General features: G+C 41.5%; 1 protein-coding gene across 1 annotated transcript; it reads left to right on the forward strand.

The window, feature by feature from the left end:
- Positions 1-24,256: 24,256 nt before the first annotated feature.
- MYLIP (myosin regulatory light chain interacting protein) lies at positions 24,257-44,666 on the forward strand. The gene is made up of 7 exons (XM_004432100.3): positions 24,257-24,492; positions 25,607-25,797; positions 37,863-38,048; positions 39,293-39,490; positions 39,956-40,120; positions 41,249-41,669; positions 43,090-44,666. The coding sequence occupies exons 1-7, from the start codon at positions 24,406-24,408 to the stop codon at positions 43,177-43,179; spliced, it is 1,338 nt and encodes a 445-aa protein (XP_004432157.1). The 5' UTR covers positions 24,257-24,405; the 3' UTR covers positions 43,180-44,666.
- Positions 44,667-72,089: the final 27,423 nt, after the last annotated feature.

Raw genomic sequence — 72,089 nt, forward strand, 5'->3', positions numbered from 1 at the left:
GGGTGGCTGCAACAATGACAGAAAGAATTTTGTTGACTCCCTTGGGTCCTGGTAAGGAAATCCAATAAGAGCACACTCTTATTGTGGCCTGAAAGTTGATTAGGTCTCAGTCTACCCAAAGAAGCAAAACTTTCCATGCTAATTTCTGTCTGACTGCTGCCCCGAGATGAACATCAAGTTAATGAAGTATTGTACTATCACAATTATTTGTTGCAAAGTACCATCCTGATTTGACGAGGGTAGGAGGAGGGATGGGAGTGATCCTAACACGAAACCAGGGGTTTATTTATGAACCATTATGCCTGTGTCATTAATGACTAATTTTTCCATTTTGGAGATACAGCCAGGAGTAGGTTCACTTTCTGCTAAGCTGCTAAGGTTGTACTCACCAGTTACAAGAGAAACAAGCAAACGCGAATGCCACCTCCCAGTAGATTGCAAACAAGGAGTGGACGAGAGATTCTGTTTCTCACCACTCTGCAGGGGTCACCAAGCATGCAGAGGGTGGGAGAGGGAAATGTCCTCCAAGCCTGTGGGCACATCTCAGGGGACAGGCAGCACTCCTGCAACAGGTCTCGGCAGGTGCCTCAGAGCAACTCAGACCGGGTGACTGCTCTATCGCCTCAGTCTGCCCCACAGAGAGAGGGCCACCAGGTTCTCTCTATTTAGGGAGTCATCTGTCCTTGAGAATCCCCAGGCACAAGCAAGCCACCAGATTTTTAAGAATATATTGCTACACACCAAAAATACTCCTTAGATTTTAATATAGCGTTTGCAAGCTAAATTCAAACTGCTGCCCTAAATTCAAGCTGTATGGACCAGCTGTACACGTTAGGCTCACCAGCTTCAGCTAACTCAGGATAGTCTGCTGACCGAAGGAAGGAAGTCTGTTAGAAAGTGGTATTTGGTTGAGAAAAAGACACATCTCAAAAGTTCCAGGATTCGTCTGCTAAAACACAGAGTTAGCATCCAAGCTCTCAGAGTTTCGTTGGACATTTGGAGAGCAGCAGCCTCCGTGACAAGGTCAGTGAAGGTATGCTTTCCCCAGCTGTTTACTCTTGGGTACAACCTAGAAATGTCCTCAGAAAGGGAATTTTGACCCACTTCAGCTTATGAGGCATAAGATCACTTTCTGATTAAAGCTGCATTCCTTCAGAACCTCCTCTTCTACTGTATACATAGCAGGTAATTAATGCATGGATTCCTTCTCGTGGAGACGGAAGGAAAGAGGAGGATATCCTGGAGACGATTCTAGGAATGGGAGCTGCGCGTTCTTCTGCTGGCCCAAAATTTGTTGTGTGATCTTAGGCAAGTGTCTTTAAATCTCTGGGCCTACTCTCCCAGTCTGCACAGTGAGAAATTATGTCTGGGTCTCCCAAGATCTGACTCAGTGCTAAAACTCTAGAAATATCTAATTGTGCTATAGCCTAGAAAAATTGTTTAGCATTTTATTTTCAGATCTTATATCTAGAAATAGACTTTCGAAGTTTCCTTTACTTGTTGAATCAACATTTGCATAAAAGAACTTCCACAATAATATTTTAGAGGAATAGTTGCTCTATGCAGAAATGCAGGACTCTTAAGTGTTTCATCACATTACATATTTTTGTGTTCACATTGTGCTTTTCACAAGACTGTTGCTTTTTCCTTTTACTCTTGAACTTTAAAATATTGTTCACGATTATGTCAGCTGGGTGGCCACAGTTGTGAACCAGGATTGAGTTTGCCTGCATGAGAAAGAGTCAATGTTACCCTTTGAGAGTATTTCACTCTCTCCTATTATAAATTTTGGATTTTACAACAAGGTGATAGTAAGTAAACACTTCTAACCAGTCATGGGAGGTTAAAACACACACACACACACACACATGTGTACGTATGTATGTATATATGTGCATATGTGTACATGTGTATATACAAGCCGTTACAATTTTCATCAGAAGTTAAAAGCAAATTACTGTACTCCATTAAATGATGCTATAGAAATATCTGTCATGCAAAACATATAATATTTATAAAAAAGAGGCTTTAGTGGGCAAAAATTCTAAAACCACAGATATCATATTCAAATCAAGACTTTAAATCCTTTTCTTAAATCTCTACCCGTCTCATTTCAGACCCCAGTAAACCAGCCTTACTTCTACTGGTCTTACAACTTGGAAAATGATTTGACATGTTTTCTAGAAGATTCTATCCAGAGAGGTTTCCCCACGATCTCAATATTATTATGAAAGTCTCACATTTAAGAAGGCTGCTCTAAGCAAGTCTAGATTCCAACAACTAGGGATTCTCCTCTCCCCACACTATACAACTCCAGACAGTTTTTAGGTGAGTGTGTGTGTGTCCATGTGTGCACACACATTCTCGCTCTCCTTTTAGCTTAAGCAAACCAAAGCAGTACATGCCAACTATTTATTTATAATTCCAGCATCCCTAAATAAGATTCCATAAAAATATTTTAACCTATTTTATCACAGTAGCTATAATACCAATCTTCAAGTTATATTCAGCATCTGCCACAAGTCACATTAATTTTTCATATGAGCTCAATTTTACTCATATGTCTATAACATAGAACCATTTTTAACATTTATAGTAGTATCATTTATGCACTGTACAAATATTTATGTAGCTCTTTGTATATGCCAGGTAATTTGCTGAACATTGAGTACTCAGAAAACAAACCCTCCCAAAAAAATAAAGATATTATACTAAAGGCGGTCACAAGCCACCTTCTCATAGGCACTCGCTTCATCCAGATTTTGTTTCCTCATATTCCCTTCAGAAACAGATCCTAAAATGTATAGAATCCAAGCAATGTGTGAGGTTTGAGCCATACCTTCTTTCCACGCCAGGCTACTTTAAAAATATGTAGACTGTTGATGTGTGTAAATAAGGTTAAAATTTATACAGCAGATTCCAACATGCAAAAAAAAGAAACTTTGTTTCCTTTAATTGATCTTATCTTGCTCTTGAGCTCTCAAGTGCTTCATTTTTGTCAATTAAAAAGTGACGAATTATTTTAACATACTGTGCAGAAAAGACTCATTGTAGCAGGCCTGAGATTGCCATCTTTAGAAAGCCCTGCTTGCAAGGCTGGCCCTTGGCTGGTGTCTGAGAATTTGGATTTGGGGAAGGTTTCCAGCATTTCCAGAACTGATAAGAATAATTCACTGTGCCTCCACTTTTTATGCAAACAATAGGGTTTACGCGGAACACCTGCTTTCCTTTGGGGAGTCTGAAACTTTGGTACCTGCTGGACAGAGGGTGCCTATGTTATCAACCTGTAATAAAAACCCTGAGCACCAACTCACTCATGAAATTTCCTGCACATGTACCGTACAACTCATCGCTGGAGGAACTAAGCGCGTCCTGTGTGACTCCACTGGGAGAGGACCCTGGGAAGCTCGTGCCTGGTGTCCCTGGACTTCGCCCCAAGTGCCTTTTCCCTTTGCTAATTGTGCCAGGGATCCTTTCACTGCAAGCACTCAGCTGTGAGTATGACTCTATGCTGAGTTCTGCTGGTCCTCCTAGCGAATCACCAAACCTGGGCGTGGTCTTGGGGACCCTCAACACACACACACTTCGAGCATCTCCCACGTGCCAAGCACTTTTCCAGCAGCTGAGGATACAGCCATGAGCAAAACAAAAGTGCCTGCCCCATGGAGCTTATGTTCTATTTGGAGGGGCTGGGAGGAGGATAGAGGAGGAAGGAGACAGGCAATAAAAAATAAACAAGCAAATTATATAATGTGCCTGATGGTAAGAAGTGCTATGGAGAATAATGAGCAGGAAAGGGGGCATGGGATGCTGGCTTTGCTGATTGCCATTTTAAACAAGGAAGTCATAGAATTCTTTGAGTTCAGAGCTGAGGGAGATAAAGAAGCGAGTCATGGGAATACCTGGGGACAGAGCCTTCTAAGTAGAGAGAACAGCTGGTGCAAAGGCCCTGAAGTATAAGCATGCTCGGTTCAGGAACAGCAAGGAGGCCAGTGTGGCTGCCAGGCAGTGAGCAATGAGGAAGAGGGGTAGGATAGGGGTCGGAGAATGCAAGGGACCAGCTCAGGTAGGCCGTTGCCAGCTTTCTGGCTTTTATTCCAAGTGAGAAAGGAAGCCATTAGAGAGAGACATTAAAAGATTAGTTCCTAAAAGCACGACTGGGGCTATTTGTGGAAGATACACTGTAGGCAGCAAAAGCAGAAGCAGGAAGGACGGTTAGGCGATGATTGCAATAGCCCAGGATTTGTGGATGGATTAGATGCGGGGGGTGTGAAAAACAGAAGAGTCGATGAGGATTCCAGAGCTGTCAGCCTGAGCAGTTGATGAAGTTGACATTTACTGAGGTGGGAAACTGAGGAAGGAGGTTTGGCAGGGTGTGGGGGTAGGGGGGAATCAGGAGCTTGGTTTTGGATGTGTTAAGTTTGAGAAGCCTAACAATCTAGTGAAAATGTACAACTATTTCCATTTTGTAGATGAGGAAACTGAGGCTCAGAGAGGTTAAGTGATTTGCTCAGGGTCACACTTGCAATCATCAAAACTAAAATGACTCTCCCACGGTACAATAATGAGCACATTTTTAATAATAAGTACATAAACATCATTTAAATAATACTAATATAATATAATAAATACAATGTAATAAAAAACAAATATCATTGTCATTAATACACTGCAGTTTATCAGTATATGGCTGGTGGCTAAGCAATCTATTAAGGGCTAATTTTCCCCAGAGGATTGTCTACTGGAAACAAAAGTTCTAGGACTATGCATTGTCATTTGATACTGTTGTCCAGGCTTGACAAATGATAACCTTAGCAAATGACAACCTAAAAGTACAATAAAGAGAACGGAGGAGGGGCCAGCCCAGTGGCGCAAGCGGTTAAGCGCCGCGCTCTGCTGAGGGGGCCCAGTGTTCGCTGGTTCGGATCCCAGGGCGCGCACCGACGCACCACTTGGCAAGCCATGCTGTGGCGGCGTCCCATATAAAGTGGAAGAAGATGGGCATGGATGTTAGCCCACAGCCAGTCTTCCTCAGCAAAAAGAGGAGGATTGGCAGATGTTAGCTCAGGGCTGATCTTCCTCACAAAAGAAAAAAAAGAGAGAGAGAACGGAGGAAAGAGAAAAGATACTATTTTAAAACCTCAGAATGCTCCCACACTAAGAGGGTACATATGCACAAGGTTGTTCACTGCAGTGTTGTCTGTAATTGCAAAACACTGGAGCCATCCTAAATGCCCAAACAGGAGAGCGGTTAAATGAACTATGGTATACCCACACAATGAAGAACAATGAAGCTGTAAAAAAGGATAAAGAAGATATTTATGAGCTGATAAAGAGTGATTTCCAGGATATATTTAGTGAAAAAAGGAAGGTGTAAAATGATGTTCTATAGAATGCTACTTTTTATGTAAGAAAGAAGGAAAATAAAAATATATATAAGAATCTGCTTATTTTTGCAAAAACAAATACAAGAAAGATAGACCAGGAATGGATAATACTGGAACAGGATGGAAGGGATGAGGGAGAAGTGCCACTTTTTTGAGTATAACTTTTGATACAGGTTTTTTTTTTTTTTGAGGAAGTTTGGCCCTGAGCTAACATCTGTTGCCAATCTTCCTCCTTTTTTCCCCCCAAAGCCCCAGTAGATAGTTGTATGTCATAGTTGTACATCCTTCTAGTTGCTCTATGTGGGACGCCGCCTCAGCATGGCTTGATAAGCTGTGCGCAGGTCCACGTCCAGGATCCAAACTAGGGAACCCTGGGCCCCCAAAGCAGAAAGCATGAACTTAACCGCTACGCCACCAGGCTGGCCCCTTTGTATGTAGTTTTGATATTTGATCCATGTAAATGTTTTACATACCCCCCAAATATTAATAACAATAACATCAACAAGAATGGAGGAAAGTCCTAAAAAGGAAAACACACAGAAACAAGTGAACCCAACTGCGTTTCAGATGAATAACCAACCATTTGGTGGGGGGAGGGGAGAGCCAACCCAATTAACTTTTGAACACAGTATTTCAATTATAGACTCTCAGACTAAAGACAAAGAGAACTCTAAAAAGGAAGAACTCAGATTTTTCCTTCCTGTGTAGGGAAAAACTCAACTCTTCCCTACTGTGTTTCTCCCCTGTGAGTCTCCTTTACTACTCACACAGGACATTTCACTTATGACACTTCCAGTCACCAAATGTGTGGAGGTCTTTCCCCACAGCAAGCAATTCTCTGCAACACCAGCTGGGTGTCCTACGTAACTCAATTCTGACATTATCTACCTGGAGATAGCGTCAGATCCCACAGGTTAAGGGTTCAGTCCCACAAGACTGCTCCCACCCCACTTCAGATGCCAACGGCAAGCAGAAGGTCCCCAGATGACCCACAACTTCTGTCCCATTTGGCTACAAATCAGAGGTTCCCACGATCCCCTTCTCAGGTTGGATTAATTCACTCGAGTGGCTCACAAAACTCAGGGAAACACTTACTTATGTTTACCAGTTTATTAAAGGATATGATAAAGGATACAGATGAACAGCCAGATGAAGAGATATATGGGTGAGGTCTGGGAGGGTTCTGAGCACAGGAGCTGCTGTCCCGGTGGAGTTGGGTGTGGATGTGTTTGCCAGCCTGGAAGCTCTCTGAACCTCACTGTTTGTATTTTATGAAGGCTTCCTCGCGTAGGCATGCTTGATCATTAACTCCATTTCCAGTCCCTCTCCCCTCTCTGGAAAAGAGGGGCGGGTGGGGCTGAAACTTCCAAGCTGCTAATCATGGTTTGGTCTTTCTGGTGATCAGCCGCCATCCAGGAGCTATCCAGGAGCCCACCCAGAGTCACCTCATTAGACCAAAGATGTTCCTAGTGCTCTTATCACTTAAGAATTACAAGGGTTTTAGGAACTCTGTACCAGAGACTAGGGGCAGAGACCAATACGTATTTTCTATTATGTCACAAACTCTATACAAATACTGAACTCTAGTTAGTAGGTTTGTTTTTGCAGTGGAATTGCTGAGCAATTCTGAAAGTACTTTCAGTGAATTCTAGGATGGAGCCTAGACTGACAGTAGGTGCCAGGTTTCTCACTATCGGAAATAGGAGTTACAAATATGGAAAGGCGAAATTACAGAATGAATCTTGAGCTGTTGGATTGGAATCAGAAGTATCACTATAAACTCCTGGTTTTTAAGATAGGTAGGTAGATAGATATATGGTTGGATGGATGGATGGGTGGGTGGGTGGGGGGATGGATGGATGGATGGATGGATGGATGGAAGGATGGATGGATGGATGGATGGATGGATGGATGGATGGATGGATGGATGGAAGGTTGGATGGATGGATGGATGGAAGGATGGATGGCTAGAAGGATGCACGGATGGATGGATGGATGGATGGATGGATGGATGGATGGATGGATGGAAGGTTGGATAGATAGATGGAAAGATGGAAGGATGGATGGGTGGATGGATGGAAGGATAGATGGATGGATGAAAGACAGATCTATAGACAGAGACAAGCATGTGTGAGGATTTGCATGAATACTCTATGCTGCCCAGACTCTTTTCAGAACTGGAGGATTTATTACCAAAAATGCTGGGAACATTGTTGACTAACAGCTCTCAGCTGTTACCCCGCTGCAGAATTGCCTCAGCTGAACAGAGCCACCTTGCCCAACTTCATGACTCCTTCTCTTGCAGCCCATGTTCAATGAATGATCGATGCAGGGGTATAAAGGTCTAAACCTCTCACTCCAACTCAGAACAACTCTGAAGGACCATCCAGGATCAGAGCTCCCATGGGGTTAGCTGAGGCCTTTGTGGATACCACATCAGAGCCCCATCTTCTCCCTTTGCCCTATCCTGCTTCCTTTCCTTGCATTCCACGAGAGTTCATCCCTGGAGTGCTCCCTAATAAACCTTCTGCTCACTAATGTCTGTCTCAGGGTTTGATTCTCAGGGAACTCAACCTGCAAAACACACACACACACACACACACAAATATCCTAGCTTTGTCTGCTGAAACGGCCTAGAAGCAATGACACCCCAGTGGCAATGAACACACTTAGTGCCCAAATATTAATTTCTAGACATTATTGTACACTAAAAGGAACCAGGCCTCTTTGGAGAAGTGGCTGATTCCAGGGTTGGGAAAGAGAAAATAAAAGATGAGCCTGAAACATCTTGCATCAGAAAGAAATATTTGTTCAAAGAAGGATGAGGCCATACCAAAAGGACACGGGAAACAGCTTGAAGGGTTCTCACTGGCCAAATCTGGTACAATTTTAGCATCAAAATAAATAACGATAGAGCCAGCCTTGATGGCCTAGAGGTTAAAGTTCGGTACTCTCACCTCTTCAGTGGCCCGGGGTTCATTTCCCAGTCATGGAACTACACCACCCATCTGTCAGTTGTCATGCTGTGGTGGCGGCTCATGTAGACGACCTAGAAGGATTTACAACTAGGATATACAACCATGCACTGGGGCTTTGAAGAGGGGAAAAAAAAGAGGAAGATTGGCAACACATGTTAGCTGAGGGTGAGTCTTTAAAATAAATAAATAATAATAGTAGCGAATTATAAGCCATTGAATAAAATAGGAATTCACAAGTCTATACTGTTGTAAGTACATAAATGAACAAATAAACGAATGAATGAGAAGGAAAAGCTCTTCCCTATAGTAGAATACCAAGAAATAAATGCAGAAAGAATGATGGAATGAGAATAATCACCATTTGACAAATCTTATAGCAATGATTGATTTGGGCAAGAATCATCAGTGGATGCTAAAAACTATTGGGTGAGAATTTGGTGAGGAATAAGATATCTACGTAATCTCATAACATCTCCCCACAAGGTCCTTATTGACTACAAAGGGGGAAATAGTAGCTTTACAGAGGGAAACTGGGTAGATACCACCTTAACCAAGTGACCCATGTTAACATTACCCGTAATAGAACAAACTGACATCCTGCCTTCTGATACAAATGCATTGAGGACACAGCATCATTTTAGTGGTATTCCTGCCAAAAAAGCATAACCTCAATCTAATCTGAGGAAACATCAGATGCACTCAATTGAGAGACATTATACAAAATAACTAGCCTGTACTTGTCAAAAATATCAAGGTCATAAAAGACAAAGACAGACTGGGGAACTATACCAGATTAAAGAGATTTGGCAATGTGTGATCCCAGAGTGGACCCTGGACCACATTCTTTGCTTCCTCTACTTTATCTTATTTTTGCTATAAAGGACATTATTGGGACAACTGGCAAAGTTTGAATAAGGTCTGTTGATCAGATGATAGTATTTATCAGTGTTCATTTCCTGATTTTAATAAATCACACTGTGGTTATTTAAGAGAATGCCCTTGTTCTTAGGAAGTACACACTGAAGTGTTTAAGGATAAGGGAGAATCATGTCTGCAATCTACTCTCAACTAGCATAGAAAAATATTACACACACACACACACACACAAAGAACAATAAAGCAAATGTGGTAAAATGTTAACAACTGGGGAATTTGGATGAAGGACATACAAAACAATTCCTTTATAAGGAGATCTTTGTACCATTCTTGCAACTTTCTGCATTTCTGAAATTATTTCAAAATAAAAAAAAATTAAAACTACAAGGGTCACTTTTAAATATCCTACTTGATTGCCTACAAAATTGACGATATTGACTACTGGGGAAAATGAAGGCTTAAGACAAAATATTCAAAGGTTTGAGGATGTATTTCACTAAGGTGACAAATTTAAACAAGCTGACTCAGAAAATTAAATTAGTACGCTTGACCAGATTTTCAGTATTCCATTGCTATACACATGGATGCCATTTCAGATTGTATGCCATATAGGCTATGGTGCAATATCAAAAATATTTTTAAATATTGTAATTGGAAAAGTAGAAGATAATTGTAGGTACAAAATGATTACAACTGAAGCTACTTGCTATAGTTTTGGGATTGTTGATATGTTTCTTCAAGATTATTGTAAAGATGATTTAATATTTTGATTTGTCTGAACTTTTTTACTTTAGAACTTTTAGAACATTTTCACTTTTTAGAACTTTTTAATTTTAATATGGCAATGGAAATGCAGAAATAATCTTAATATACATTCCTATGCAGTCACTGTACAGATATTTTAAGACAAGCAATAAATTTAATAATTCATTTGAAGGAGAGAAGGAAATATCACTGGGATAAATATACAGTCATTATTTGAATAAGTTTTATGCAATTGTTGTAATTAAAATTTAATATTTTCTATGTATATGTCAAGTTCATTTGCAAATATGTAACTTTGCTACACCTGGAGGCTCCATTGATAGTTTTATTTTTTAAATTAGAAACAATTGCATTAACCTGGTGTACATTACCTTAACCAAGGGATTGAGGTTAGCAATAAGTCATGTTGATATCTTGAATTCCCAGATATGATGCAATGAGAGTGGCACTTCACCTCTGTGCATCAGGCAAACTAAAAGTGAAGGACTCTACATTCTACAAAATACTCAACCAGTACTCTCTAAAACTATCAAGGTCATGAAAAATGAGAGTCTGAGAAACAGTCACAGATCAGGGAGACTAAGGATACATGACAACTAAATGTAACGTGATATCCCGGAGGGGATTCTGGGAGAGAAAAAGAACATTAGTGGGAAAGCTGGTGAAATCCAAAAAATGTCTATAGTTTCATTAATAGTAATGTACCAACGTCAGTTTCTTAGTTTTGACAGATGTACCACAGTTATGCACGATGTTAACATTAAGGGAAACTGAGTGAAAGGTATCTGGAAACTCTCTGTACTGTCTTTGCAAATTATTCTAAAACAAAAAGTTTACTTTAATAATGATTCCATTAATATAAATATATTCATAAGGTTGCTGAAGTACAACTTGCTTTGAAAGATGAGCATTTATTCACTCAAAAAGTATTTAATGTATCCCTACTATTTATCAAATAGTTCAGAAAGGACTCTTTTAGCCTGCTGAATACATTATTAAACAATGAGAATTCAGATTATATTAGCCCAGATGACATCCCATTTTCTACTTTCAAGACCAGAGGAGAAAAAATTTTGAAAGCTTTGGTTGGAAGAAGAGGAAACCAGATAATGAAACTACAGACATAAAATAACAATCAGTGATGATTCTGTTCAAACTAAGAGTTTTGAAGAACATTAACTATTAAGAAGTTGCATTGATGACCTGGAAAATATCTCTGATTGAGGAGAAAAGGCCATGCTATTAGATTCTTTTTCATGACGATAGGGGAAAGTAGATTTTTTTTTTACCACATATAAAGATAACAGAGGTAAAATGCTTTGCCTCCTTGCTTCTGTATAACTTTAGATTGTATGTCAGCTCACCCTTTAGAAATCTGTATAATGTACAGTTTAAGTCATATCAGGAAGGTGGAGTCTAAAAAAGGAATGACATTCTTTTACTGAAGAGAAGAAATTCTGGAACTGGCATAATTTTAAATAAGTATATAATTTTAAAACTCTGCATCTAATCTTAAAATAAGTATTGCTAGTTCAAAGAAACCATATGGCAAAACCTGTTTTGCTAATACCTGTGAGTCTTTTTTTTGTTTTTAAGACAAAAGTTTAGCTAAGCCCAACAATACTGAAAATGCCAGCATAACAGTTTAGTGATTTTTTAGTAGTTATATAATAACACAAAATGCTACATAGAAATAACCCTGATTTAGAACTGTAGTCCACACTTGATCATCTATAGGTATTTAGATTGAGTTATAGTTTCTATTCATGATCGAGAAGTGCATTTCTGCTGTTTAGCTACCATACCACCTCCTTGGATTATATCAATAGCCATGACTCTACTGAATAAATTGTGGTCACCGTGCAGGATGGCATTGACAGACCTGCTTCCCAAGAGCCCAAGGCAGAAGGTTATTTAGGACAAATGCACCCAGTTCAATAAAATGATAAATCAAGTTCAACAACAACAATGAAATGTAGCCCAGGTTAAATGTTTTCTCCCATATTCAACAAAAAATAAAAGGAAAAAATATAAATTTGAAACCAGTAGAATTAAACTCAAAATGAAATATAATTAGTAATTAGAATTTCGACAATGAAGTTTCAGAACATATACACTTGACAAAAGTGATTTTAATTATTTGCCAAGTAAGTCCCACTAAAGATGAACATATTAGAGGCAGGTTCTTTTTAGGCAGCAATAGGAAATTTTGAAAATGATTTTGTACATAATCTAATCTAACTGCCTCCTTTTGCCCATTGAAGAAACTGAGGCCCTAAGGAGTTGTAATAATAGCCAATAATTATTGTAGGCCTATTGAGCACTGAGGACCTTGCATAATTGCATTTAGTCCTCACTAAAATCAAACAAGTAAGCAAACTCCTCAAAGATTAGGAACCTGAGGCTAAGCAAGGTAAGTAGTTTACACAGGATCACATAGAAAGCTGCAGGGCAGGGACTCAGGCCCTTAACTATAGGAATAAGGAGCATGGCTAATTTTCTGGAACACTGTACATCAGACATGATTTTATTAAAAGCTGCACTTTTTTTCAGTTCAGTTGGAATCATTTTAATAATCTAAAATTCTATTAATTTAAAACTCCGTTTTCGGGCCGGCCCCGTGGCTTAGCAGTTAAGTGCGCGCGCTCCGCTGCTGGCGGCCCGGGTTCGGATCCCGGGTGCGCACCGACGCACTGCTTCTCTGGCCATGCTGAGGCCGCGTCCCACATACAGCAACTAGAAGGATGTGCAGCTATGACATACAACTATCTACTGGGGCTTTGGGGGAAAAAATAAATAAAATTAAAAAAATATAAAACTCCGTTTTCTCCAAACTTCAAATTAGAGTTTAAAAGAAGGGAATGGAGAGTGAGATGGAAAGACTGTGGTTTAACTGCTCACCATCAGGAAGAGGGGCACTAAGGTCGCTGGTGTCTAGAGCGATTTGCTCTGCTCTGGAGTAGCCCCTTTCTCGAAGAGAAGTCAGAGCTGTGTGCTCAGCCCTTGCCGGGAGCAGGCTGGAGGCTGGCTGTGATGAAACGGTGGGAAGACTTAGGATTTTGGCCTTGGTTAGGAAAGAAATTAAGGCTTCACTGGTGAATTCTACTAAACATTTTGGGAAGAATTAACTCCAATTCCACACAAAGTCTTCCGGAAAACACAGGAGAAGGAAACACTTCCCAATTCTGTGAGGCCAGCATTATCCTGATACCAGAACTACACCCCAAAATCCCTCATGAGCATAGAAGCAAAAATCTTTTACATAATACTATAAAATCAAATCTAGCAATATGGAAAAAGAAATTAGGTCTGTTTATATTTGTTTTACATTTTTTTTTTTTGGTAATTTATTTCAAGCATCAAAACAAGTCTCACTCATGTCTTGTACAATGTCATGTAATTCTTTCCTCCGAAAGGAAGTTTTCATTTTTCGTTTGTGCAGGCTAGCAAGGCAGACAGCAGAGCTTCCTCTAAAGGCCTTTGATGCTTCTATGGTAGTCACACAGAGAGCTGGCAGACAGGACTCCATATTCTATGACTCAAAAGAAAACACACATGGATTATATCACTGCATAGCACAATGTGTTCACAATTTCACTTCCAGTTGTGTTCTATACTTTAATCCTTTGAACTTTAAAAAACAGAAAATTAAGTATATCTCCCATCGTACATTAAGGAAAATATATCTGCTTTATATTTTGATAGTGCCTTCATGTAACTTATCTCATTTAAATCTTACAACAACCAACGTGTCCAGAGGACAGGTATTACTCCATATTACACTCTTATACTTGAGCCTCGGGCTGTGACTTTGATAGGGCTCGCAAGGTCTGCACCAAAATCCATGAGTGCACTTTTCCAGCCTATCAGGCTGAAGGCTGGCAATCTTCACTGACTCCGTTTCCATTTTGCCCTGTGGATGTTGCATAAAGGACTTTGAAAGAGAACATATAGCAGAATGATCTCACAGTCGAGGAATGGGAAATACTGGACGCTGATAACAAATGACCTACTGTTTCACTTAGACCATAGGCTTTTTGAGAAAGCATCATTTTATTTCTCTCTGGAAAAATCTCAGACCTTGTCATATTAAAATATATACTTGGTGAGTGGGTATATAAAGACATCCTTCTGTGTGAAAATCTCTCTGGCATGATACAGCTTGTTCCTCAAGTTAAATTTGGTCCTTCCTTTGTAGTTGAAACCGCACGTTGGTGTTACAGGAAGAACCTTGAAAAGGTTCTGGCTTAATATTTGTCCTGGGGCAATGAGATGATATTATTATAATTAACAAGGTTCAAAGAATTTTCAGGTAATTAGAACGTATGGTGTTTTAAAAAATAAGAAACATGCGTTTAGTAGAATTTAAAGACGACCAGAACTCCAGCTACTTTTCCAGTAACCTACTTATCCAAGTATAAATACCTGCTAAACATTATTTGGGGAAATAACCTGAATAGTTAATTAGTACTTTGAATAAACACAGTGGGTAGAATAATATTAATATTTATCCTTTGAAGTGTAACTAATGGAGTTTCAGTCTTCATAGCAGAGGTCCATATCCAAGTTTTATTTCCTTGGTTAGTTTAAAATACCTCATTAATATTTTAAGTAATTCTAAGGAACTACAACGCTTGAAAATTTTTAGGTATTATTTTTAGATAACAAAAGTAATGGCCACTTCTTAAAGTTTTAAAATACAGAAAATTAGGTGGTTCTTTTTTCTATTATTTCTTTTTATAAATTCCTGCCAACCAAAACGATCACAGCCAACGTTCTGGTGTATTTCCTTCCACTTTATTTTCACGTGTAGATTTGGTGTATATTTTACATCTTAGTATCACTCTGCTGGTTCATAAACTCAAATTGGCAGTGAAGGAGGGAGATGGGGAGCTATGATGGGATCCTCAAGGCTCTGCTGGCTCCATCAGCAACTCAGGCAGATTCTGTCTGCTCTCTGTTCTCTTCCCATATTATTTTTGCTGAGTATGGGGGATGCTGAGCCCCGGGGGCTGCTCACTTTCAGACTCTGCAGGAGAGTCTTCCTCTTGGATGAAATATGCAGATGAAGGCTGAGAGTACCTTGAAGGTGAGCACCTAAGGGTTAGACAGGGCTGAGGTATTTGAAACTCATCTACACAGGACTTGCCTGCTACGTGCCACTTGCTGCTTGCATACTTTTCCTGTGACTTAAGTCTATGTGATTTTTCCATCGCCACAATGGGAAAAAGGAGAGTTGAAAACAGGAGCCCAAGCAGGAGAGCTGAGGCAGTGAGACAATACCATCAACTGACCAGAGTCTCAATTTTAGGGAAGGTAGAAAGGCTATTGAAACGAGTAAGCAGGCCAGAGGAATTGAATAGTCCCAGCGAAGAGGGAAGGAATGGTGAGCAGGGAACTCTTCACAGTTTGATTTCTTTGGTGACAGCATCCAGCGAAGGCTTGCATAGCTTTGGATAACTGCAACGTGAAGGTTAGGCTGGTGAGGAATGGCCAGCCCCTAACAAAGCTGGCTTTCAACCCATCTAATTGCAATTGGATCACAGCAATTAAAGACACATGTTTTAGCCTTTTCTCCTTATGATCTCCAAACAAGATTCCAGGTCTGAAAGACTCTTATCCAACAACTGATTTAGAAAAACAGCAAAAGTATGCGAGGGACGTCATGGAGAAGGTCTGGCCTTTAAGAAACCTTGTACATTTCTTTGGAATGTGTGTGTTTGCTTATTACCTTATAATAAATATGATTATTCTCAAATTGAGGGATAGTCTACAAGATGTGTACTCTTTAAAATGCCAATGTCATGAGAGATGGACGAACTGTTCCAGACCAAAGCAGGGTAAAGAGGCATAACAACGGAATGCAACGCGTAACCCAGAGTTTTTCTTTTGCTATAAAAGACATTAATGGAACAATTGGTGAAATATGAATAAGGTCTGGATATTAGACAATAGTATTGTATCAATGTTAATTTCCTGATTACGATAATTGAATATGATTCTGTTAGAGAATCTCTTTATGTTTGGAGATTTAGATATTAAGTATTTGGATTAATATTTATCCTTGAAGGGTTAAAGAGAGCATCATGTCTGCGTTTACTCTCACACAGTTCAGGAAAAGATTATATACATAAAGAGAGAGAAAGGTAAAACTAATGTGATCAAAAGCTAATGTTTGAGAACTCTGTCGTGAAATTCTTTGTACTATTCTTTTCAGTAAGTCTAAAACTATGTCAAATAAAAATTTTTTAATAATGAAAGACAGCTTTTAAACCTTAAAAATGTTCAAGATGGTCTTATTAGCATTACATAAATATCACTGTAAAAGCACCACTGTTAATACTTAGGATAGTTTTAGTTATTGATAATATGCATTTGCCTTTTCACGACATACACTAAAATTCTAACGTCAAAACAATATTACATTTATAATAAGGAACAATCTAACTGTCTTACTATATGAGTAACACCAAGAGCAGCAAATCCCGCCAGTCATCTACCAGCAAGAATTGTCCCCTAAGAGAACTGATTTATACAGCAGGACATCAAGTAGATGATAAAGTCACATAACATAGGTGAGTGATTTAAAGGACTAATATCATTTTACCACTGCACATTTGAATATCGCTTTTTCTTCTCTAAGTATTTTTGCCTGTATTATCTCATTTTATACCTTGTGTTCATGTATTATTTTAGACCTGCAGTTTTTCAAGTAAACATTTTCACAGATTGATGAGATTTTTAAATATATATATATTTGAAGCTGGTTAAAACAACTACAATCTGAGAAAGACCTCTTATTGACTAGAACTAGAAAACGGAAAGGAAGATTGTATTATTCTCAAAGCACCTAGAAATGTAAGTGTTGCTTATTCTTAATCTATCACAATCCTGAAATCAAACACCTGCCTTGGGCAATCTGTGATAAATCAAAATATTTTTAGTTATGACAAGAAGAGTGATATCAACCCAAGTGGAATCTTGTTTTCATGGGTATATATTTGTCCTACTCTACTACAATGAAGCTAGTTAGAACTTTGTATTACAAGTCTTTCCATCTAAATTAGATTCCAAGATAAAGAGATTTGGTGTTTGAATATTGTCTTCCTTGCATTTACCATTGGTGGCCAGATTCTGAGAAAACGATGAAAAATTGTTCCTTTTAGGTTAATGGAAAAGAAAAAAATAACAAAGAATTGTAACTTTTAGTATTTTGAAGGGAAGGTAGGTACAAACGTAAGGATTTCTAACAGAGATAATTTGTCAATTATTTACATGTTTAATTCTGCTGGACTTTATCTTCAAAATATGAGGAAAGTAAATGCAGTCATTTTTAACCATGGATATAATTTAGATTCCAATGTCACTCCTCTGCCTAACTCCCCCCCTTACTTTCAAGTTCACCTCCTCTGCCCCCTGCTGCAGCCACACAGACCCTTCAAAGGCTTTTCTGCTGGCAATTTCCCCTTTCAGGAAGGCTTTCCCCACAGATATTCATTTACAGGACTCCATCTGTCTGTCCCTTGCATCCTTCGGGTCTTGCTTCTGTAACTTTCTTCACGAGCCTTCCATGGCCAATTTATCCAAAATTGCAAATCATAGCCCACCCCTACTCCTCGTACTTCCTGCCCCCCTTCCCTGCTTCATATTTTGCTTAGCATTTGCAGTTTACTGGCTTATCTTATTTATGGTCTGTTTCCCTTCCTGGAACGTCAGTTTCATGAGGCAGTTTTGTTCTGTGCTCTATCACCAGAGCCTAACATTTGCCTGGCATATCATTCATTAATTGAATAAATGAATGAGTGAATGCTAAAAACCAAATGAAGGTTAACAGCAATGAGTAATAATAATAGCAATGAGCAAATTTATGAACTGTGTACTGCCAAAGCTATCAGTTATAAGTATTTTGTTTGCTGGTTTGTTTGTTTATCTCTACTTTTTTACTATTTTTAGTGCAGGCAAATAAAAGATTATGTTCAAATTTCACAATAATGAATTCCACAGCAGACCCTCAGCTCAGTCAACACTTGCATATTCTATAAACATATGCTAGAAAGAGTTTTACTTTGGCTAACGAGTTACTATGTTGCCCAGTAAAAATGTGAACCAACCTTAATTGATGAGTTACTAATAGTTCCTTCCCCAGGTCCATATTAACAGATATATATTTGAACTTACTTATTATATAGAATACACATTAAAATGTGAAATGTGTGGGGGAGTATATGGACTTGCTGCCTTCCTGAATGCCATGGACTGAATTGTGTCCCCCAAAATTCATATGTTGAAGCCCTAACCCTCAATATGTTGGTATCTGGGGGTGGGGCCTTTGAAGGCAGTTAGGTTTAGATGAGGTCACGAGGGTGGTTCCCTCATGATGGAATTAGCACCCTTATGAGAAGAGACACCAGAGAGCTTGCTTCTTCTCTCTGCACCATGTGAGGACACAGGGGAAGGCGGCCATCTGTCAGCCAGGAAGAGAGCCCTCACCAGAAACTGGCCATGCTGGCACCTTGATCTTGGGCTTGCCAGCCTCCAGAACTGTAAGAGAATAAACTTCTGTTGCTTAAGCCACTCAGTCTATGGTATTTTGTTATGGCAGCCTGAGCGAACTATGACACCGAACGGAATTAAAAACCAGATCCTCCAAGGTGGAAAACAAGAGGTCAACATTCCATACAGTTTAGGCAGCTGGATGTCTCATCTTTCTCTAGAATTACTCCTTGCAGTTACTATTATTGCCTCCCCGCTGGCCCGGGGGGGGGTCTATTTACTTTAAAACTCAGACCCAAGTGAGGTCCTGAGGCCATTCCCACCAAAATCTGTACAAAGCTAGGACAGGGCTGGGGTGTTGGGCAAGTTTTTACAAATTATTAAGGGATAACTAGGGGCGGCTACGTAAAAACTAGGTAGATCCGTGCAAGCCCGGTTTGCTCCTTGGGCTTCACAGTAGACACCAGCTTTCCACCAACCACTGAGGAGCACGTGCTCCGACTCCTCTTCACCTGGAAGTCGGGACCCAAGGAAGGGCCTGTGCCAATCTGGGAAATGCCCACAACCCCCACCTAATCACTGCTGTGTTCCTGGGCCCTGGTAACTGAAAGGTCTGTTGTAGAGGGAAATGTAGGGCTAGGGTCCAAGGTCCAGATGCATCATGGCAAATGGAGAGAGATAAGACTGCGTCCCCTCATCCTGGGATGCAGATGGCTTCCTGTCCAACCCCTCCCAGGAATTCTGAACCAGGGGAGAGAAGAGGGAGGAGAAAGCAACTGATAGAGGGTGCTGGGTACTTAGAGCCATTGAGAGATTGCCAGGAGAAGTAGACTTTTGTTTTCAAGTCATTTTTAATCACAACCTCCAAGAACACAGCAAGAAGAAAATATTGAATCACTGAAGGAGGGGCGAGATTTGCGTATCAAGTGATATAAACTATGCAAATGTCAGCAACAATAAATGAACTGGGCAGAGATGATGTCACTGAAGTTTAGTGAGAAGAGGCCTCATTCCAAAGCACTCATGGTTTTCATTGTCTTGTTTTCTATCTTGTTTACTAAAAGCTTGTGGGTTTTCCAACATATGTAGCTGATTTCATGTACTTTTGGTATTTCAACAGCATTTATAACAGTTGTCGCTTTTTCTCTGGAAAGTTGGTACTTCCTAATGTGCCACTGATTTTGGAATGGCCACTGCCACCAAGTTCTGTGTCACTCCCACCCACACAATACATCGTGTTGGCCCCTCTCCTTTATAGAAAGGTATGTTCAGAGGGGGAGAGGAGAGGTGCCACCACAGATCAGCTGGTTAGAACCCCTCCCAGTTAGGACAGCTTTGTGAATTTGAGACTTGGGCAGATTGGGCCTGTTCTCTGTTTCGTGGCTCCCAACTGCACCCCCAGCATCCACCCAACCTCATTCAAAATCAAAATGATGGTGAACCCTGTTGTGGGTGGATCAGTACCTGCATATCACCAGACTTGAGAAGCAACTATAAAAACACGTGCCTAATTATTGATCATCTCCGTAAGTAAAAGATAGGTATCAAAATAGGAAACACGATATTTTTGTTGTTAAACAAAACGTGCCAAGTTGGAAATGATTTCCCAGCTCTGAGCATCTCTCAACTAAATGATATGTGCCACAGAAGTAAGCGTATCAGAAAACGTGACATTTCAGGGCATTCTAGTAGTGAGAAGAAAAACAAACAGAGGAAAGGGTAGTATTTCAGAAAAGAAAAAAGACAGCTGAGAAACAGTAATAGCTGGAAATTTTTTTGTGGAGGTTGTTCTTTCTGTTTATAATTTTCCTAATATTCATAACACTGGGTTTAGATTTGGAACTCCCTACCCCAAGTGTCACTTGCTCTCTTGAAATGTCTCCAGAAGTTCATGTGCAGTATTTGATTATATCACAATCAAAATTTAGAGCACATCACATGCACAGTACAACAGTAAAACATCAATACCAACTGGAAATGCCTGATAAAATTATAAGTACTTTATTTTTCCCTCATACTTTTCAATCTTTTCCAAGTAGTGAACCATGAATATGAACTACTCTCACAACTAGAAAAAAATCATTTAAACTGCCTGCTAATTAAGATGATGCCATTTTATATGTTCCAGAATTTGTAATACAGGCATTGGCTATTCTTTCCTCATTCCCTCTTTTACTCTTCAAACAGCCAGTTTTGGAAATGAGATGCTCTGCTTTGATGGTAGGCCAGGATCAAATTAAACTTCTCCTGAATTTCACAAGTCTAATATTTCAAACGAGAGATTTCAGCTCACTTGACACATTTTAACACACTTGGGTTCGATGAAGCATTGCTTATGTGAATAATTAGCTTGAACAATGTGTGAAAGCAAATGGATAGTTTGTGAGGCAGTCACTAATTGTTCTTCCCTCCACCCTCCTACAAATGAAGGTTGAGAGGGAAAGAGAAGATGGGCCTTTCCTTTAACCCAGCACAGGGTTTCTGCAGCAGTGTGTACAGTGTGGAGAGAGGAAGGAACAAGAATAGATATCCAGCCAGCCAGATCAGACCTAGTGCTCAACCACAAGAAAAATTTTGCAGCCAGACAACCATCCCATCACGTCCTATGAATATTATCTAGTGCTCAGTCATGAACGCTAGTATATGAGACAGAGAGAAAAACTTGGTGTTTGGGTGTGTTTGAACAGCCAGGACTCCACTGCCTTAGCGGACTCTGTCATTTAGTTATGGTTTCTATTTTAAAAATCTACCTTCATGCGGCTGATGTTTTCACTTTGCTGGCTAATTTTAATGCTAGCTTTCGAAAGTAATAGCTAATTGAGAGCAAAAGAAAAGAGACACAGATAAAATGCCGCACCTCTCTGGCTAATGCAGAACTGCTTCAGTCACAGCTCGATCTAATACAGTTACCACCCCCAGGCCAGGGTGTTCAGAGTCTCTTATTTTGGAGTTAGACCCAGCTGGGGCTTGAAACTGGCTCCAGACTTTTAGCAGCATTATCAGATGGTGGGATCCTCTAGAAAGGAATTCTACTGTGGGCTTTCTCTTCTCTAACTAGGTCTTTGGACATAATGTGCTTTCTTAGCCAGTCACCAGCTAACTGAGGCTTCTCACTCCTTAACTAACCAGTCTCTCGCTATCTCTACTCAAGGGAGAAATTAGGAAAGAAAGAGAGAAAGAGAGAGAGGGAAAGAGAGAGATGATGGTCTCTTATTTCCTGTATACGTTAGTAGAAGACAGTATTCTTTTTCTTTTCAGTCATTAGGATTTCTACCCCCTCCCCAAGCGCTGTTTTCCTGTTTTTAGCTTTGTTTTCTTTTGTTTTAGGAAATCCTTCTCCTCTTTAGTCTTATCGGGTGAATCTTAATTTCAAAAACAATTGGAATTACCAACCATCTCCTAACAGGAGCATAATCTGGGTTATGTACAGGTTAGCCACTGGGACAGAGATAATTGGGACTCAGGAAAAGGGGTAAGGACAGAAGTCATTGGCAGGCAGTGACAGAGCTGACATTATAGATCTCCTTACAAACATAGGATCATAACTTGTGTATTTGGATTAGAAATATCCCCACCAAAACCAAAAACCTAGGTTATTATTTTTTTTTTTTTGAGGAAGATTGGCCCTGAGCTAACGTCCATTGCCAGTCTTCCTCTTTTTCTTTTTTTCTCCTCAAAGCCCCAGTACATAGTTGTATATCCTAGTTGTTGGTCCTTCTAGTTGCTCTACATGGGATGCTGCCTCAGCACGGCTTGATGAGCGGTGAGTAGGTCCACGCCCAGGATCTGAACCTGCAAACCCTGGGCCACGGAAGCAGAACGTGCGAACTTAACCGCTATGCCACCAGGCCAGCCCCAAAGTTATTTTTAAAGTAGTTTCTTCACAAAATGAGTATTTGGTTTTGGTTTTTGCTTGTTTTGTTTTTATTGGGTTTTTATTTTTGTTTTTTGGCCAACCAGTGTTTCTCCCTTTCTATTCATTTTCACGCCTAGTTCCCACTGATTCTGTGAGCTCCCAAAATTTGTGCACTCAACTCCCTTTTGCTTACCTTAGCCAACTTTTGTTTACCTGGCTTTGGGTTAGTCAGCCTAGTGGCTCATAAGCAAAAATATTAACCAAGACACCTAGCCTCCATCTTGGCCCTCACCTCTTCTCCCAGTTGTAAAATTTCTAGTGATTAAGCATAGATTAGATAACAATGATCCAAATGTTATCTCCTGGATAAGTTTCCTGGGTCAGCAAACTGGAATTAAGGGAATGAGGAACAAGAGTTGATCTAAGATGAGAATACTTCAGCAGCACAATATCGGTGTACTCCTAAGACACAAAGAAAGATGTGAGAGTGCATATGTCTGTCTGCAACATTGCAGGTAAGGACTTAGACTATTTACAGTTTTACCCATAGTTGGCTTTAAAGACTATGGTAGGATCCTTCCCTGTAGCCTTCTGCTCTGATATCCTTCCTACTCCTTCAGAAATACAGGCCACTGGGACAGAGATAATTGGGACTCAGGAAGGGGGGTGAGGACAGAATTCATCAGCAGGCAGTGACAGAGCTGACATTATAGATCTCCTTACATACAGAGGGTCGTTCGAATGCTTTTATGAACATTATCTCTGCTGCTCCTCACAGCAATGCTGTGGGGAAGGCAGAGCAGATACTGTGGTCTCCATTTTACTGTTGAGAACACGAAGCTTCAGAGAGAAGTTTTCTAAAGGTCCAAGGCTGAAACCCACGTCTTCTCACTGCTGCTATAAAGAAACCAAAGAGGTAGGCTAAGTAATGTATTGGCAAAGAGGAACAAGTACTAAACGAGTGAAGAGTTGTAGATCTGTAATTATTAATAGCCACTACTGAGGTTACACCACCTGTTAGTTCCTGAGATGGGTCCCTTACCTTTAAGATGAGGATAACATCCGGGTGCCTGAGGGAAGGGACCCGCAGTACAGCAGGTGCTCAATTAATGTTTAACGAATGAATGAGATAAGACATGAGATAGGATGGAGACCTGAGAGGGCCTTAGTGCCCTACAAGGTGTTTTGATTCAGCACAACGGGTAAATAGAAGCCTCTAGAGAGAATTCATATAGAAGAACTAGACCCAGCTCCCTGGCTTACTGGTCAACTGCAAAAACTTTTATACTCAGATTTTGTTTTTTCAATGACGAGATCTAAAATGAGGAACAACCGCTCCGCCTCCCAACAACCCACCATGGCAAACCCCAGGGGAAAATACTTTTCCTTAGACTTTGCTCCCTTTCCTTTTTGCTTTCACCTCCCGAAAGGCGCTTCTGGAGCGACCCAAGGCTTCTGAAGAACAGCGGCAGCTTGGAGGCGTTTAATCGTTGTAAATTCAAGCCCGACAGAAAGGCGTCCCCGCCTGGGAGCCGCGGGCGGTCGCTGGCTCCGTGCAGCGTCGCGCAGCGGGCAGAGGCAGCGGCTGCGTGCCGGGGCCTCCCTCCTCCCGCGGCACTCGGTGCCCGCAAGCTGCCACCTCCCCGGGCGGCCCGGGGCACTCAGCCGGCGCTGGGAGGTCCGGCCGCGGCCGAGCGGGCGCTGCTATTGGCTGCCGGGGCGGCGGAGGCGGGACGAGGCGGCCGTGATTGGCGGGGGCCGCAGCCGAAGGGGGCGGGGCCGCTATATCCGAGGAGTCCTGTCGCGGCGCAGGCAGTCGGGCTGTCGGAGTGCGGCGCCGCCGCGGAGAGCTGGAGAGCCGGCGGGCGGACTGGCGAGGGGGTAGCGGGGAGGGCGCGGCGGCCGCGGGGCGCAGGGCCGGGGTCTGCAGGGCTGCAGCCTCCCGAGGGCCAGCCTCGCCGAGCCCGGGGCTGGGTCTGAGCGGTGGCGAGGCGGCAGCCCCGCGCACACCAAAGAGGAGGCGGCTGTGGTGGCAGCGGCGGCCCCAGCCATGCTGTGCTATGTGACGAGGCCGGACGCGGTGCTGATGGAGGTGGAGGTGGAGGCGAAAGCCAACGGCGAGGACTGCCTCAACCAGGTGAGGACGAGGAGCCAGGCGGGGGGGGCCCGGCCGCTTCCCGGAGGCCGAGGGGCCTCGCGGCGGTGCTGGGCGCCAAGGCGCGCCGCTTGCGAGGGGCCGGGTGGCGCTGCAGCGGCGACCCGGGGGTAGCGCGCCCCAGGCGTCCGGCCCGCGCCCCCTCCTCCCCGCGGGCGTGGGGCGCGCGGCCCCCATCCCGGCGCGGCGGGAGCGCGTGGCGGGAGTGGGAAGGATGCGCCCGGCGGGCCTGCCACCCTGCCCCCCAGCCCGGCACTTTCCCGGAAGAAGGCGACCCCGCACACCTGCCGCAGGTGTGTGCGTGATACCGCCTGTCGGGTCCCCGCGGGGCCTGGCAGCGCCACCTGCGTCCCGGGATGAGGTGGCTGGAGGCTGTCGCAGGTCCCTGGGGTTGCTTGCCAGACACCCGGGCCCTTGTCTCTTGCTGCTGCTCAACTGGACCATTCACCTGCATCTCCCGATTTGCGGGCGACGAGAGGATCGAAGGTTTGGATGATCCTACACTTCGGTTGTCTTTAAGCACGCGTTTCCTTAAGAGTAAAGAACAGTTCCAAACAGTGCATATTGGTGTGGCAGGCAGCAAATTGGGTCTCACGTGAAACGCTGTGCCCTCCAACGCCCTAGACCTGCGATGTTTGGAAAACCTCTTGTAAAGCTTAGCTGACACTTGTGGCGTGTTTCCTCAATGTGTTTGTTTTTTTGGAGTCCAGATGGTTAAAAATTGTCCAGATAATAAGCTGCCAAATCAGCTGTGCAGATTGTGCTGGTGGAGGGAATTCCGGTGATTGGAATAAGAGGGAAAATACCCTGTGATTCCCCTCCTCAGCCTTTCTGGAAGACTACTTTTGAGGAGTCCTTTTTCTCTACTGCTATCGGCATGTCCTGGGTATTAAAGGAAGCACAAGGCTTTATACTGCATCTCATGGTTTAGCATCCCTGGGGCCTTAGAACTTTGTTCTTCCAGCTTACAACAGGAATTGTAACACCGTTGAACTTTGTAAAAAGTAGGTAGGAATCAGACTCAGGTCAAGTCCTTGAGTTTGCTTTGACAACACGGACCATTTGCTCATGCATGCTGCATTCATTTGTGTTTTAGGTGTGCAGGCGTTTGGGAATTATAGAAGTTGATTATTTTGGACTGCAATTTACGGGGAGCAAAGGTGAAAGTTTATGGCTAAATCTGAGAAACCGGATCTCGCAGCAGATGGATGGGCTAGCCCCTTACCGCCTTAAACTTCGAGTCAAGTTCTTCGTGGAGCCTCATCTCATCTTACAGGAGCAGACTAGGTAAACTGACGTGAAAATAAACCAGTGTCAAATAGACCTTGGATTCCATTTAGAAAGGGCCATTGCACCTTCCCAGAGATGTTCACAGGCAAATTTTTTTTGATAGAGAGTGAGCTGGTTCATAACTTAGAAGTTTTCCATGGCACAGCCCTTTTGTTGAGGTGAAAAGGGTGCTGCATAGTTGGCCTGGGGTACGTTTTCTAACCCTTCATGTGGTTTTTCTTGTCTTTATAAACAATAGGAGAGCAGGGTTGAATCCTTACAAATGCTTGAGATAGTGCCACAAGGCAAAAAAAAAAAAAAAAGACAGACCCAACTGACTTCCTGATTGCAGCGTCTAATGCCCGATAGTAACCTCTGCCTCAGCCGTGTTACTCTCGGTCATTGTGCACTGTTCTAACAGCAGGAAACTGTTCCTCTTGGGTTACTCAAACTTGGTCAACAGCTTCAGCCTAGTGTCAGATTACAGTATGTAGCGAAGAGTTCTGTCTGACTTAATGCAGAATTTTAAAAGTTTTTTAAGTTTCTTGAAAACTCGCTAAATTCTTTTTCAGGCCGGTGTAACTGAACGCCAACCCACAGATATGTTACACATGATTGTTGAGTTCAGATGATTGAAATTACCTCCTTACTTCTAGAAAACCACCAGTAGTGGTGGACAAACTGGAGTATGTGGTTTCCTTTTTTCAGACAGAAAATGTTTTCTCCCCTGGACTGGCTGTAATACTTTTCTCAAGGATGAGCCAAACTAGGAAATTGGTTTTTAATATTTATTGCTGAAATGCAAGAGACCTGAGTCTTACAGTGGCATGTCAAAGTAAAGGAAAACAACTACTTTTAAACACAGCAAACTTTGAATCTAAATTCTAATGTTTTTCATAATTGTTTGGCTTGGAAATTTGCCACGCACATGAAAAATGTGTGTGAAAATTTTGAGTAATGATGAGTGAGCAATATCCTTGGAGAGTTTTTAACATGTCATTTTTTGTTTGTTTGCCAAAGGACTGTTAGAAACATATTTTGAAATACTATTCATTTGAATTTGAAATCTCTGCCTAGTTATGGAGCTTTAAAGGGTGAGGGAAATGTTCGATTTTGTTTCTGAAGAAAGTTGGTGTGTTGAATTGAATTCTTAGTGCTCTGGAAAATGTCTTGCAGGATATTCAAGTGACTGCATGTTTAAAGATGTTTTAGCTGTGTATATTAATCAGAAAAGGCTGGGGGGTTTTTTGGTTTTTTTTACTTAAAGCTGATTTGTGAAAGTTTTCACTTTGCATTTCAGTGTGATAACTTGCAGTTGAGTAAGAGAAAAAATGTATATTACACAATATAGTGGAATCTTCACTGTGTAGTTTTATCATAATTTGCAGTCATTTCAGGGCTTCCAGATACAAATTTATTTTGATGACACAAATTTATTTTTTAAATCTGCAGAAGCATGGAGGACCAAATACATCATTTAAACAATGGCTGCAGTCATCATAGTATAATACATTTGTATTATGAGTGCTTACAGACTTTGAAATTTGCTACTAGATGGTCTTTGTGCTTTCCTGTAATTGAGTTAATAACTATTATCAAATCCGTTTTATTCATGCAAGAAATATTCATAAAATTAGAATTGGGATCAAATTTTTTACTTTTCAATTGACTTTGGCTCTTGAGATTAATGCCTAATGGCACTTTAAAGAATGCACATGTCTAGTTAGACTAGATAATTTTAATTGATTTTAATTTCTTTTTGAAATCTTATTGAAAAATTAGTGGGATCTAAACTTTTGACTTGCTTTTAAAATGTTGGTGAACTGAACTTGTTTTTGTGGGGTTGTCTGAAACACAGAATTTTAAGAAAATGCCACCTAAAGTTTATATAGCATTCTGCTTTAATAATTAGATAAAGAGATTTGTAATTAGCATTTGTACTTCTTAATTAGGATCAGAAGTTGTACGGGGTCCAGTTTAGTTACAGTTAACATTGTTTTTATGGGCATGATACTATACAACAAAAATACTTATTTTCCCTAATGTTATGTTAGCAAGATAAAGCTGGTTGATAAACTTTTTGATGTTTAATTATTTGTTATGAAATATTTATATAAAATGCTGTGAAAATAAAATAGATCTGTTTATGTAGTGAGTAAACTCAGTCCAGTGATGAGAGGTGGTTTTTTTACTGTCTCTAAGTCATGAGGGTAGATTTAGTATTTTGAAAGTGACTGGACAGTTTATTAAATGGTGCTGAAATGTGGTGGCCGAGTTGTCCTCTGTGGACAATTAAAGTAATTGTAAAATTATGGATAAAGCCTGCTCACAGTAGAGCTGGCCTACCTGGGGGGCAGTTAATGTATCAGTTTGAATCGGTTTAGGGAGGCCGCTGTGAGGATGATGGGCAGGAAGGCTGGTTTGTAATGGGAGAGCAATGGGGACAGGCAGAGCCCTGCATTCTTGGTCCAGCTCTGCCTCAACTACCGGCATATACAGACTTCCATGACTGAGCCCAGCTCTTCATCTCAGCTGAAAGCCCAGGAAGAGATTGTCTCTAAAATCCTTTCTAGCAATAAATTTATCTTTGCTCTGCTTCATCTCTATATTATTTTCCTTAATGTTTTCCTAAATATAATTTTCTGAAGACAGAAAAAACATATCATGTGTCTGTTTAAATGGGTAGATAAGAGTTAATCTAGTCTTTGATTGGGCCTAATTTTAGATTTGGTTCTCTACCCAGATTATTAGGTTTGCTCTTGAATGAGCCTCGAAAGCAACCGGAGAGTCTTATTTAAGACTCAGCTGGCACATTTGAGAGACAGAGACAGCAGGTATTTTCAGCAGATGTTTGCCATGCGGTAGATTAAAACTAAAAGTGAAACTAATGTGTTGTGGAAATAGATCTGAAATAATAATGATCTTTGAAATTCTTGCCTTTCAAAGGCTCTAGGTTATTCACAGCAATTCAGACCAGATTTTGTCAACATTTTCAAAACCAGAGATTAGAGAATTATATATATACTTCTTCTTCAGAGATGTTAATTACACCATCCACTGCCAATAAAATCTTGCTATTTCTCCTGACTTTGCCACATTGTAGCAGAGCTCTGTGGTCTTTGCTAAGGGCAATCGTGGAACACCTGAATTCTCTTTCCCAGAAAACAAGTCCAGCACAAGGGCTCAGTGAGTCCGGAACTAACATTCACAGAAATGCTGTAATCCTGAACGTTGAGTCTCATTGAAATTTCAATGATGCGAGCAGTGATGAGTTTGACTCGTCCTTCATTAAATCCCGCCATCCTTCAGACCTCAGCTGGGTCATCACTCCTCAGGAAAGCCCTCTCTAGGCCTGCTCAGAAGACTGAACTCTCCCAAGACAGCGTGTAGCTTTTCTTTATAGCATTTAATGAGCATGTAACACTACATTTACTTATGTGACAATTCGTTTATTGTCAGCCACTCTCATAATCTAAATTCCGCTAGCAGGGAGCTGATCAACATTGTATCCCCAAGTGCCTGGTGTGTAAATATTTATTGAATCAATGAATGAAGAACTTGGAAATAAACAATGGGGTTAACTAATACTGGTAATATAAATTTTCTTATAATTCTTGAAATGTTTGCCAGTTTGCCTCTTTAAACTGAAAAGTTTGAGACTATCTAAAAGGAATCTCACCATTAAATGTTTTGTAGTGATTATTCTCCATTAAGAATTTGCTCAGTGCTTGACATCCTTATACTTCCTTCTCCACCCTACCCCAGGCCTTTTGTTTACCGTGGCTGTTAGCTCTTATCTAAAATGAACCTCCACTCTCCTGGACCTTTTATGAAGTTCAGATAGTTTTCAAGCTACAGGCTCACCTTATCTAATTTCAACCAATTTCTAGGTCCTAAGTACTTATTAAACTCAGTTTTTCCCTATCTCCCAACAAAAATCACTTAGACATGTGAAAATCCAGGGAAGATGGCATCATTGAAACCCAGAAAGCAAATGCCACATGCAAACTATAGGTAGATAAGAGGTAATAATCTCAAAGCAGTTCAGAGCTGAATCACACTGGTCCTAGCTAGGGCCTGTAGTCATGTTCAGTCTTTCAAACATTGCCAGCGTTGGTAAAGTTGCTTATATAACTTACCTTTGTGTGATTCAGTGTGGATAAGTTCTATGGGATGCTGTGGCAGCAGTATTTATCTGTTATAAAGGTGTCATTTATGTTCTTCATGTCAATTACCAGCCTAAGAGTAGAAGAACGCATTGCTTTTTTTCCCCATATGCCCAAACACAAAATAGGCCCCGTGAAAGTGAAAAAGGTAAAAACAGACTTGTATATGATTTCTGAAGCAAGTATTAATTAAATTTCTGAATTCTAATTTATCACGTTTTTCTTTTTGCTCAGAATATAGGATATTTGTGTTATTGTATGTTTATTTTAGCCACGGATCTCCCATCTGGGCCCCTTCAGGCTCTTTTTGAATTTCTGATACGTATATATTTGCATGAAGTATCTGAAGAACATTGAGAAATGGTTATGTAACCAAAATGAACTTTTGAATATGTGATTTTAAATAAAATTTGAATATTTAGATGGCACTTACGGTCAGACTCAGATGACCAATGGTGCAGCTCCTAGGGCACCAGGTACATTTATTCTCTTAGTCGTGTCCCACTGCAGCCTGGTCCCAGACTTAATAGCACTCCCCACCTGTCTAGACTGTTGAGAAAGAGATTGTAGTTAACGCTTTTGAACTACAGGATTGCCTCGCTTGTTGTTTGACTAGGACGGGAATCTATTATGAGTGGATAATCATATTTTTTAGAAGCCCAGATTTTGTGCTTCTAAGTAATAGTATTCTTCTGGTGTAGGTTGTCATCACTTTTGAAATGGGGAATTGCCCTTACTGTGCTTCTAAGTAGTACTATTCTGGTGTGGGTTGTAATCACTTTTGAAATGGGGACTTTCCCTTACCCTTACCCTCCAAATCTTTTAACTGCTTTGGAGCCTGAGGAGGAACAAAAATTTCTCGGTGATTCCCATTTTGCATTTTGGGCTTTGAGAAGGATCTCCTTAAGCCTGAATAGAGACTTGACTTGGTAATTATTTGGCCGTGACAGCTTTCTCAATTGCAAGCCCTCTGTGAAATGTAGTAGAGTTGATGGTTCATTTTAAGTACAGCTCTTCGTTTGAATTCTGAACCTTGACCCCTAAGGGATTTTCACTAGTAGTATTTGCTCAACCTCTTACTATGAAAATTTTCGTTCATACAGAAAAGCTGAAGGTTTTTACAGTGAACATCCAATACCTCCACCTATAGTAACAGTTTACTTGCCTTATCACATATTTATCCATTTATTGATCCCTCTACCTATCTATCAATCTATCTTTTTGATGCTTTTCGAAATAAGTTGTGTGTGAGTATACTTCCCCCTAAATACTTCAGTGTGCATTCCATTAACTAGAACTTGATATTTGCCTACAGTTCTTTTTTTCTTTTGACATAAAATTTACACATGATGAAATGCATAAATCCTAATTATACCATTTAATGAGTTTTGACAAATGGATGTGGCTGTTTAAACAGAACCCTTATCAAGATTTAGAATATTACCGTTACTCCAGAAAGTTCCTCATGCCCTTCTGCACACAGATCCCGCCCTCCCTCCCCACCCCCACCCCCACCCGCCCCACTAGGCAACCAGGGTTGCTTGTTTTTCCACCATCTATTAGTTATGCCTGTTCTACTTCGTATAGATGGAATCATGCAATGTATACTCTTGTGTCTGGCTTCTTTTGTTCATCATAGATTTTTTGAGATCCACCATATCATTGTATATATCAGTGGCTCGTTCCTTTTTATTGCTGGAGAGTATTCTCTTGTATGAATGTACTACTGTTTATTTATCCATACTCCTATTGGTGAACACCTGTTTTCCAGCTATTATGAATAAAGCTGCTATGAAGATTCTAGTACATGTCTTTTTTGTAGACATGTGTTTTCATTTCTCTTGAGTAAATAGCTAAGAATGGAATAGCTGCATGATAGAAGAGATAATCATTTAGTTTTATAAGTAACTGCCATACCTTTTCCCAAAGCAGTTGCACCATTCTGTACTCCCATCGAGAATGTATGAGAGTCAGTTCCACCACATCTCTGCCAGCCTTCTGGTGGGTGTGTTGTAGTTTTAATTTGCATGTCTCTATGGATTAATAATGTTAAATACTTTTTCATGTGTTTATTGGCCTTTTGTACATCTTTTGTGAAATATCTATTCAAGTCATTTACCGATTTTTATTGACTTGTTGCCTTAATTTTTTTTTTTTTTTTTTGAGGAAGATCATCCCTGAACTAACATCCATGCTAATCCTCCTCTTTTTGCCAAGGAAGACCGGCTATGAGCTAACATCTATTGCCAATCCTCCTTCTTTTTTTTTTTCCCCCAAAGCCCCAGTAGATAGTCGTATGTCATAGTTGCACATCCTTCTAGTTGCTGTATGTGGGACGCGGCCTCAGCATGGCTGGAGAAGCGGTGCATCGGTGTGCACCCGGGATCCAAACCCCGGGCTGCCAGTAGTGGAGCGCGCACACTTAACTGCTAAGCCACGGGGCCGGCCCCTGTTGCCTATAGCTTTGAGTTGTACAAATTCTTTATATATCCTAGATGCTAGTCCTTTGTGAGATATATGTTTTGTAAGTATATTTTCACCTGTGGCTTGCCTGTTTTCTTGATGCCTTTCAAGGAGTAGAAATTTTTAATTTTGGCAAAGTCTAATTTATTCATTTTTTTTTTCTCTTATGGTTTTTGCTGACTTTGTCCTGAGAAACCTTTACCTACTGCCAAGTCATAAAGAGACTCTCCTCTGTTTCATTTTAAAAGCTTTATGGTTGGGCCAGCCCCAGTGGCCTAGTGGTTAAGTTTGGCACACTCCGCTTTGGCAGCCCAGGTTTGGTTCTGCACCATGGGGGCTGGCCCAATCATAAAGCAGATTGGACGTGGACCTACACCACTCATCAGTGGCCATGTGGTGGTGGCGGCTCACACACAAAAAGAGGAAGATTGGCAGCAGACATTAGCTCAGGGTGAATCTTCCTCAGCAAAAAAAACTATGGTTTTAGCTATTGCGTTTAGGCCTATGATCTATCTTGAGCTGATTTTTGTTTCTGGAATTTAAGATACAAAACTAAAAAACTCTTATAGCAATTCTGTTTTGATTTGATAGTTTTTAAATATAACTTGGCAGTCAGAGTTTGGTTTAAAATAAACTGATGTGGGGGCCAGCCCCATGGCTTAGTGGTTAAGTGCGCGCGCTCCACTACTGGCGGCCCAGGTTCGGATCCTGGGTGTGCACCGACCCACTGCTTGTCCAGCCGTGCTGAGGTGGCGTCCCACATACAGCAACTAGAGGGATGTACAGCTATGGCGTACAACTATCTACTGGGGCTTTGGGGAAAAAAGGAGGAGCATTGGCAATAGATGTTAGCACAGGGCCGGTCTTCCTCAGCAAAAAGAGGAGGATTGGCATGGATGTTAGCTCAGGCCTGATCTTCCAATCAATCAATCAATCAAATAAATAAATAAAATACATACATAAATACATCTCTCTCTCACACACACACACACACACACACACACACACACACACACACACCCCTGATGTGGTTAAATGACTCATTGGATTGAGGCAGCATACCGGTGATCTCAGTGGGGGTCTAACCAGGTGAGGAACAAACCAGCCATTACTGACGATGGCCAGGTTCAGTCAGGTCTTTGGGGGAGAAATACAGTTCGATTATAGGGACCTGAGAGTTTCAAAAAAAAGCTACTTAGCCATTTTAAAGATGTTTTAGGTTAATTACTTAAATTCTGAGTTTAATAGTGAATATGGATATAGTTATTTTACTTTTGTGTCATGAAATGCTCTTCAAAATGATGTAACTGGGAAGATAACTGGAGGGCAGTAATTGAGAGTAACTGTCCGTGATAGCGGATCCACAGCTCCCAGTTGGCTTGCAGAAAGTTCTGCTTTGATTATATCAGATGATTTCTTTATGAGACAAGCCAGTGTTGAGAGGAGAATTCTCTGATTACAACTCGTAAAAGATAAATGACTTAACTTCATTCCTTAAAGCTATGGAAAGGAATTAATTTTAAAAATAGAGGAAATTTGAAGTACTGTGAAACCAAAATATATTAAGAGTGTGTGATGCTGTTTTTAAAGTTAAAATTTGGCATATCCTTATATTCATTCTATTTTATTTTAATCTTCCATAATGCTATAGTCAGTTTGAATTCATTTGTACCTGTGATGCAAAGACAGGAGTTAGCCAGAATGTTTCACTTTGGGCCCCCAAATGTGATCCATATATTGAGAATATCCCTTTTCTTAGTAACTGGGTAAAACTTGAAGAATCATGAATTTCAAGGTATAACCAGAACAGTGTTTAGAAAATGCAGTTTGAGCTTATGTCTATAGTACATATTCACAGACATTTGCTCAAGACAAAGAAAACAGGTTTTTTTCAAAGACTTTCTTTCTGTTTGTGATTCCTAAATTGAATTAGATGCGTCAACCACTTTTGATCGTTAGTTAAAAAAAAAAAAAAAACTTTTCACTGCAGACATGACTTCTTTGACCACATCTGCTTGTTTTGATGTTATTGGTAACCTTTCACCCACTTTAAGGGATGGAGTTAAACTCCATGAGCAAGACGGTCATAGGCCAGATAGTTTGAGAGAAATTAATAGGAGAAAATACTTGTTTCAAATCTACCCGTAAGTATTGAGCCATCATTGGATTCCTTGTTGGAAATGTGTCTCCACACTCTGCCATCCACCGTCTTGGAAAGAGTATGTTAAATAGAGTCTGCTGATGGCTCGCTGTCACTTCTCCATTGTGCTCCTCTCCTGGAGAGCATAAACGTGTCACCCAAAAGCCAGTTTGTGGCTGGAGTTGCTTTGATAGGACGTGTTCCTTCAAGATAAAAGGCTGTAAGTTCCATCTTAAAAGAAACTATCAGACATGTTCACACTGTACCCCCAGCGCAGGTCTTGGCACAGAGGCAAGGCCCGACAAATACTTGTTGACTTGAAATGAAAAGACTGCTTTATGGCCAGGAAACTGCAAAACGCAGGAAGGGCCCGATCAGAAGGTTGATGTAAACAGTAAGGAGGAGGACTTTTCTGCTTGCAGGGTATGGATTGCGGTCCAGCCGAGAATGTGGAGTATGTAGAAAAGGCCAAATGTCCGCCCAGCCCTTCTCTTAAATTCTGACCCACATGTGAGAAAGGATCAGCATTACAACTCAGGCTGCTGACCACCTGTTCATATTCTGTTACTGCTTCTTTGCCTTTGATTTTGGCAGCTGTCTCTCCAGAAGTAGGCGTGGATAGTTTGGAAAAAGAAATTGGATAGATTTTAATATTCTTCTTTTGCAGGCTGTACTTATTCCTTGATAAAGCAGAAACTAGTCTCTAATTTGATGCTTGGGAAGTAAGATGGAAGACATTTTCACTTAAGCAATACTTAAATTGAGAAGACTTAGATTGTAACTTAAAATCTTGCAGCACATAATTTCTTCTTTGATGTAAGCATCTATTCAAATTTTCATTTCGTACTAACGTGCCCCCTGATGAATACAGAGACAGAGACACATTAAACATGAGGAAGTTTACCAAGTGGTCATCGAAAAGCCTTTTGGGGGCTGAAGCTGTGTTATGACAACAGGATTTTATGGGAATGCTAGACCTCAGTCCTCAGATAGCTTTTTTTTTTTTTTGAGGAAGATCAGCCCTGAGCTAACATCCATGCTAATCCTCCTCTTTTTGCTGAGGAAGACCGGCTCTGAGCTAACATATATTGCCAATCCTCCTCCTTTTTTTTTTTCGCCCCAAGGCCCCAGTAGATAGTTGTATGTCATAGCTGCACATCCTTCTAGTTGCTGTATGTGGGATGTGGCCTCAGCATGGCCGGAGAAGCAGCACGTCGGTGCGCGCCCGGGATCCGAACCTCGGGCCGCCAGTAGCGGAGCACGCGCACTTAACTGCTAAGCCACGGGGCTGGCCCTGGGATAGCTATTTTAAAAGAAGTTATTTTTGTGATTATTTCTTTGCCCCAGTAGGGACCCCCCTTCTCAGTTTAGCAGTATGTCAAAAATACTTTAAAGACTAGCAGATGTTTGAGTTAATAAAAACCATGCTTATCTTCTTTCAGTGCTATTATGCATTCTTACTGTGATTTCTTCACAGGGGCTTCGAATAAAGAAAAAACTACAGTATTTGGTGGTTTGATAATTTTAAATATTTCCTTATTTTAGAAGGCACGAAACATTGAATTTAAACATTTCTTAAAGGAAGATTAATGGCTCTTGTCAGCCTGACATTCTGAGACTCTCAGTGGAGCCCCTCCTTGTATTTCTAGCCTCACTTTCTCCTGCTTCCTCTTCTTACATTGCTCATATTATCCCCTATGCCTGGAATGCCAGACACAAGACTAGTGTATAAATAAATGCAGTGGTAAGGCCGGGACTAAGGGTATCCAGCTGAAGTGGGGAGCTGGACTTATGAGCTCTCTTCAGAGCTTCACCCATGGTCATAACTCATTTGTTAATGGAAGGAATATTGTGGCGTTTAAGCGTGTTTGAGAGGCAATAACAAATCATCAAAGGAAGGTTATACCTCTACATTTGCTAGAGACAAATTTTATAACCTAGCCCGATCTGTCTGTGGCAGTTTAGATGGTCTCTTGAGAGCCTTAGACAATTCGGATTAGCAGGCAACAGTATCTGAAGTTTCCTAGGAGTTTCTAAGTGTGACTTACCTTTTAGAGTATGTAGAATATAGGATTGTATGCAATTAGGATGGGCTTAAATGGAATGAAACTAAGGTGGGAATATAAACTATTATAAATAATAAATGTATGCAGTACATTTTACGTACATTTATAGCACTCTCTGATGTTAGAGACACTTAAGTCAGCTTACATGCAGCTAACTGTACTAGAAGTTAGAATATGTCAAATACTATAATAGAGGAGTAAATAGTTTGCATGTGATATAGATGAAACGGTATCTAATGAGGGGACAGAAAGAATGGCCTTCAGGACAGAGGGAGCAGCGAGACCAGAGACTCCAGAGCATAATGTGCTTGGTTATTCCAGAAAGGAATTATCCTTTTCCTGGGGCGCAGTGGCTGGAGGGAGTGACAGGAGATGTGGCTGGAAAGCCGAGGCCAGACGATGGAGTATCCTGGGTTCGTGCTAACAGTGTGCTTCCTCGGCAAGTGGTGGGGAATCCTTTGAAGGATTTTGAGCAGAGAAATGGCAAGTTCATACCAGAAGCAAGCAGCTGGGCGGGCGGATTAGCACAGAGTCTAGAAGAGAGATCAGCTTAGAGGATATTGTAAATTCTCTGACAGTTGAGAGCTGCAAGTAGGGCAGAGGAGGTAAAAGTGGGAAGAATGGAACTGGATTTAAAAAGTTTTCAGAGACGGAAAGTAGGTGGAAATAAGATTCAGAGTCAAAAGTGAGTCTGTGTTTTCCACTGGGAGAAAAAGTGGGTTTGGGAAGGAAGACAGTGAGTTTGGTTTTGAACGAGCTGAAATTGGGCCACTGAAGAACATCCAAGTGGAGAAGTCGATGGGCAGTTGTACATTTGAATATGATTCTTAGAAGTTTGGGCTAAGACTAGAGATTTGGGGGTCATTTGAATAAAGGTGAGGATCTGAAGACATCAACTCCACTTCAAGATAAAGTTTTTCTGATTCGGATAATTTCTTTTAAAAAATTATAATGCAAAAACTTGTGTGTAAGTATTTTACATTTTGTAACTTGAATGTTACTGAACTTGTCTTAATTAGATTTGTTTTGTTTGGGTTACACTTTTTATTCCAGGGAAACTTAGTGCTCAGACTTATTTTGATTTAATACACATGATAAAAAGGTTTCTTTAATGATGAGGGTTTTCATGGTGGCTTTTTAAATTGCTTTGCTCTCCTTCCTTAAAAGGGATTGTGAAATTGCTAAGCAGGTTGAGTGTGACACCAAGTTAGTCCCCCAGCATAATCTCATTCTCACGTTGCTTTGCAGGCATATCTTTTTCTTGCACATCAAGGAGGCCCTCCTGGCAGGCCACCTCCAGTGTTCCCCAGAGCAAGCAGTGGAACTCAGCGCCCTCCTGGCCCAGACCAAGTTTGGAGACTACAATCAGAACACCGCCAAATACAGCTACGAGGAGCTGTGTGCAAAGGAGCTCTCCAGTGCCACCTTGAACAGGTGAGGCTGTGATTAAGGCTAGTGTTTATATTCATAGATTTATTCAAATTTATAAGAATTTCCAGAAGAAAATGAATCTATGGTATATGCAGATAATTTGTGAGGTTAAGACTAGGCCATTGCCCAATTTAACCAATTATTTTCAAAAGTTACTTAAGCCTTGTATCTGAGAAACTGATAAACACAAAACATAATCCACACCAATAAATGCCCTTATATGAAGTGCTATATAACGGGAATTTTAAAAATCTCTGACCTTTTAAGAAAGCAAATCTCCTAAAATAAAGTCAGTCATGTATATTAGTATTTTCTTCATCAAGCAAGTATTAAACCAAGAGGCCTAACATAGGTGTTTTAGTTATCTATTCCTGGGTAACAAGTTACCCCGCAACTTAGTGCCTTAAAACAGCAAACATTATCTCACGGTTCTGTGGGTCAGAAAGCTGGCCTTGACTTGGCTGGGTTCTCTGGCTCAAGGTCTCTCGGTTGGTGGAGTTTGGTCTCATCTGAACGCTCAACTGAGGGAGAGATCCCCCTCCAGGTTGATTCATGTGACTTGCTGGCAGGCCTCAGTCCCTCACCATATGGGCCTCTCCCAGGGGCTGTTTTATAATGTGGTAGTTGGCTCCACCCAGGGCAGACAATCCAAGTCAGAGCAAGAGAGATTATAACTTATCAGAAGTGAGTGGCATCTTATCACTTCTGCCGTATTCTGTTCATTAGAAGCAAGTCATTAATCAAGCCCACACTTGAGGAAATTACACAAGGGCATGAGCACCGGGAGGTGGGGATCTTTAAGGACTGTGTTGGAGGCCGTCCGCCACAATAAATAAATTAATCCTGTATTTTTTTCGGTTGCAAGTGATTTAATCAGTCCCTTATAATGCTATGTTACAATGAATCTTTCATAAAGTAAATGTAGACAAATGCATGGAAACTTCCTACATTTAAATTTTTTATGTATATGTTTAGAGATTTTCCATAATTCTTCCAATTCGTCCCCATCCAGCATCCCCCAAAGTTTTTTCTACAGAATATTTAGTAGTTGAGACCTTGAACCATGTGTTAGAAGTATTTTACAGTAAGTTTGCTAAATAAATGAAACATCAATAATATATAGCTTTAAGTTTTTGTGATTCATAAATGACAGTGTCAGTATAATTCACTAGTGAAAGTGATTTATCGCTAAAGACTGCTTAAGTTAATCTCTCTGTATACCTCTCTGCCCTTTTGATGTCCTGCAGCATTGTTGCAAAGCATAAGGAGTTGGAGGGGACCAGCCAGGCTTCGGCTGAATACCAAGTTTTGCAGATTGTGTCGGCAATGGAAAACTATGGCGTAGAATGGCATTCTGTGAGGGACAGCGAAGGGCAGAAACTCCTCATTGGGGTTGGACCTGAAGGAATCTCAATTTGTAAAGATGACTTTAGCCCAATTAATAGGTAACCCAAGTCTTAGATTTTTTTAGACTTAAGTGTGTGTATACTTTTGTGGCTCTGATCATGAAAATAGAAAATGGAGAGGGTTTTACTAAACAGTCATCCTTTAGGAATACAGTGTCTCATTTTGCTACATACGTTAATTTTATTCAGGCTTTGATAACCATTTAATTATTTTTTTTAAATGCTAACTCAAGTATACTGATGTGGCAGAGTTAATATTTTTCAAATAGGTCGTTCACTGCTATACAAATCTCATTTTCACCGATACACACACCCAAAACTTGCTCCCCCACCTCTCTGCACTTACCCACAACTGCTTTTCAATGTGCCTTTATAACTAGAGGGCAGAGTGTTTATGTGATAGTCCCAAACCGAGCATCTGATTTTACTGTTGGGTCATGAGCACATGAGAAGTGACAGATCTTTCCTTCTGGGCTTGCTCACTTTTCTCTTTCCGTCTTTCAGGATAGCTTACCCTGTGGTGCAGATGGCCACCCAGTCAGGAAAGAACGTGTACTTGACTGTCACCAAGGAGTCTGGGAACAGCATCGTGCTCTTGTTTAAGATGATCAGCACCAGGGCAGCCAGCGGGCTCTACAGAGCAATAACTGAGACACACGCTTTCTACAGGCATGTACCGCTGTTTACCCCGTAACCTTAGCATCCGTCCAGAGCTCTAAGGTTTCCAGGTGACAACAAGGCTCCGACAGTTTGTGGTATCGTTGTGTCAGTGAATCTTGTACGGAATTTAAGAAATCAGCTGCTTTCAAACGTTTTGTTTCTGGCATAGTGATGGAGTCCTTATCAGCATGGTCTTGCTTTTCCCACAGAAAGTACGTGTGTGTGAGCTGCACAGACGTATCCAGCTGTTTCCCCCTTTTACCTTATTCCCTCAACTCACTGAGATAACCGAGTGGTTATCTCATTGCTTTTGCCCTTTTCCAGCTGGGTGACATAAGTCATCTTTCCTTTCTGGGAGAGCTGTTATCCTGAATCCTCACCACGTAGGGAGGATCTCTTAATAACAATATTGATACCCTCCTTTCAGAGGGTGTTTTAAAGTAGAATTGTGATTGGACTCAAATATTTGGAAAATTAAATCTAAGAAATTTAATTGGCAGGCAACCTTAACCTTCGTTGTTGTTGTTGAGGAATAGTTGCCCTGAGCTAACACCTGTTGCCAATCTTCCTCTTTTTGCTTGAGGAAGATTCGCCCTGAGCTAACATCTGTGCCAGTTTTCCTCCACTTTGTATGTGGGTCACCACCACAGCGTGGCTGATGAGTGGTGTAGGTCTGCGCCCAGGATCCGAACCTGCCGGGTCACTGAGGCAGAGCATGCTGTACTTAACCACTACGCCACTGGGCTGGCCCCAACCTTAACCTTTTTATGTTAAAATAGACACACAAATTGTGGAGCAGAATGCAAAATTTGTAGAAATTTTTAATATAAAGCCAAGATTTCAAAGAAAAATGCCGTTTCCCTTGCCACAAGCTCTTCGGACGGTAGCTCATGTCCCCGGGGGTGAAGGAGCACATTCACTGTCCTCTACGTTAACGGCGGCTTTCTCGGATGAGAAACATAGAGGTAGAATCATTGGAATATCTATCACGTATAAAACTGGAAGAATTTACCTTCTGGTGTGCAGATAAGAAAATTAAATGTCTGCTGGCACGGATATTCTTATTCACGCAGTGTGGGAAGGTCTGAGTCGTGGGAGTGCCCGGGCTTGAGGTGGATGTTCAATCTCTCCCCGCAGGTGTGACACGGTGACCAGTGCCGTCATGATGCAGTATAGCCGAGACTTGAAGGGCCACTTGGCCTCTCTGTTTCTGAATGAAAACATTAACCTTGGCAAGAAGTATGTCTTCGATATTAAAAGAACATCAAAGGAGGTCTATGACCACGCCAGGAGGGCTCTGTACAATGCTGGCGTTGTGGACCTTGTTCCGAGAAGCGACCCCAGCCCCCCAAACTCTCCCCTGAAGTCCTCGGAGAGCAGCATGAACTGCAGTAGCTGTGAGGGCCTCAGCTGCCAGCAGACCCGAGTGCTCCAGGAGAAGCTGCGCAAGCTGAAGGAAGCCATGCTGTGCATGGTGTGTTGCGAGGAGGAGATCAACTCCACCTTCTGTCCCTGCGGCCACACCGTGTGCTGTGAGCGATGCGCCGCCCAGCTCCAGGTGAGGGGTGCCCGCTGGCCTGCTGCTCCCCGGCAGGCTCCCTTCTCCCTCCGGTTCATGGTGAATGGGTGCCTGCTCTGTGCCAGGTGCTGGCTCCCTCATGCACAAACGAAGAATGTCCATCTCCACCTGGAAAGGGCCTTTGTATTTGGTGACTCAAACGGTATTGCCCCTTGGAAGCATTTTGGATTAGCGTACCATTTTCAACAGTGTAATTGCTCTAAATCATAGACTTTTTTCAAGTTCTGGAAACGAGGCTCAGATTCGCAAGGTAATGCATCTAGCTGGTGGCTGAGCCGAGAACTAGAATCCAGGCCTCCTGAGGGCTGGTTCAGGACTTCCTCTTCCATTTCCTGTTGCTGCCCATTTTCTGACACTTAGGAGGATGGTCTTTATTATTTACTTAAAATATCTGGTTTCTGACACTTAGGAGGATGGTCTTTATTATTTACTTAAAATATCTGGGAAAGAATACTTAGAGTTTGGGGTTATAGTTAACTCTCAGTTATCCGCGGTGGTTGTTTACTCGGTGATTACTTGTGATTAATTTCCTTTTTTTTACTGTGCATTGCCTCTAAGGGGCCCCTTGGGTCAGCTCTCACTTAGCAAGTCATACTAATTTTAATATTAATACCAAAAAAAGCAACTCATATGTAATATTTTTTCCTTTCTTGCACCTTACATTTCCTCTTACAATAATTTTTTAATTTGTTTTCGCTTCTCAGAACTGTTTGCTAAATGTCATCATGGTTTTATGTAAAATTAGCCCGAAAAAACATCTAATACTACTAATTTCAGAGCTCTTTTTAGGGCTACATAATGAGCCAACAGGATGCTACTGCGATGAGTTATTCCCCCACTAGCAGTTGTGGATTTGCCTTTTTCTGCCCACGTAGTCTGACCCTCGTGCCTAAGGCTCCCCTTATGGCTGAGCAAGGGACGGGCTTGTTGAGAAGCCAGCCAGGGATGTGGAGCTGTGACCTGTGACGTGGAGCAGAGCTATGCTCTCTGGCCACGTGGCATCAACCCAGTGATGCTGGCCTGAGTCAGCCAGCTGAGCCAAGGACACACAGTCTCTGGAAGTGTCTCTGGCATCCCTATCTGAGGGGTCATAATCTGCCCCCGTAGGGCCCACAGTCTTTAGGAATCACTTACTCATTGTGCCTTGTTTAGAGTTTGACTTAACAACCCAATTAATTTCCTTCAGTTTATACTTTTTCATAATATTCATTTTTAATCCCTTGCAAAGCATGAACTTTTAAACCCATTAGAAAGCAATGATCTCTACCAGCTGAAAGCTAAAAATAATTGTGACCACACCTTGTTTAGAAAACAGAATGTAATAGGTACCCTGAGTGGACGCTGAAGACACAGATCCTCGAAGGTGTGCTAACAGGTCCTGTCGGCTTCTCTTTTCCAGTTGTGTCCGGTCTGCAGGTCGCGGGTGGAACATGTTCAGCATGTCTATCTTCCAACGCACACCAGTCTTCTCAACCTCACTGTCATCTGATCTGCTGTGCACTTACTGGACATGCCATGTTTCTGTGAACTGCACTATCATAAACTGTAAAACTGATAGATTGTGGAGAAGATAAATACTTCAATACCCATCTGCCATACAACGTTAAACAAAAAAAAAGGAAGAATAAAAAGAAAACAACTACTCCTCACTTCCAAAACATACCACGTGTAGAATCAGCACCTCCAGTGGTGGGAACCAGGAAGAGCTCTGGGACGCAGACACATTCCTTAGTCTTGCATTCTTTTTATGATCAAGTAAAGGAATAAGTAAAATCTTTGATGTCAGTTAAGTGGCAGCACAGCCAAAAAGTGGGTACCTTTTAGGAAATAGTGTAAGTCTCCTTAATGTATCCCAAGGTAAGTTTCCTACCTGCAGCAAATTTTATAAGAGTTAGTTTTAAGAATTTTCTTGGTTCTTTTTGTACAGTCATGGAGCTCGGAGCATTTTTAATAGAAAAATTTTTCTTAATGAAATAGTCGTTGTTTTAACGTCATTTCTGTTTTTATACCTTGTTCAAGAATGATTGGAAGGCAAACAGATTTAGAAATCAATTCTGTGACTTTCAGAAAGTTGACAACAAAGTTGTCAAATTTAAACCAGTCTGGCTAACGGAAAACAGATAACACGATGTGGGTGGCTTCCTAGTCCTTTTTTCTCCCCCTCTCCTTACCCTCCTCACCCCGCCCAAGCCATTCAGTTATAAAATGCTACCAATTTGGTTTATAAGATTTCTGTGGAGTCGTCAAGCACTCCTTGGGCCTTTTGAGTTAGTGGAATGTTTTATTTTAAGACTAAAAAGGGAGAGCATGTTCCTTGGGAATGGAGAGCATTGCTTGCTGAGATGCAGCGTAGTGGTGTACAGACTAGGGTGGTCCTTCAATTCCCCCGAGCATTCTACTCCAGCTTTGCCCAGTGGGCGCTCTCGTGCTTGAGCTATCAAGCCTTCTGCAGCCTTATTGTAGGTATGCTAGATATTGTATACATGTTTTTTCTTTTTTTTGTAAATGCTTAAGTATTCACTTTTGCTTGTCCCCTCTATGTATTTTAGAGGGCTTTTGGAGTTGCTTCTTTCTGTGTTCTCAATCATGTTTTCCACTCCCACTTGGGCATTTTTGGACTCTGGTAAGCTTGTTGGTTTTCTAGGACGTTGGGAAACCTAGATGACCTTATTGGGTGCAATACTAGCTAAGTCAGAGCTAGAAACCTACACTGTCACTTTACGGAGATTTCTGAGGATACTTTCATATTGCCTTAATGTAGCAGTAATGTGTTTATGCATTTGTTTCTTTGCACAGACATTTTGTCAAATATTAAAACTCTACTTTTTTATGGCACATATTAGCATATAAGCCTTTATTCCAAGAGGTATTTATTTTTTCACTTGTAAAAAGACAATGTTTCCACATAAAGAACTCTGTTATATCCTAGAGGACTTCTGTCTTTTATATTCAGGACAATAAAGACTTTAAAGCAAACCCTGGTGTTTGTGACATCAGTTACTGTCATTTAAGCCAGTTTTATTCATCTAAAAGAAAAGAGCATTGCGAACATCATGGTTGGTATCTAATTTGGTCCTATGTGGAAAATTTGAAGAAGTTTAGGATATTGGCTCCGATCTAGGAGAACATTCACCCACTTTTCACTCATTTATGTTTTCTGGTGATAGGATTGGAATGTAGGTGAAAATGGGGTAATGTACACAAGCAGATGAAAAGTAAAAATTGAGGAAAGGACTGGCAGTTATTGCAGAAGGAAGGGAAGGGCGAAGTTGGAAGTCAACAATTTAAGCCCAGAGGCTGCTGCTAGTGCATTGCCTGGTCAGGACAGGTGAGCGCCAGCCTTGGTCCCAGCAGAAAAGGGCTCAGGCTACAGACTCAAGGGCTATGTTCCTATAGGACGGCTAACCTGCGGCTGCTAGGACCTCAGTGCTCTAAGCATGCCTGTGTGTGCTGCTTTGTGCTGTTCAGCAAATGCTTTGTGGAGTAGAGGACACTGCACGTAATATACATAACTGATAATTATCTGTAGCAGTTAACAAGGTAATTTCAACTGCTACAAAAGTTCGGTTCAGTACAATTATTTCAAGTAACTAATTTTATAAAAATTGAGAGATTTGTTTTCCGCTGTTCCTATACCTAAGTCAATCTTCCATCAGTTTCTAGGAATTAACTCATTTGTTCGTTCAACACATTTATTAAGCACCTACTGAGTTATTGAGTGCTGGAAATTTAATAATGATCAAGACATGAATGATACAGGATGCTTGTATCATGTACTTAACCTGTAACTTATACTATTTTCTCTATGTATAGAAGTTACATAATATTCAAAATCATAGAATATTAGCACTGGAAGGGATCTTAAGCATGGTAGTCTCAAAATTCTAGCCAGATTAATGGAAGGAAGGAAGGAAGGATGGCTGTGTGGATGGATGGATGGATGTGTGGATGGATAGGTGGATGGATGACAGGCCAACAAATAGATAAGATATTGTTCACCCCACTAGAGCATGGATTCCTGAAGCTCAGTGACTAACATAAAACCACTGTATTATAAGGTGGTATAGTAGAACTGTAAGTAAAGGGCTATGGAGGCACAGAACATAGTGATTAATTCTGCTTAGGGGCCAAGTGTAACTGTGCTTCACAAAAGCCCTTTGAGCTGAGCCTTGACATTCTAATTGGATTTTACCAGGTAGAAAAAGAAAGTGTATGACACATACAGGGCTAGAATGCAGTTTGTTGGGGCTGGACCATCCCCTGTTGTCAATGGAGTGGTAAGAAATTAGGCTCTGAAAGAATGTGGTTACAGTTACGGTAGTGGGGACCTTGAATTCTAGGTTTAATTTGGACTTGATTATCCACTGCCTTTAGAACTTCCTTTCGAGACAGGAGAGTGACAATCAGATCTGGTTCTTGCACAGAGAACTCCTACCACAGAGGAAAGGATACACAAGAGTTGGAAGAGAACAGAGGCAGGGAACTCAATTTTGATCATCTATGGACATGAAAACAATGAAATCAAAAGACTTCAGACATATCAGTATTTAGTGAGACAGACAAGTCATATAAAAATTCTGCTTCTAGCTTGGAATAGATAGTCTTTAATAGAGGGACAAACAGGAGCAAGCCATGGGAGTAGGAAGGAAATTGAATTTGGTTTTGGCCATGATGCATTTGAGATTCTTGGTAACTGGCAAACCTGGAGTCGGTTGAAAACTTGGGCTGGAACTTCCAGAGGGTGGTAAAGGTCAAGAGAAGCATTTGGTGGCCATTACATTTAATTGGCATTTGAAGACGTGACAATATAAGGAGTCATCTGTAGGAGGAGCATTAAAGGGGGAAAAGAATAGAGCTGAAGATGGAACCCTGAAATAACCTACATCTAAAGTGGACGGTGAGATGATGGAGTCTGAGAAAGAACAGACGACGAGATAAGGAAAAATCGAGACTGAAAGCTAAGCCAGGAGACAACTTCAAATGGGCAGGTGAGTACGTCAAAGACTGTGACAGACTCAAGGAGTTGGAGTGCTGAGAAAGGGCCATGCAATGTGGCAACATCAGGAGGTCCCAGGTTCTAAGGAAGAGTGGGTACATTTTGAGAAGTAAAGGGAGACTAAAAGGTTGCCAGACTGTGGTGAGCTGAGTACGAACGTAAGACAAGGATGTGGAAATGATACATGGAGGCCAACATGCAATTGGTGGTGAGATGGGATAAGTCAAGATGGTACCATAGGAGGAGACTGGGTCAAGAGAAGCATTTTGGTTTTGTATTTTCACTGGAGGACGTGGGTAGGCATAGTAGAAGAGACAGCCATGGAGAGGGTGAGTCAAAAGATACAGCAGAGAGGAATAAATGGAGAGCCTGAACCTTTGGAACTCGGGAGAGACTGAAGCCTCAAGCGGCTGTTCTGCCAAAAGATACAATTTATGGGACTTGAACAAAAGCATTCTTTCATCTTTTTATTAAAAGTTATAAAAATTAGTAGTGAAGCTGGAAACGTTTTTCCCCACCCTACCCCATTCCAGTATCTTTACTCTGTATTTATCCTGTCACAGATGAGCTCAGATGTGATGCTGGTAAATTCTGAGGGTTGTCCCCTTAACTCTGCCATTGAACACTGAGGATCAGAAGCCCCACGGGTGACTACCCTTGGGGAAAGCATGAACTCTTCCAAGAAAAAGTTGAAAAGAAATGCCCTGTAGAACAGACATTTGGATAAATTTCCAAGCACAAACATGGGGAAAAGTGCATGTCCGAATGACTGCTGGTATGCCTGAAGAAGGGGGTGCAAAGGATGCTTGGGTGTCGAGAGAGCCCAGAATAAACCAAGAAGGCCAAAGCTTTTAATACAGTTTTACAAAGCAATGGAAAAAGAAGCCTAGCTGGAGTTTGAGCCCAGTCAGAACTTAAGACAAAATGCAGTCATTTTTGTCTCTCTCATTGCTTATATTTAGTGCCTTCTCACAGAAATCCTAAAACATTGCAAATTACTTTTATTCACGTTTGTAGAATCTCCTTGAAATGAGTTTGTTAGAAACTGCAAGATATTGAAGAGTTAGCCCTATGCCTTTTGAAAACAGAACTATGTCAGGACCGCAGAAATTACACAGATTTAACAGACCTGCCAGTTGCTTAAAGAAAAAATTCAAGCAAAAGCTAAAAATCTGTTGTTGATAAAGCTTGTGCTAATACTAAGGGGAAGAAAAAACCCAAAGGCATAAGTAAGCCCTCCATCAAGGAGCAGTTTTTCTGGTTGAGAAGAAAATTCCTATACACGTTTGTGGAACAAAAAGATAAATAGTTCTAAGACCAAAAATAAAGCATAGACATGTATATGCATATATATACTCATAATTTTCTGTCATAGACTCTATTCATAAATATTTAGGGAATGTGAAGGAAGGAGACCACTGTGGATTGGGTGAATTAGGGAAGGCTTGGGGCCGGCCCCGTGGTGCAAGTGGTTAAGTGCGCGTGCTAGGCTGTGGCGGCCCGGGGTTCGCAGGTTCGGATCCCGGGCGCGCACCGAGGCACTGCTTGTCAAGCCCTGCTGTGGCGGCGTCCCACATAAAGTGGAGGAGGATGGGCCTGGATGTTAGCCCAGGGCCAGTCTTCCTCAGCAAAAAGAGGAGGATTGGCAGATGTTAGCTCAGGGCTGATCTTCCTCACAAAAAAAAAAATAGGGAAGGCTTTATAAGTAGATAAGTTGTTCTTTGTCTTGAAGTAAGTACAGAATTTGGGTGGGTGGGAAGGCAAACAAAGCCTGAGAGTGTGGAAGAGTCCACAGGTGAGGAACAAAGGGTATGAGAGAAAAGACAGGAAGAAAACTGAGCCAGTTCATAAAGAGACGTGACTTCTGGAATAAAGGTCTTAAGTTTGATTGACGAGTGTGTAAAAGCTACTATAAGGTCTTTCTTCATCTGTTGATCCACTCAGCTCTTCATTCATTAGTTTGTGCATTGATTTATTAGCTCAGCAAATATTTATTAAGCACCTAGTTTATATCAGACACTCTATTAGAGCAGTAGTTCTCAACTAGGGGCAGTTTTCTCCCCCAGGAGGCACTGGGCAATGCCTGGAGACTGTTTTTAATGGTCACACTGCGGGTGGGGTGTTAATGGCATTTGGTGAGTAGATGCCAGGGATGATGCTAAACATCCTACAATGCACAGGACAGTCCCCCCTAACAAGGAATTTCCTGGTCCCAAATTGCCCCAAATCTGGTCAAGATTGCTGCTGTTGAGACACCCTGGGGTAGAGGGTACGGATATCCGAGACCAAGTCCTTGCCTTCTCTGGCTTACCAGGGGGAGTTGACACTGTAAACTAGTAATTCTAGTCTACTAAGCTCCACAATCAAGGCAGGTACTGGGTGCTGTGGGAGAGCGGAAAAAGATGCCGCTAACTTTGCTTGGGTTGGGAAAAATTTCTGGAAGAAAGTCACACTGGAGATGAATCTAAAAAGATGAATTGAAGCTTGCTCAGATAGGAAAGGTGGGTGAAAGGAGTGTGTTCGAAAATGTGGCATCTTTGGGACCAGTGGGCAGTTTGGCATAACCGGAACATAGGTGTGTGGTTGGATGGGTTGGGGTGGAATGGTGAGAGATGGAGCTGGGAAGTTAGGTTGGGACCACATCCAGGAGCGGGTAAGGGCCCTGCCAATCTCTACCCCAGCCCCTCTTGGTAAGGGCAATGTACACAAAGGTCATGGAAGGGAATCTAGAAGTAGCTGGGTTTCACAATTCTGTTCACAGCACTCTTGTCCGTAGGTTTTACTTCCTCGTCTGGGCTCTGGTAAGCGTGTGTCCTCTGAGTTTTTAGTAAAGGTAATAGCAAAATAAAATCCTTGCTAATAATTTGCCCTAGAGATGGAAGCTGTCAAATCATCGTTCAGAATTTAAAAGCTCATCTCAATATTCCTTCAGATGAAGAAAATGGTAAGATAAAAATATAGCACAGCTTATTAGTAACATCTTACCCATTTTTTTCCCTAAATGGTTAGAACATGCCGCCTTTCCCTGCTCTTTACATCAGCGTTTCTGTTATTAAAGCTGTCTATTTTTCAGTTCTAAATCCTGGGAGGATTTTCTCCATGAATTTAACATGACTGAGGAAACTTGCTCCAGGGTAAAACTTTGCTGCAAATTATCTAACTGAGACTAGGCTTCTCAATAAAGAGACCAAAAATGAATCATGGCCCTTTTGTCGCTTCCAATGTGGAGTTACCTTTCTCCTTCACCCCCAATTTCATGATTATTCATAATGAAAATAGGCCAGTTTTATAAAATGATTGCACGAAACAAATGTCCTTTGTGTTCAAAACTGGATGCTGCTGCTCGTAGGGGCCCAGAGTGTAAGCGTGGGAGGGTCTCAGAGCAGGGTAGAGAAGAGAGGGAGTTACACGTGCAGTATGATGCCCATAGGTGGTGGGCTCTGCGACACCCCTAGAGTCAGGTTATCTGGTCAAGTTCAAGTCCCTACAAACGTATAACCCTGACTTTCCTGGGTTTCTGTTATTGTATAAGCTCTACCAAAAGCAAGTGTAACTCACAGGTGAGCCAATTACACTGGAAAAGCATACTTAAGGCAGCATTATAGATCTTTCTCAGTATCCCCCCTTCTGCTCCCTCCCTCTCTGCAGGAGAAAGTGGAAGATACACCACTACACTGTGGTCTGTGGGAGCCTTGAGCCCCACCTCGATTTCAGTAATTGATTCTAGAAAGCTTTTCCCTCTTCATATCAGCCCTATGTTTGAAAGCTCTTTTTGCTTTTGAGAAGAAGTCACACTTCTCCTCTCCCCTCTGGTATTTAACCTGATTTACACACAGTACTTAAGACTCTTCGGTAGGGTCCCTTAGCACGGGTGTTCATAAAGGTTCAGCACCAGATGCCAGGCCGTTCTAAGGGCTTCACAGGAATCAGCTCATTTTATCCTCGACACACGCCGATGAGGTAGGTACTCTTCTTATAGGCCTCATTTTATACATGAGGACCTTGGGCACAGAAAAATGAAGTGGCTTCTCAAGGTCACAGAGCTGGAAAGAGGGAGAACCAGGAGTCAAAGTGTGATACTGTGATTGATAATAAGAAATATACACTTGGTCTTGTCCCTGTTTCTGGCACAGAGCTCCCCAAACCCTTGAAATTTCCTAAATGTTGAGAATGATAAATGTGTCTTTTGTTATGTTAATGAGGTGACTTTTGGAAGGCACCAAAGGATGGGAGCTGGATGCCAGTGGAGCCAACCATGTGGGGACTTTCTGTCCCATCTGCCAACCTGCAGGGAGGGGAGAGAGGTGAGGGGCTGGAAGTTGAATTAACCACAAACGGGCAATGAGTTAATCAATCATGCCTATGCAATGAAGCCTTAATAAAAACGCAAAAGGAAAGGGTTAGGGGAGCTTCCGATACTGAACCTCTTAATCTCAAGTTCGTGTGCCTGATGCACAGCAAGCCAAACACTGAGAAGGAAGGAAGATTTACTCGAATTGGCCAAAACGAGTAGGTGGGAGTCTGGGTTTGCTCAAATCCCCCTCCCCAAGAACAGAAAGCAGGGGGTATTATAGAGCTAAGGGGCTTGGCAGGAGGAGCTTCAGGAAAACAAAGGGGTCACTCCCGAAAAGCCCCTGGGCAATCTGACTTCTGGGCTTCAATAGCTGCTGAGGGCCACCATCCGGTGATCTGAAGGCATTCTCTTTCTTCTGCAAAACAAGCTCACAAATCCTTGAGACCCCTGAGTCACCCCTCAAGTTAAACAGGAAAAACAGCAAATTAGTGTAATATCTACAGTACCCCTCAGGTACCCGGCCTCACTTCCAGGTTGGTGAACACGTGGAGGTGCTGCGAGAGTGGCCCGCCTGGAGAGGGCATGGAACCTCCTCACGCTTTCCTCATAATTTGCCCTACGCCTCTCTTCCATCTGGCTCTTCCTGAGTTATATCCTTTTATAATAAACTGGTGATCTAATTAGTGAAATGTTTCTCGGAGTTCTGTGAGCCGCTCTAGCAAATTAATCAAACCTGAGGAGAGGGTTACAGGAACCTCTGATTTATAGCCAGTCGATCAGAAGTATAGGTAACAACCTGGACTTGTGACTGGTGTCTGATGTCCAAGGAGAGGGTCATGGGAACCTCCAATCAGTAGCCGGTCAGTCAGGAGCAGAAGTAACAACCTGGGATTGTGACGGACTGGCGTCTTAAGTGGGGTGGGGGGAGTCTTGTGGGACTGAACCCTTAACCTGTGGAATCTAACGCTATCCCCTGGTAGATAGTGTCAGAATTGAGTTGACACGCTGCTGGTGTCCACAAATTGCTTGGTGCTGTGTGGGAAGTGCCGCCCACACAACACCCACGTCAGAATTGGTACCAGAACCAATTTACAAATACAGGCCATTGGAGCTTTTAAGCCCCACCCAACGCTGCTTCAAAATTACACATGGCCTCAGATGGTTTCACACAGAACATCAGACGGGACATAGCAAACAAACTGTTTTGTTTACTTGTTTTTGTTTTGGTTTGGTTTTATTTATATTTATTTATCTATTTATTTTTTGGTGAGGAAGAGTCACCCTGAGCTAACATCTGTTGCCAATCTTCCTTTTGTTTTTTGGCTTAAGGAAGTTTAGCCCTGAGCTAATGTCTGTGCCCAGCTTCCTCCATTTTGTACATGGGTCGCCCCCTCAGCATGGCTGACAAGTGCTAGGTCAGCACCCAGGGTCCAAACTCACAAACCAAGGCCACTGAAGTGGAGCCCACTGAACCCAACCACCACGCCATGGGTCCCGCCCCTGTTTTGACTTTTTAAGGAGTGTGACTAATGGCCCAAGTTCTCTCCACCAGTGCCCCTGAGTTTGAGTGTACAACTGTTGATTGCAAGAATCCTATTTATGGTTCTTACACTTCCCCTTTGAAGCAGCCCAATTCCACCGCATGAAGCAATTTTACAACAATATTTTTTTTAACTACCACTTGTTTTTTAAGGGGAAAAAAAACCTTAAAGAGTGAGAAGGTATATAGGTAGAGCCAAATGGGATTAGGATTCGGGGATTTCCAGTGCTGTGTTTTTGACTGACTGAAAGGGTTGTTGAAAACAACTAAAGGATTTAAGTCTTGGCAAGCCTTTGCACTTTCAAAGTATCAATGTTAATACCCATTTCTTTGCCAGCCCTGCTCAGCTGGCTTCAAATTTCCACCACTAATCCCTGGAGAGAGAACAAGAGCATGGGCTGGTTAGGCCTTTGAGTTGGAGGGGAAAATCGACACATGTCGTATCCTCTTTCTGTATCCAGTATGGTGGACCCCCCAAGGGCAGCCCTGTTCCAGGCCCATGCCCACCAGGAAATAGGCCAAAATACTAGCACCAACTCCACAAAGCATTCCTGAGAAATGGATACTTCACTCAAGACTTTTAGGAAAGATGGGGATAGACTTCATTATACACGGGGTGTGATAAAAATGTCTAAAATCCCCCATGCAAGCATCTTTGTTCTTCCTTTCCAGACACCACAGACACCAACAAAGAGAGGAGGAAGGGAAATGAGCCTAATAAATACAGGGAAGGAAAATGTGGAAGAAGAGAAATATAAAAATATTTAAAGACATATTTTTCTTTAAATTCAGGTGAACCAAATATTTTTGATGGCTGGGCTAGCAAAGGGGAGTCAACTGGGGGATGACAGTGAAATAAACTTGTGAAATGAAAGTATTTACTTCTTCTCTTCTCTTCGGGGTTCTCTATTACTTATGAACCATGAGGATAAATTGCAATGTCAGGAGAGTGAAGATGGTGGAATTCATTCCTTTCCATATTTCTCTGATGATCTATAAGCAATTTGTCTAGAGAAGACACAGGCTACACCTCTTAATACAAGCCTTCATTGTGATTTCTCACAATGATGTGCGAGAAATCATTAAGAGTTATCAATAGATTTCAAGCTTTTCAGATCCCAAGTTGCTCAACGACAACTGTAAAAGGAAGAAGCTGTAATTCTGCCTGTCAGAGCCTCAGTTGACTGCTCTTTAACTTGAATATCAGTGGCGTGGGAATAAAAGAAAGATCAGGTTTGAATGTAACTATCTAGCTTGTTATCCCGAATCATCAATGTCATCTAGTTTTTAACGGAAACCAAAGATTCTTCTTGTCTCAATGCCACTATGTGTCAGCCACCAGAGCCACCACCACCCCAGGTGTCTCCTGCACCTGGATAAGGCATCCCGCTGATTCATTACTGTCTGACACATTGCCATCTGTAAACACATCTGCTCAGGGCACTCTTCACATAAAACACTCAGTAACTCCCCAATGCACGCAGACCTCAATCCATACTCCTTGGCCATCAAAATCCTCCGTCGTTGGGCCTCTACATACCATTCCAGACTGGGTTCCCATTCCACCTGTCATCCCACCCACTATTGAGACTGGAATAAGCTATTCAGCTCTTCTGAATGTGCTTTGCAACTCCTCTCTCCTCACTCCTGGACTTTTGCTGAAACGTTTTATAATGCCTGGGGAGCTTTTATTCCTTGCCTCTCTGCATTGTGGCTATATTCACCTGGTCTAAACGTTCTTCAGGGCCCAGCTTAAATCTCACCACTTGCACAAATTCTTCTATGAATCTCACCTCCTCTGTCAAAATGAATTTCTTCTTCCATTATAATTCCAGAACACTTTGCACCAACACATAGTAAAGGTTTTTCATTTGTTTGCTAATTAATGTATATGCCTAGATTACAATATTTCCTCCATTGCACTTATTGTTATTTAGCATACTATACATTTACTTATTTATTTCTTTTGTTGTCTGTCTCCCCACCAGAAAGTATAGGGATTTTGTCTGCTTTGTTTATTGCTGTATCCCCAACGCCTACATGAGTGCCTAGCAAACAGTACGTACTCAATAAATATTTGTTAAATGAATAAATGAATGACTCATGGGAGCATAGAGGTCTCAGACTGTCCTGCTCATCTTTCCATCACCCTAGAGTGGCTGGCAAAGTGCTTTGCACAAGCTTCTTGAATCTGACCAGACTGAAGAGCCAGCCACCCGGATCTGGCTGTGTATATCTCCTCTGCTTTGAAAAGGAGATGTAGATTTAACTGCACTCATACAGCTGTGGTGCTGCACGGCTTGCAGACACCATGGAAAGTAAGACTCTTACAGGAAAACTCTACATTAATGGGCAACCCTAATTGCTAAATCTAATTAGAAAGAGGAAATCAGTTAAATTAAGAGTCCTTCATGTAAGAGAACGCAATAAGAAGCTGTTGGGCAAAATTTTTCATTCCTCATTCACTTCAATCAGCTTCCTTAGAGAAGGCAGCAAGATAGCAGGACTTCAGCAAGAGTGTTTTATGCTGTGCTCCCATGACTTCAGAAACCAAAAAGAAAGAAAAACCTGGTCTTTGGCCACTAGGTCCCTCTTTGGTATGTGCTTGGGGTGAGGCTGCCACATCGCCTCTCCTAAGATCGTAAGGATTCTCGTTGTGAAGGCTCAGGCTCTCAGGCTTGAATTTTTGCCAACATGTTTCCAATTTGGAGGGCTAACCCTCCTAACTGAGCAAAAGCACACTCGTCCCCCACTGAAGCAAGTGACACAGAAGCACTGTGCAATTCACCGCTATTGCCGAAGAAGTGACTTGTATTGTCTTCAGTCATTTGGTCTGAAAAGATAGACTTTTTCCCCCCTTAATATTTGCGATTTTTAATGCACTTACATCATCACCTTCTGCAGCGGCTTAAGTATCACAGGGCTCCCTCCTTTTTTCCTGAGAAATCCAACAAAAATATATCATAATAAAGAGATACAGGATCCTGGAGGTCAAGATGGCGGCGTAGGCAGACTCTGAACTCACCTCCTCCCGTGGACACAGCCAATTTACAACTACTCGTGGAAAAATTACCCCTGAGACAGAACTGAAAACTGGATGAGAGGAACTCCTGCAACAACGGACAATCCTAACTGGGGTGGAGGAGGCAGAGACTCCCTTCCGGAGAGGAAAAACGCCGCCTTCACAAGCCGCCAGCGTCACGGCCGGCCGCCGGGAGCAGCTCACAGGTACGCAGCCTCCCTGGAGGAGCGGGGCCCTGAGCCGGGGAGCGCCCCCGCTGTGGGCATTTTGTGGACCCAGCACAATCGACACCAGCGGCATAATATCTGACTTTGCCTGCTACTAAAGCATTGGGGAGCACCCCCAGAAAACCCGGTTCACAAAGAAACTAAAACTGGCTCTTAAAGGGCCCGCGCACAAACTCACCCGTTCCAGAAAGCATCCTAAAATCACCAGAAAGAAAGGTGCACACTGCTTTGGTGATAAGAGACTCACCTAATAGGCCCTGAGTGCATCTCGGTGAGGGGTGAGACCTCTCCAGGGACTGGGACATTGGCGGCGGCCATTGTTGTGGCCTGGTGTGAGCGTGCTGACACAGACGCCATTGGAGTTTTCCCTGAGACCTGCTAGCCCAGGGTCTGCTCCACCCGCTAGAGCACCGATTTAATCCAGCTCAGCCAAGGCAGGCAGCCCACCCTAGAGACTGGCCCCACCTAACAACAAGCCCTCAGGCAACGTGTGGGCCTGCATAGATTGGTGACTGGATTTTCTGCAGCCTGGCAACTGAGCTGACTTGAGCGGGGCAGGGTGTGCACAAGGAGCGGGTGGAGAGTGTGGGGTGGTGGCGGAGTGTGTGGGGCTCCCGCCGTGGAGAGACTGGGTCCACTTGGGGAGGTCGGGGCACTCACACGGGGCAGGACTGTGTTGACTGTGTGTGTGGACCTCTGGGCGGCAGGGCTTGTCAGCTGCAGAAGACTTGTGCTTCTCAAAGACCCACATAGGAGGTTTGCCCCACCTTCCAAAGCCTGAAACAATTGGGTGCTCCTGTGCCTGAGGCCAACCCCACCCAGCTGCAATCCTCAGAGAGCTGACAAGAGACCTAATAGGCTAGAGGTTTACAGCAATTCTAAGGCCCTGAGCCTAACAACCTGCCACACTGGGGGCCTACTCACTTAAAAGAAATACTGCAACACAAATGTGGTATTAGAACTTACAGCCAACTGTGCTGGGGCTCCCCACACCTGATAAAGAGACTGAAGGGCCCACAACAACTACAAGCAGCTGAGCATTACAACAGCTGGCCAGGAGCATAACTCAGCCTCCCTGGGCGCCTATAGGGAGAGCTAACAGGCCACAATAGAAGGACACACGTAGCCCACATAGGGGCCACCCTGGAACATTGAGAACTGAGGGAAGCACACTGGAAGCCTCCTAAGCCATCACTTACATAAGGTCACCTATCCAAGAGCAGGAGACGTAGCTGACCTACCTAATACGTAGACACAAGCACAGGGAAAGAGGCAAAATGAGGAGGCAAAAGAATACATTCCAAGTAAGGGAACAGGACAAAACCCCAGAAAAGGAACTCAGTGAAACAGAAATGAGCAACCTACCTGACAGAGAGTTCAAACTAAGAGTGTTAAGGATGCTCACTGATCTGGGGAGAAGAATAGATGAACTCAGTGAGAATGTCAACAAAGAAATGGAAGATATAAAAAAGAACCAATCAGAAATGAAGAATACAATACTGGAAATGAAAAACTCATTAGAGGGACTCAAAAGCAGAGTAGAGGATACAGAAGAACGGATCAGTGAGCTGGAAGAAAGACTAGAAGAAATTACCCAAGGTGAACAGGTAAAAGAGAAAAGAATTAAAAAGAGTGAGGACAGTCTAAGGGACCTCTGGGACAACATCAAGCGCACTAACATCCGTGTTATAGGTGTCCCGGAAGGAGAAGAGCGAGACAAGGGGGCAGAGAATCTATTTCAAGAAATAATAGATGAAAACTTCCCTAACCTAAGGAAGGAAACAGACATCCAGGTACAGGAGGCACAGAGAGCCCCAAACAAGATAAACCCAAAGAGGCCCACACCAAGACACATCATAATCAAAATGTCCAGAATTAAAGATAAAGAGAGAATCCTAAAAGCCGCAAGAGAATGTCAAGTTACATACAAAGGAAACCCCATAAGGCTATCAGCTGACTTCTCAGCAGAAACCTTACAGGCTAGAAGAGAATGGCACGATATATTTAAAGTGCTAAAAGGAAAAAACTTACAGCCAAGAATACTCTACCCGGCAAGGTTATCGTTCAAAATGGAAGGAGAGATCAAAATTTTCCCAGATAAGCAAAAATTAAAGGAGTTTGTCACCAAGAAACCAGTGTTACAAGAAATGTTAAAGGGACTGATTTAAGGGGAAAAGAGAAGACCACAAATAGGAAAAATTATCTATTTCCACGATTAGAACATAATGGATACAAATGCACAAAAAAGAGGTTAGATATGATATCAAAAACATAAAAGGAGGGAGGAGGGTAGTTAAAGAGTACAGCTTTCAGACAGAGGTCAAACTAAAGTGACCATCAATTCTGTATAGAAGAAGTAAGGAACAGAGAAGGACTACTTAAACACTGAGGAAAAAAATAAAAAGTTAAAAATGGCAGTAAGTACATACTTATCAATAGCTACTTTAAACGTCAATGGACTAAATGCCCCAATTAAAAGGCATAGGGTGGCTGACTGGATAAAAACAAGACCCATATATATGCTGCATACAAGAGACACACTTCAGACCTAAAGACACTCACAAACTGAAAGTGAAGGGATGGAAAAAGATACTCCACGCAAATGGCAATGAAAAGAAAGCTGGGGTAGCAGTACTCATATCAGACAAAATAGACTTTAAAACAAAAACTGTAAAAAGAGACAAAGAAGGGCATTACATAATGATCAAGGGAACAATCCAACAAGAGGATATAACACTTGTAAATATCTACGCACTCCAATGTAGGTGCACCTAAATATATAAAGCAATTATTAACAGACATAAAAACAGAAATAGACAGTAACACAATAATAGTAGGGGACTTTAACACTCCACTTACACCAACAGATAGATCATCCAAACAGAAGATCAATAAGGAAACATTGGCCTTAAACGACACCTTAGAACAGATGGACCTAGTAGATATATACAGAGCATTCCATCCAAAAACCGAAGAATACACGTTCTTTTCAAATGCACATGGAACATTCTCCAAGATTGATCACATATTAGGCCACAAAACAAGTCTCCATAAATTTAAGAAGATTGAAATAATACCAAGCATCTTTTTCTGACCACAAGGGTATGAAACTAGAAATCAACTATAGGAAGAAAATCAGAAACGCCACAAATACATGGAGATTAAACAAAATGCTACTGAACAACGACTGGGTTAACGAAGAAATCAAAGAAGAAATCAAAAATCCCAGAAGACAAATGAAAATGAAAATACGACATGGCAGAATTTATGAGATACACCAAAAGCGGTTCTAAGAGGGAAGTTTATAGCGATACAGGCCTATCTCAACAAACAAGAAAAATCTCAAATAAACAATCTAAAAATGCACCTAAAGGAACTGGAAAAAGAAGAACAAACAAAGCCCAAAATCAGTAGAAGAAGGGAAATAATAAAAATCAGAGCAGAAATAAATGAAATAGAGACCAAAAACAATAGAAAAATTAATAAAACCAAGAGCTGGTTCTTTGAAAAGATCAACAAAATAGACAAACCTTTAGCTAGACTCACCAAGAAAAAAAGAGAGAAGGCACAAATAAGTAAAATCAGAAATGAAAGAGGAGAGGTTACAACAGACACCTCAGAAATACAAAAGATTATAAGAGAATACTATGAAAAACTATATGCCAACCAATTCGACAATCTGGAAGAAATGGATAAATTCCTAGAATCATACAACCTTCCAAAACTGGATCAAGAAGAAGTGGAGAATTTGAATAGACCAATCACCAGTAAGGAGATCGAAACAGTAATCAAAAACCTCCCCAAAAATAAAAGTCCAGGACCAGACGGCTTCCCTGGGGAATTCTACCAAACATTCAAAGAAGACTTAATACCTATCCTTCTCAAACTCTTCCAAAAAATTGAGGAGGGAGGGAAGCTCCCTAACTCATTCTACGAAGCTGACATTACCCTGATACCAAAACCAGACAAGGACAACACAAAAAAAGAAAATTATAGGCCAATATCACTGATGAACATCGATGCGAAAATCCTCAACAAAATACTAGCAAATCGCATACAACAATACGTTAAAAAGATTATACACCATGATCAAGTGGGATTTATTCCAGGGATGCAGGGATGGTTTAACATTCGCAAATCAATCAACGTAATACACCACATTAATAAAATGAAGAACAAAAATCACATGATCATCTCAATAGATGCAGAGAAAGCATTTGACAAGATACAGCATCCATTTATGATAAAAACTCTGAATAAAATGGGTATAGAAGGAAAGTACCTCAACATAATAAAGACCATATATGAGAAACCCACAGCTAATATCATCCTCAATGGTGAAAAACTGAAAGCTATCCCTCTAAGAACAGGAACCAGACAAGGATGCCCACTGTCACCACTCCTATTTAACATAGTATTGGAAGTCCTAGCCAGAGCAATCAGGCAAGAGAAAGAAATAAAAGGGATCCAAATTGGAAAGGAAGAAGTGAAACTGTCACTATTTGCAGATGACATGATTTTATATATAGAAAACCCTAAAGAATCCACCAGAAAACTTTTAGAAGTAATAAATGAATATGGTAAAGTTGCAGGATACAAAATCAACATACAAAAAAATTTCTGTACACTAACAACGAAGTAGCAGAAAGAGAAATTAAGAATACCATCCCATTTACAATTGCAACAAAAAGAATAAAATACCTAGGAATAAATTTAACCAAAGAGGTGAAAGATCTGTACACCGAAAACTATAAAACATTTCTGAAAGAAATTGAAGAAGACACAAAGAAATGGAAAGATATTCCGTGCTCTTGGATTGGAAGAATTAACATAGTTAAGATGTCCATACTTCCTAAAGACATCTATAGATTCAATGCAATCCCTATCAAAGTTCCAACAACATTTTTCACAGAAATAGAACAAAGAATCCTAAAATTCATATGGAACAACAAAAGACCCCGAATAGCTAAAGGAATCCTGAGAAAAAAGAACAAAGCTGGAGGTATCACACTCCCTGATATCAAAATATACTACAAAGCTATAGTAACCAAAACAGCATGGTACTGGCACAAAAACAGACACACAGATCAATGGAATAGAATCGAAAGCCCAGAAATAAACCCACACATCTATGGACAGCTAATCTTTGACAAAGGAGCCAAGAACATACAATGGGGAAAAGAAAGTCTCTTCAACAAATGGTGTTGGGAAAACTGGATAGCCATATGCAAAAAAATGAAAGTAGATCCTTACCTTACACCATACACAAAAATTAACTCCAAATGGATTAAAGACTTGAATGTAAGACCTGAAACTGTGAAAGTTCTAGAAGAAAACATAGGCAGTACGTTCTTCGACATCGGTCTTAGCAACATCTTTTCAAACACCACATCTGACCGGGCAAGAGAAACAATAGAAAAAATAAACAAATGGGACTACATCAAACTAAAAAGCTTCTGCACAGCAAAGGAAACCATCAACAAAACGAAAAGACAACCTAACAATTGGGAGAAGATATTTGCAAACCATACATCTGATAAGGGCTTAATCTCCAAAATATATAAAGAACTCATGCATCTCAACAACAAAAAAACTACCAACCCAATTAAAAAATGGGCAAAAGACCTGAACAGACATTTCTCCAAAGAAGATATACAGATGGCCAACAGACACATGAAAAGATGTTCAAAATCACTAACTATCAGGGAAATGCAAATCAAAACTACAATAAGATATCACCTCACGCCTGTCAGAATGGCTATAATTAACAAGACAGGAAACAACATGTGTTGGAGAGGATGTGGAGAGAAGGGAACTCTCATACACTGCTGGTGGGAGTGCAAACTGGTGCAGCCACTATGGAACACAGTATGGAGATTCCTCAAAAAATCAAGGATAGAACTACCGTATGATCCAGCTATTCCACTGTTGGGTATTTATCCAAAGAACTTGAAAACACCAATTTGCAAAGGTACATGCACCCCTGTGTTCATTGCAGCCTTATTCACAATAGCCAAGACTTGGAAGCAACCTAAGTGCCCATCAAGGGACGAATGGATAAAGAAGCTGTGGTATATATACACAATGGAATACTACTCAGCCATAAGAAACGATGAAATCCAGCCATTTGTGACAACATGGATGGACATTGAGGGTATAATGCAAAGTGAAATAAGTCAGAGGGAGAAGGTCAAATACCGTATGATTTCCTTCATTAAGTAGTAGATAATAACAACAATAAACAAACACATAGGGACAGAGATTGGATTGGTGGTTACCAGAGGGGAAGGGGGGAGGGTGGAGGGTGAAAGGGATAATTCGGTACATGTGTGTGGTGATGGGTTGTAATTAGTATTTTGGTGGTGAACATGATGTAGTCCATGCAGAAATAGAAGTACAATGATGTACACCTGAAATTTTTGCAATGTTATAAACCAACGTTACTGCAATAAAAAAAAAAAAAAGAGATACAATAATATGAATAACTATAAGAATTACCAACATCAATTCCAACAGAATTGTTATATGTGACTGTATATATTTATATTCAGAAGGAGGGTGGTAACTTTAACATCAGCTTGATCAAGATTCTGGGTAAGCTCTGCCACTTGTTAACCATGTGCATTAGGCCAAGCAATGCAAGCTCTCTAAACTTTGACTTCCTCATCTGCAAAATAGAGGTAAAATAATACCTGTTCACAGTTATTTGGCAGAGATGAAATGAGGTCATGCTTGTATAGCACTTAGCACTGCACCTGCAATATAGTAACCACTCCATAAGTGCCAAATGAATACATTAATAAACTGCCAGGCACCCTCCAAACCACTGGGCCACACATGCTCCATTTCTGAGACAATGGGACTTATTCCCATCCCCCAAAAAACTGGGTTCTAAGGCTCCTATTTACAGCTGTGCTGGTTGCAACCTAACAGGCACCAGGCTCATGCCCCAAGGATTTGTGTATTGACTGTTACATTTTACTGCATATTACAATGACTTTCTTACAGCTGGAAATAAAGTATCATGAGGAAGGGGAGACTTTTTCTACTTTGCACAAAGGTACCATACGAGCAAGCGCTGGCCCTGGGCAGTTAAGACAAGTGCAGGCACCAGCTGCCTGGAGGAAAGCAACAGGGTTCAATGACTAGTTTTAGCCACAGGTGAGCTCATTTGTGGGACTCTAAACACTGTAAGCATTGTTTAACGGGGCTAAAAAGCTGCTCTCATTGGACAGTGTGTAAATGTAAGCTGTTGTGTTTGTTGTCCTTATTATCATCATTATTTTATCCTACTATTATTTGTTGTGTTCAAACTCATCACAGAGGCCATGCCTGTCTCTTAAAATAGCTCATCAGCATCTTCCACCTATTGTAATAAATACCAAAAGGCAAACGCAAGTTAGCACCACGCCATCCAGAAGCCTTGAGCCAGTCCTCCCTGGAATAAGGCCCTCGGCAGACTCAGCCTCCCTCTTTGGACTGAGAACAGGTCCTGAACCTGGACAGAGGACTTGAACTATCCCAGCCGGCTAGCTGAGGGATGACAAGAAGGAGGAGCAAAATAAAGGGTTGTGAGTCCTGAGGAGCCAAGTAAACCACCGGGCAGCAAGCAGAGATGGCCTTTTGGGTGTCTGCCTGAGCAAGGTGTCCTGGGAACCCTGAATAGTCCCAAGAACAAGCTAGGCCATAGCTCCAGAGTGGGAATCTCTCCCTTCTTCAAGCCCCCATCACGTGCTGTTTGTAGCTCCCTCCATTAGACCTATGTGTTGCCTGCTCGCCCTCCTGGAAGCGTGTTCATGAAGGGCAAAGGGGGAAAGAACCATGACTCTCTCTTGCTTGTTTATACCACAATGGTAAGTCCATGCTGGTTGACCATAAACCTTCCCACCCACTTTCATAATACACTTTTCTGTATCTTGATTGTAGTGGTGGTGGTTACACAACTCTACCCATTTGTCAAAACCCATAGAACTGTTCACCACAATGAGTGACTGTTATTGAGTGTAAATTAAGAGAGAGAGGTTATAGCAGACATCATCGTTGCCTACACGACAGTCTTTCTCCCACGCCCTGCTTCCTCACTAACCAAATCCTGATTTTATTCAGGCATCTATCTGGCTTAGGGGAGGCTGGACCCTCCCACTCTCTTGGAGATACATCTTGATTAGTCTAAACCAATTGGTAATCCGATTCCTCTTATCGCTGATTTGTTTAAGAATGGCATTTGATAGAATTCTTGCCCATCTAAGATATGAGGGTCTGGAAGCTTCTGCTCAAGTTCTGTTTTCTCTTTAAAAAGGGGCTTCAGGACGGTCATGTGCTCTTTTCTTTTCTGGCTTTTGGTATTGTGTGAGGTTGTGATGCCTGGAGCCGCTACAACAATCTTGTGAAGATGAGGGGAGCCAGCACACATGCAGAGGACTGCAGACCAGACAGAGGGAAAGAACCTAGGTCATCCTGACAGCATTGAGCAGCTGAGTTCACTGATCCTAGAGAACCAGCCCATTCCTAGCACCTCCTGATTTACTGCTATGGGAGGTAATACATTTTGTTCTTATTGCTGAATTGCTTTATTTGGTTTTCCTGTTACCTACAGCCAAAACATCATGATTAATACACTGATCCCATGCTGTTAGAAATGGGTCAAGTGTCCTCCTGGAGGCTTGTATCCAACAGCAAACACTCAGCAGTGGTCTGTTGTACCATCACCAAGATACATTGTGTTTATTTTGTTGCAGAAATTGTCTCTTGATTACCAGTCGGCTTTTGCTACCGGTGGAGACACTTGTACCTAACTCAACCAATAGAAAATGCTAGAAACTTAAGCCAACAATGCTTTAAAGCTGTCTAAATTTGTCTTTCTATTTTATTGTTGTGATTTTATGATAAATTTCCTTTTTCTCCACTTCTTCTAAGTTCTTTCCTGCTGGATGCTAAACACTTCATTTTCAGTTCCTCCTACATGTAGTCTCGTGCTGAGTCTGCTCTCAGTGGGCCCTTCTGATGACTTTTTATTTTCTTCATCTGTCTAAAGCTTCATCTTTCTTTGGTATTTGTTTTCATCTGCATTGTTCCTTTCCTTCTTTTCTTGATCTTACATAAAATCAAGGCTGTCCACTGAAAGCTATGTTTAAGAATCAATGTTAAGAAAACAATCTTTAAATCTTTTGTACCTTTTAAAAAACCAATTTATTTGTCACCTTATTGTTTCATCTTTATTTTTCATGTTTTTCTCATGATTAAAAATGCTTATCATCCAGGTCATTGGAAGTCTCATTACTCCTCTTGAACTCTTTTTCAGATTCGACATCTTTGTCCTTTATCAACTCAGATTTGATTATCTCCTTATTAATCCTGCAGAAAGGGCTCCTCCCCTACCCTTCCAGCCCCACAATTGCAAGATAAAAAAATTATCTGCCACAGGAGTCTTGGAGACAATGTGCCAAGCAGGCAGTACATCAAGCAGCCAACATTTATCAAAACTCAACTTTTTTCGTATATCTGTCTCTAAAATGCCTAGTGTAATAATTTGTTGAGTAGATGCTCAATAACTTAAATTGTTTTGAATTAAACCAAATTGAATTTTTTTAGTCACTACTAGATGACAGGCAACCTGTATGAATTTTGGCTATTTTGGAACTCATGGAAAAGGACATCAATACTAGCAGCATCTTGAGATCCCAATACCTCTATTCAAGCAAGTCGGGACAGTCAAGAGCTGAATATTTATTATATGAATTATATAGTTTTAGTCCATTGCTTCACCTTCTGCTTGCTGACACCTCTGGCACCTTTCATTCTAATAAAATATCTAGCATGTATAAATCAATTAATTAGTTAAATGCCAGGAGTTTGACCCTAATGAATAAAGGTTTGGGGATGCTGGGAAAATTGCAATATCCAGGATCTTCTTAGATTTCATGGGGTGGGAGGGAGGATGGAATTTGTATGAAGAGTCTCAAAATGTCCACTCAGTTTGTTATTATTATTGATTGCAGTATGATAACATGCAGCCTTTTCATAGCTTATTTTTGTTCCTTCTATCATTAGCCCTCAGTTCCCACCTCTGGCGGCAGCCAGATTTCATTTCATTCATTTGCTCATTCTTTCATTTATTCATTCAATAGTTATGTATTGAGCATGACCTGGAGGCCAAGCACTGTTTTGGGTGCTCAGGATATATCAGTGGACAAAACAGACAGAACTCCTGCCCTTCTGGAGCTGACATTCTAGTGCAGGAGACACTGGAATGTAATAAATCCATAAACTCAGGAAGAGCTCAATTCTTTTTACATAAGTAAGGCTTGAGTAGGGAAATGCTGAAGAGGTGCCATTTGAACTAAGGCCTTCCTTATTTTAAAAGAAGACTTCTTATTTTTGGACATTCTTTAGATATTTCCTTCTTTATTCTCTAATAGAAGTGTCTTGCAGAAAAGAATAGAAAGACTGAAGTTTAGTGATGTTGAGATAGGTAGCTAGGTAATCATGAGCCGGGGATCATAGTTGGAGGCCTTGCTGCATCAGTGGAGCATCCTACTGGCATCCAGACGTGAGCAGGGGATCATGGCTGGAGACCTTGCTGCATAAGCGAATCGTCTTGCTAGCATCCTACAAGATGCAGATAAAGGGGAACTGAGACCTGCCTGCGCCACCACCAGAGTCTGAGGCCATCAACCACAATGATAAAAATGATGAGTGCACAAACAGCACATACAAAGCCTTCTGCTATACACCTCTAGAGGACATTGACCTTTCTTTAATTTACATACAAATTCCATATGAATTAGCCCCCCTTCCACAGGGGATGACTGCCATGACAGTTCCAGAGATTCCCCTAAAAGGTCAAAAACTCCCCCTCCCGACATGTGGGTGGAGGAAAGACCATCATTGGCAGATAACCAGATAATGCTAATTCCCTTCTAAACAGCCCAAATAAAAATAAAACTAACCCAAGGCACGGGGCAGATGTGTTCTCTGGCACTGCCCGCTCCTCACTTGGAGTGTGTCTGACCTTTCCTCTAACAAATCTTTGCTTGCTTGCTGTTGCCGTTGTGTCGGTGTCTGAATTCCTCTCTTACGCTGACCAAGAACCTGGGCGATTGGATTCTTCAGTCCAGTTACAATGTGATATTGGGAAAGTCCTTTTACTTCTGTGGTGCTCACTTTCCATGATAGCAAAATAAGGAGGCTGGATCATCAAAGAGATTCTTCACAGCCCTGAAATTATAACACTTTGTGAAGTTATTATTAGAACTTTATAATATTATAATTAATTATATTATAATATAACATTATTAGAACTTTATAATATTTAATGATAAATTAGAAAACAACATTAGAAAATGTTATTATTAGAACATCTGTTCTACAGAACACGTAAGAAATCCCTGTAGCTACTATTTGACTTTTCTAACAGTTAACATCTTTTTTTTTTTTAATATCAGAAATCTAAGTGATCAATACTCTTTTTTAATGAGTTTGTCTATCGGGTCACTTTGTTTTGTAAATTCTTTGAAGAGAAGTTGGTGCAATCCTAGCATTTCCATGAATTAAGGCACCTCATTCAGACATGTTGATAATCTACAAAGTAACTGGGGACATATCTTGTATCAGGTTTAGATTGTCAACAAATTAAACCAGAGAGTTATCTAAAGGAGTTCTGATCTAGTCTATTTCTCTTTCTCTCTCTTTTTTTTTTTTTTTGGTGAGGGAGACTAGCCCTGAGCTAACATCCATTGCCAATCCTCCTCCTTTTGCTGAGGAAGATTGGCCCTGGACTAAAACCCGTACCCATCTTCCTCTACTTTATATTTGGGACACCTGCCACGGCACCACCTGATAAGCAGTGCATAGGTGTGGGCCCAGAATCCAAATCCGCAAACCGCGGCCGCCAAAGTGGAGTGCGCAAACTTAACCACTACGCCACCAGGCCGGCCCTCTGTCTTTCTCCTTTTCTTTGAAGGATTGAAAAGTTCAGGAAACTCAAAAGGGAATAAGTAAAGAAATAAATATTGAAATCTCTTGAGGCAGCCAGATGTGACCTGGAAAAACAACCTCTAGAATGTTTGTCAGTGCAAAGGGGAAGGAGGTAACAGTCTTGGTATTTACAGACCTCTGGCGCTCATTTCACCTCCGGGAACTTTATAGACATAAGATGCCAGTCTTCCAACAGTCAGGGCTGCCTGGTTAAGAGTTGGGTCTCATTATCTCCTGGTTAACAACTCACATTTTAAAAATGGAAGACCCAGACTCAAACATAATCCCATCTTCAGGCTTGAAGAGAAGTAAAATGCTATTTTAATCTAATACAAAAGTACAAGCAGGCAAATCCTCCTAGGAGAGTGGAAGATGTTCATGGGTCTATTGTACTTCATGATTGTAAATGGGTGAAAGAAACTTTCAGGCGAAAATGTTCCCCAAAGTCGCCTTTTTAAATGTTAAACCACTGCACTTTGGAAACCGAGATAAAGAGCTTTGTACCTTGGGCTATTTCCCTGTTCCTTTCTCCTGAGCTAAACCTCCTGTGCAATAGTTTCTTTGGTGTGCTTTGTTCTGCAGAGAAGTTTCATGTGGCTGCTGCTGCCTTGTCTCAGTAATCAAAGGCTCACTGAGTCAAATTTGGCCTTTGGAAAACAACCCGGATAATGACTGCCTGTAATTATATAAATGTTTAAATAACAACTTGTTTTTAATTTAATTTAATGGAAGTAAAATTTAGCACATCCTTACTCAATGCCTCTCCTTATAAGTAGCTACCCTGACCTCTAGGTAACCTCAGAACCTGGCTGGACTACCAAGAACACAGTAAGTGCTCTAAAAATATTTAATAGATGAATGAATGAGTAAATGCTTAATAAATGAGCTTGGTCTGATCCTAAAACAACTTTTTTTTCCCCTTAGAAATTCAGCCTTTTAGTCAGCCTTTTTTTTGAAGTGTTTATTTCAAAAGTATATTAATATTGAAGAGTAATTAACAATAGAACATAATTGACAACATGCCTTCTTTAATGCTGCCCCTCTTTCCTGAATAAATTCATGGTATATGGCTCTCCAAAGATGGATGGAACAAAGCCAGCTGAGATGAAAGTATCTGATGGCTTTTTTTCCCCTAAACTGCCTTGGATTCAGAGCAAGGCCACAATTTTAATGGCCTCAGGGTCCAGACTCCAGTCTCTGTGCAGGTTTTTTCCTGCTGACTCTAGACTTATTCAGCAAAGCCTGAAGTCTCAGCTCACCCTTCTAGCTTTTGGGGTAAATTACCCTCATCCCCACCCCTCCACAATCTCAAAAGCTTATCTCAAATTCTTTTTTTTTCCCCAAAATATTAAGTGTGCTTGGACTTACCACTTGAAGCAAAACCTTTTAACTATATTCTTTGCATTTTCTCCAGAAATACACTCTTCCGCACAGTTTTTTTTTGTTTTTTTGTTTTGTGAGGAAGATCAGCCCTGAGCTAACATCCATGCCAATCTTCCTCTTTTTTTTTTTTTTTTTTGCTGAGGAAGACGGGCTCTGAGCTAACATCTATTGCCAATCTTCCTCCTTTTTTTTCCCCCCCCAAATCCCCAGTAGATAGTTGTATGTCATAATTGCACATCCTTCTAGTTGCTGTCTGTGGGACGCCGTCTCAGCATGGCCGGACAAGTGGTGCGTCCGAGTGCGCCCGGGATCTGAACCCGGGCCACCAGTAGCGGAGCATGCGCACTTAACTGCTAAGCCAAGGGGCCGGCCTCTCTTCTGCACAGTTTACCACACTTTGGTGCTCTCTGGAGTTAGCCAAACAAATGGGAAAACTATTCAAAAACTTCAGCCAATGAATGATTGGATGAACCTCAAAGTACTGGACTTGCCTGACCCCGGGAGAGGGCAGTTTCCAGGTCAAGGCTCCGGGGCACTGACCACTAATGGGACGTGTGCGGAGAGGGGAGTAGAGGACATACTTAACCCCTAAAGTCTCTCTTCCCCATGTTTATTCATTTATTGACAACTTGGAGGGCCCCTTAGCGTTCCTGGAGAAGCGGCCGAGTATGGAAAGTGTGCGGTGCAGTGGGGGTGTGGGGCGCCCCCTTCTCCCCAGTCACACTGTCCCTTTCTATCCACTTCTCACTGATACAAAATCTCTGGGTGCAAAATCTATTGGTGATCTCTGTGACCAGCCACAAGTAGCTTCCCCAGAGGGCAAATGCAACCTTGATATTACGCAGACACTTTTTTTTAAAATAAACAACTATTATTTAAATTGTGGAAAAATTTTAACAAACAGAAGGCACGGAAAATAATAAGCAGACACCTATATGCCCACCACCAAGAGTAAACAGATTTGAATGTTTTGCTTATTCACTTTAGGTCTTTTTTCTTTTTCTTTAAGAAATAGGATTTTGGGGCCAGCCCCATGGCGTAGCAGTTAAGTGCGCACCCTCTGCTGCTGGCGGCCTGGGTTCGGATCCTGGGCGCGCACCGACGTAGAACTTGTCAGGCCACTCTGTGGCGGCATCCCACATAAAGTGGAGGAAGATGGGCACAGATGTTAGCCCAGGGCCAGTCCTCCTCAGCAAAAAAAAAAAAAAGAAAAGAAAAAAGAAGAGGATTGGCATGGGTGTTAGCTCAGGGCTGATCTCGCTCACACACAAAAAAAAAGAAATAGGATTTTGTAGAGCTAAAGCCTTCCCCTCAATTTAAGTAACCCCACAGCTCTTCTCATTGTGGTTTCTTTTATGGATTGCTTTGATTTTCATTATGAGCCATTCAAAAAGAAAAAGAATAGAAGATAATACAATGAGATGCTGGCCCAGTGGCATAGTGGTTAAGTTCAGTGCACTCAGCTTTGGTGGCCTGGGTTCAGGGGTTCAGATCCTGGGCATGGACCTACACCACTCGTTGAGCCATGCTGTGGCACTGTCCCACATACAAAACAGAGGAAGATTGGCACAGATGTTAGCTCAGGGCCACTCTTCCTCAAGCAAAAAGAGGAAGATTGGCAACTGATGTTAGCTCAGGGCAGTCTCCCTCACACACAAAAAAAATTATGGATTAAAACTTTAAAAAAATAAAGAGGGGCTGGCCCAGTGGCGCAAGTGGTTAAGTGCGCGTGCTCTGCTGCGGCGGCCTGGGGTTTGCCAGTTCAGATCCCGGCCACGCACCGACACACTGCTTGGCAAGCCATGCTGTGGCAGCATCCCGCATAAAGTAGAGGAATATGAGCACGGATGTTAGCCCAGGGCCAGTCTTCCTCAGCAAAAAAAGAAGAGGATCGGCAGATGTTAGCACAGGGCTGATCTCCTCACAAAAAAAATAATAATAATAAAAATAAAAAAATAAAGAAAATAATACAATGAATATCTGTATACCCACCATCAAGATTATTTATTTTGCCTTAGTTGCTTTAAATCTTGATCTAACTTTTTCTCCTCCCTGATCCCTACCTTTCCAATTCTCAAGCAACCACTGATCTGCTTCTGTCACTACAAGGATAGCTTGCATTTTCTAAAATTTTATATAAATGTATTCATACAGTATGCACTCTGACTTCACTCAGCATAATTACTGGAGGTTCACTCATGTCTCTGTGTGTATCAACAGTTCATTTCTTTTATTGCTGAGTAGAACTCCCTTAGGTGGTTATGCCCCAGTTTATTTTCCCATTTATCTGTTGATGAACATTTGGGACGTTTCCATTTTGGGGCTATTACATATAAATCTGCTGTGAACATTCATGTACAAGTCTTTGTTAGGACATATATTACCTTTTCTCTCCCCCAAAGAATAGAATGGCTGAGTCATATGGTAGATGCACATTTAACTTTCTAAAAAACTGTTTTCCAAAGTGATTGCCCCTATTTACGTGCCTCAGAGCAGTGTAGGTAGTTCCACTTGCTTCACAGCTTTGCCCATATTTGGTGCGATCAGTTATTTTAATTTCAGCCATTCTAATAGGTGTTTGATTGTATTTCATTATTGTTTTAATTTGGATGTTTTCTAATTATTAGTGATTTTGAGCATCGTTTCGTGTTTGCCATGAACATATCTTTTGGTGAAGAGTTTGTATGGGGTTGTTTGTCTTGTTATTATTGAGTTTTGCAAGTTCTTTAGTTTTAGGTACAAATCTTCTATCAGATATATAATTTGCAAATATTTACTCCCAGTCTGTGGCTTGTCTTTTCACTCTTTAAACAGTGTTTTTTAAGAACAGAAATTCTTAATATTGATGAAGTTCAACTTTTTTTTTTCTTTTATGGATAGTACTTTAGGTGTTGTAGCTAACACATTTTTGGCTGACCCAAGAGCACAAAGATTTTCTCATGTTTTCTTCTAGAAGGTTTA

This window comes from Ceratotherium simum, chromosome 13 (genome assembly GCF_057802395.1).
Source record: "Ceratotherium simum simum isolate JZ-2026a chromosome 13, ASM5780239v1, whole genome shotgun sequence".
NCBI lineage: Eukaryota > Metazoa > Chordata > Mammalia > Perissodactyla > Rhinocerotidae > Ceratotherium > Ceratotherium simum.

Excerpts from the sequence above, each read along its gene's own strand:
- MYLIP (XM_004432100.3), top strand. The coding sequence starts at position 24,406 with ATGCTGTGCTATGTGACGAGGCCGGACGCGGTGCTGATGGAGGTGGAG. Across the intron at positions 25,798-37,862 it reads ATCTTACAGGAGCAGACTAG|GCATATCTTTTTCTTGCACA; the intron begins GTAAACTGACGT and ends GTTGCTTTGCAG. Across the intron at positions 39,491-39,955 it reads GACTTTAGCCCAATTAATAG|GATAGCTTACCCTGTGGTGC; the intron begins GTAACCCAAGTC and ends TCCGTCTTTCAG.